This window comes from Zea mays, chromosome 2, assembly GCF_902167145.1.
Source record: "Zea mays cultivar B73 chromosome 2, Zm-B73-REFERENCE-NAM-5.0, whole genome shotgun sequence".
Taxonomy (NCBI): domain Eukaryota; kingdom Viridiplantae; phylum Streptophyta; class Magnoliopsida; order Poales; family Poaceae; genus Zea; species Zea mays.
In genome coordinates, this window is record NC_050097.1 from 107,216,626 (window position 1) to 107,288,714 (window position 72,089).

The window sequence follows — 72,089 nt, forward strand, 5'->3', positions numbered from 1 at the left end:
CTCTCAGATTTCGGTATCTCCCGCGCAGATGCTTCGCGGCGGCGACGAATCGGATCCGGCCGCTCGCCAGGGCCTTCTGCGGCGCGCCGGCCTCGCGAGCGGATGCGGGGGCCAACGGGACGCCCAGCCCGCAGGTACTTCCTTCCCTCCCCCTCCCTGCTCGGTCCGTATGGTGGCTTGACGGCGAATCGGATCTTCCTCAGCCTCCTCTCCCTGCGCCCCTCTGGTCGCCATGGAGCTCGCCGCCCAGACCTCCAGCCACCGCGCCTCCCGTCGCCTACCGTCAAGCGCCGCGTTGGGCGCTACTCCCAAACCCTGTCGTCCGCGGATCTCCCTAGGGGCATGAAGACCATGATCACGGGCCTATTCCTCAGCACGCTCTCGCTCGGCTTCTTCTTCAGCACCGACATCGTCAGCGCCGTGCACGCTGTCACCACCTCGGGTGGCCGGACGCCCGGGCTCACCGACGACCTCGACCAGGGCAGCCTCCACAAGTTCTACTGGTTGTTGGCTGCCATCAGCGCTGTCGACCTGCTGGCCTTCGTGGCAGTCGCCAGAGGATACGTCTACAAGGAGAAGCGCCTGGCTCACCGACGACCTCGACCGCGGGATCCATGGCGCCGCCCTCGCCCAACCCCCCCTGCCGTCATACTTAATATCAGCTGTATTTCAACTTTCAACGGTATTTGGATTTAAGTTTGAGCTTGTATGTTCAGGTGTCATATTGTCTTCAAGGGTATGTTGTTTACACATATATTTACACATTTTGTTTGATCAACTATACCAAATCATAGTTTACTTTAGCTTTTGCTTAAGTCAAATGTTACTAACTGTGAACATGTGATCTCACTGACATGGGCTATGAAGAGACATCTCAGCTTTGAACATCTCCTTTTTCCCTTTATTTAAAAATATGTGAATGTGATCTTTTATACATACATATTCAGTGTTGACTAGCAGAATTTTATACATACATGTTCTGCTGCTAGCTGGTGCTACCCATCTTCAACGACGCGGCCTACATCTACGAGGCGCATGTCCGGCGCTACTTCAAGATCAGCAGCTACGTGAGCCCCAGCTACAGCGAGCACCACTGTCGGGTGCTGCAGATGACGAGCCTCGACGCGTGCAAATCCGTCGAGCGCTTCATCAACACGCACGGGCCCGACGCGCTCGACAGGATCATCCGAGCTGTGAGTTCTTTCTTCTTCGTCGTCCTAGCTATGCGCCTTGTTTTTTTGGTTTCCCTGACGGAGAAGCATCTAAAACTGGTGTAGGCTGAGCAGGAAGCCAAGAGGACCTAGCAGCTTAGCGTGCGCTGTAACTTAAGGGATTCAGTCCATAGGGCTTCAGAATTCAGATGGGGGTGAAGGCGAAGCAATGTGAATTGTTTGGGGCAAAAACCGAAGCAGCCCGATGCTCTCCTACCCCTCAGTTCTGTTGAGAAGGATAAGACAAGTTAACTTTAGTTGTCTAACTGCTTAAATACTTAAATTTTATCCTCGGTTATATGACCTTTATTCTGGTAGTGCATTGAAGTTCTTTTATGTTAGGATGCTTGAGGTCTGACATGCTACCGGTAGTGTATTGAAAATATTTTATGTAACATTGGGCAGCATTGACATGGGGTTCAGCATATTAGTTCTTGCGTTTCTCTTCTTTTGGGCATGATTGTCTCTTTTAGCTTCAATGCTTTTGGGAGTACTACCTGTTTAAGAAGGCTTTGCTTACATTTAACTAACTTGATGTTATTGCAACAAAGCCAACGCTAGGCTTCAGATATGAAAGCAGTTTTAGCGACTCGGTCTAGGTTGTTCTTCTCAATAAAAATGATAGAAAAAAATTCTGCTTTTCATATCATGCATAAATTGATTTGGGAATCCTTTTGTTATCCGAAGCATAGAGTTTCTTTTGGATCTTGTCAAACCTAGACTTAGCACTAGAAACATTATGAGAGGAAGGCATATGAATTGGAATCCTATGACTGTTTTGTGCCAGCAATTAGTAGAAGAAATTTTGGACCATATGTTCTTCCAGTGCCCCTTTGTTTTCCAGCAAAGAAGACTCCCATTTCCTACTGGTTATTCATGCTTCACTTCTTGAGCTTGGTATATTGCTTCCAGATGCTACGATCTCCTGTGCTTGGTATGTCTTCTTTGCTTCATGATGCTACGATCTCTTGTGCTTGGTATATTGCTCTCCTCATTTGGGATCGCGCTTGCCATGGCCTTCCATGGAGAGGAGATAATATGAATGCTTGTGTTTAGGGTGTAATTATACAAATTATTTTACTACTTCAGTTGAAAACCATTTAACATGACACCTATCCGGAAGTGGTGGATCTCACAGTGGAGCCAGAGCTTGAAAATATCGATGTCGTGGGGAGGATGTTTGGAGACTGGAGCATCCATGCACTGGGGTCATCAAAGTCGCTGGACAATACGTCTAAGGAGGTTACTATTTTAAACTCATTCTCACGAAGTTTACTGAACAATGTATACATGACCATTTGTTTTTTATTGAATGGTAAAACATGGGTATTGCGGTTGGTGTTTTTGGAACTTCAATTCCTTGAAATACAGAACCTGTTGAAAATGGCTAATTGTGAGCTTTTCAAATAGAACATGAGTAGAAATTTTCTCTAAGCCTAAATTTTCTGTAAGCACACTAATGCAAAAATGAACCATTGCTTTGGTACGTTTCATTAGTAGTTTAGTACATGCTCCCTCTGTTTCTAAGTATATGACATTTATTGCGGATTAATCATCACTGTCAATTGGCATCATGTTAGTTTAAATTTAACTCATAAGTATTAGGTAATGCATAGTTGAAGAAAAAATCTTCCCTTATAGGAACAGGCATGGACTATAATGACTTCCTCTTGATTAACCCTTTGTTCCTTTCAGTGCCCAGTGCTGTCTTCCCATTAATCTTGCAGCACATGTATGCAAGCAGTCCTACAATCATTTAGAATTAGGAGCAGCGATATCATGGGACGATGCTCTGCGATCGGGCATGAGACGCTTCCAGCACAAGTACTACAACCTGTTCACCTGCAACTGCCACTCGTTTGTGGCGAGCTGCCTGAACCAGATTGCCTATAATGGCTCCCTGGAGTGGAATGTCTTGAACGTGGCTGCCCTTGTCTGGTTTCATGGCCGATGGGTGGACAGAATGAGTACTATTCTAGCAACCGCTTAGATCATCAGAAATCCAGAATTATCAATAATTATCTAATGTCTGCATCCCAAACTAGAATCACCACACCGGTCTGTCATGACCATGAGAACCTACAACAAAGCAGTGCTCCTCGTCATTGCCATGGTGATGGCGGTGCTGTCGACAGGTAACTACCATAAGCAGGACTGCTGGTGACCTGACCACAGCAATACCATATAGTGATCTGATCTCTGTTTCTCCCTGCAGGGGTCTGCACAGCGTAGAGACAAGGTAGTTGAAGAAAATTGTATGGACAATTCAAGCCAACCAAGAACTCTTCTCCGGACTGAGCAGACAGTTGAATAAAAGCATATCGAGAATTTAGATCAAACAAAAATGCCTGAAAATCTGCATAAGCTGATGATGTTCGTTTTTTGGAACACATATGAGGCCCTTTGTTTAAGTTGTTTCCAGTAAATATATTATGAAATTGAAGGCTGCTCATGCTTTCAGGGAGGGTAACCAGAAAGAAGTTGATTATCTTATACATGAAGTAAGTGTCAGATTGGGGGGGAGATAATGGCAGCACATTACATGTTGAAGATTTTGTTGTCCAACTTTAATACAGAGCTACATGATTCTAATAAAAAGTGAAGCATTAAAACTGTAGACATCAAGCTTATGCTTAAGGTTACTAAAACTGTAGACTTGTGAAGCATTAAAACTGTAGACATCAAGCTTATGCTTAAGGTTACTAAAACTGTAGACATTAAAATTGTAGACTTGTGGTCATAATTATTAAACATTTCATGGGAATGTTTTGTCTACTTGTTTTATTAGGCTGGCTACATAGTTATAAGAATTCAAGAAAACAGATTACTAAATGAAATATTCTCTAGACATCAAGGACAAGCGCCATTACGAGATGGCTCGACTCGCTGAGGCTGTTTTAATTTTTTGTTGAATCATGTTTTGTTCCTCACTATTCTTAAATATGGATGTTGGTCCTTTGTTCCTCACTGTTCTTAATTATGGTTGCTGCTCCTTTGAAGTTCATGCGTGAGACTTGATGCTCTGAAGGCCCTTACCTCCTTGTGCACACAAGGTCTAAGATGATGGAAAAGTGAAATAAAATTGTGTTTGAGATCTTAGAAAAGGTTAGTTGGTAGATATTTTGCAAATATTTAGGAGAAAGAGTGTCGTCATATTTGTTTCTCCTTTTCCGATCTTTAAAAATAATTTGTGTGATATTGATAATGTTTACCATACGGATTTTGTATATCATAGTTATGTTTATCGTTCCGTTTCTACGGTTCATACAAATTTTTTTACTCCCGTCGCAACGCACGGGCACTCACCTAGTAGAATGTCATATGGGCCACATGCAAGTCAGCCATGTCTAATTCAGAGGTTGCACACGTGTACGTATATATACATGGGATACGGATATTATCTTAACATGATATGTGTAGGTCTTTCCCTAATAACTGCTTCATAATGTACAATGTACGTTTTACATACATTAGTTCCGATACTTAAATTTTACTAGTGTAAATTTAGAGTTACCAACAGGTCAAAGATAATAAGAGTTCATGCATGCATGTACGTCTAATATGATCGACGGACGCATCAACTACTCCATATGCAATTTCGTCATCGTCCAGACAAGTACTATTTATTATATGCATCCTAGTAGATCAAAGATGTGCTACGAAAGTCTCGCTAGCTGCCTAGCTGTGCATGGCCGCCGCCCGTGGCACACAGTATGTCTTGTGCATGCTTCACTTTTTGTTTGTTTCTGCCGTCACGTTTATTCCATTTGACTGCTTGGGATTTGATCGCGTACGTGCATGACAGCTTCGGTGTTTGAATCATATATAGTACTATATATTATTAGGTGCTGCACCAGATCGAAACTACCTTGTCAGCATTATTTATTCTGCATTTTTTTTAGAAGCAAGAGAGAGAGGATATTTCGCTTGGTTTGTATCCATACATGACTATATATTATATTATTACTAGTTTGTTTCGATACCACAGAAGTTTGTGGGAGGATTGTTTTTGTTCTTCCGAAATTCACACCACACCCGCACCCACCCAGAATATCAGGCTTGCGTGTTTATATGTCGATGCATGCAGCGAATTAACCTCAATTTCATTTCCACTGCAACAACAGGTAAAACGTCTCGCGCGCGTCTCGACAACCATCATTCCGTGTCTGCGTTCTTTGGACCCTTGTTGTCGCACGCTGGCCTCCAACCATCATTCCGATCGCTTGTTTCTGTTCTCCGATACCGCTGGCGCCGATCTGGACAATAAACAATAGAACGAACCACTTGACAGTGCTCTCTGCAAAGTCACTGATGGTTTGCGGCACATGCACTACCAGAATCGAGCGTTTTGCTGAGTGTTTGCCTGAAAAACACTCGGCAAAGTCTTTGCCGAGTGTGGCACTCGGCGGAGAGAGCTCGGCGAACAGTACATCGGCAACGGCTTCTTTGTCGAGTATTTTTTATCGAGCACTCGACAAACACTTTTCCGAGTGCCAGTCGGTACTCGATAAAGAAAAGTGGCCGTCACGGTGCTGGGTAACGGAGAAGGCGTCTTTGCCGAGTGTCACCTAAACACTCGACAAAGAAGTTACCACTTTGTCGAGTGTCTACCAGCCTGCACTCGGCAAAGGTTCCACCAGCGGGGCCCTTTGTCAGGTTCTTTGTCGAGTGTCAGGGCCAGAGCACTCGGCAAAGAAGCTTTACCGGTGCCTAGGTGTTGCTTCTCTGCCGAGTGCTCTAGCCCTGACACTCGGCAAAGAGATCCTTTGCCGAGTGTAGCACTCGACAAAGTGACCACTATACACCTTTTTTATTTGTTTTTTCTATTATTCCATCCAAACAAACAAAAGATATCACATATACATCACAGATATCACATAATCATCACAGATATCACATATACATCACATATCTCACAAAGACCATAAATCAACCATAAGTATCCAACAATCAAGAACATAAGTCTCATAAGTCTCAAGTTCTCACATAAGTATCCAACACAACATTACCAACAAGTTCCGAAGTCTCAAGTATCTCATAAGTCTCAACACTAAGAACATAAGTCTCATCGAGGTGGGCGGCTGGACTGGTGCGGCGATGGGCTGGGCGATCCATGATGGTTGTTGGATGCCGCCCCAGATTGTCCCTGCACAGAGAAGAGATTACATGTGTTATACCAGATGCATTACCAACATCTAACTACAACTTTGATACTCATAGGAGTATGGAACAGAGCAGGGTCAACTGTAGGGAACAATGGAGGTGGTGGAGCGAAACCCTATGCGGCGCCAAGACTCTGCATGTACTGGAACATCTCCACCATCCTCTGCTGATCTGCCAGGTGGGTCTCCCGCTCCGCCATCATCCTCGCCTCCATCTCTTGATGTTCCCTCCTCTCTTCTTCTAGTTGGGTCTGTAATATTCCAAGCCAATGTTATAGTAACTCAAAGAGATGGTATATAACTCAAGGAATGACGAGTTACAGAAACACTTTCCTCGAGTTGTTGTATGCGATGCTGTGAGCTGGTTTGCCGAGGTCGTATGGCTGGACTCGAGCCCGTGCTCCTTGCTCGCACCTGAGACAGAGTGGGAGTGGACGATGACTCGATTGCCCTGTCGGCAATCCAGTACCGCCCATGTCTCTTGCCTCCTCCGACCCTCATGAGGACATCGGGGTCGATCTGCTCGGTCCTCGGATCGTATTCTAGACCATGGACCTCCTGTGCCATGGCGGTGTAGTCATGAAGGCAGCTGTAGACGGCGGGGTTGCTGTACGCCTCGGGCCCGTCATCTGGGTTGTAGGTGACATGGGACATCGCCTTGCCCTTGTGGGCCATATCATAGGCCAAGAAGATGGAGCAAGGCTGGCCACCATGTAACGTCGACTGCAAGAAAACCAACGAGATAATTAGAAATAATATCTAATCCACTGTTATATACCTAAATAAAAAAGAGGGTGTACCCATGCTTCTGCATATTGGACTAGGCTGCGGCTTCCTTGGTGGTGGGAAGGACCTTGCATCATCAGACGTTGTTCCCGGCTAGCGTTGTGCACCTCGTCCACTCAGGCGAGCACCACCTATCCATGATCTGCTCCCAGCACAGAGGATGTGCGACGCACCAATATGGAATCATCTACAAAGTAAACACGTACACTGCATATCAGAAGATAAAATTAAATTCATGCATGGAGTACTGGTAGCAAACATGCATGACTTTACCTACAGGTACTGGTCCCTGGTCAACGATATGGTTCGGGCTTGCTGCTTGGTCACCTTCTCCCTAAGGACGGAGCTGTGGTAGCTGACGATGGCCTGGATTCATGCCTCATAGTGCATGTCCACGACGAGCTTCTTACAGCTCATGGTGGCTACCACATCCGCCCTAGTCTCGTATCCAGCCTCGCATCTGAAGAAATCCTGCATATAAAAACGATGTATCCATATATTATTTCAAGAATGTGCAACGAATGCGACATATTTTACATTATAGTAAAACTTACCCACAACTTTTGCTTCACTCGCTCCGCCTTGTTATTGAATTCCAGGTCGTCCCGGTCTACTGTATCGGGGGCGATGGCGTAGTGGTCAAGGTGTAGGTTGGACCCGTCACTCCGGCGTACTCAACCAGTCCAAGGAAGTGTTCCCTGCACAACAGGCCGAGGATGCCATTGGGGTTGCAACGATGACCCCCAGCATTCTCCACAACCATCCAAGACCTGTCCAAGTGAAAGGGAAATAGGGTTAACCATTTTCTATAATTAATTTTGGTGGTTGATGATCAACACAAACACATGGACTAACTAGTTTGTCTAAAATTAATGTATTACAGGTGCATAAGGTTCAACATAAACCAAGAAAAAAATCAAGTTAGGGATACAATTTAATTGGAGCAAAAGAACTTGAGTGTGCTAAAAAAATAGAGCACTAGACTGTCCGGTGTGCCACCGGACAGTGTCCGTTGCACCAGACCATACAACTCCAAATCAGCCACTCTCGGGAATTCTAGGGCGCGCTCCACTATAATTCACCGGACTGTCCGGTGTGCCACCGGACTGTTCGGTGTGCCACCGGACTGTCCGGTAAGCCAGCGGAGCAACGGCTCCCTGCGCGCCAACGGTCGTCTCGTCAGAAGGAACAATGATGAACAGTGTCGCGCAGAAGTCAGAGGGCACCGGACTGTCCGGGTGTGGCACCGGACTGTCTGGTGCAGCAAGACGATAAAGGCTCCAACGGTCGACCAGCTCCAAACCCTAACGGTTGCGCTGACGTGGCGCGCACCGGACAGTGCACAGTGACTGTCCGGTGGCGCACCGGACTTCCGGTGCGCCCATCGCCAGCACCTTCACCAACGGCTATGGAAGTGGTTGGGGGCTATAAATACCCCCCAACCACCTCATTCACTCCCATCCAAGCATTTCTAAGTTCTCATTCATTGCAAGAGCAAAAGCCCAACACTCCAAGACACAATCAAAGAAATCAATCCACTCAAAGCCCCAAAATCAACTCTAGTGCATTAGGGCTTGTGAGAGGATCACTTGTGTTCTTTGTTAGTCTTGTCACTTGGTTTGGCCTTTTTCTTTTCCCTTCTATTTCTCAAGTGACTTGTAATCGAAGCAAGAGACACCTAAGTATGTGGTGGTCCTTGCGGGGTCTAAGTGACCCGAGAGATTAAGGAAAAGGCTCACTCGGTCTTGGTGACCGTTTGAGAAAGGGAAAGGGTTGAAATAGACCCGGTCTTTGTGACCTCCTCAACGAGGACTAGATTCTTTGGAACCGAACCTTGGTAAAACAAATCATCGTGTTCACTCGCCTTGATTCTTGTTTGATTTGTTTTCCCCTCACTAACGTTTCCTTGCTAGTGTGAATTTGAGTTGGCTCCCATACGTCATCCGCAATCCTTGAGCAACTCTTAGCAAGAGATATATTATTTTTGACTTGAAATTAATTCTAACGCTAACCCCAACCTTAGTGTGTGTTTAAGTTTATAACTTTCAGGTTTCGCCTATTCACCCCCTCTAGGCGACTTTCAATTGGTATCAAAGCCAGTGCTTCATTAAGAGTCTAACCAACTTGAAGTGATGTATGGAGATCACGCCAAGAGGGAGATCATGACCTGCGAAAAGGCTGCAAGCTCGGGGAGGACTCTCTCAAGGGAGCCCGACAACAAACACAAGGAGGAATCTTCTTCCTCCATCAAGTCGCATCGGAGAGGTGACAAAAAGAAGAAGGTGAAGAAGGTGGTCTACTACGAGACCGACTCTTCGTCACCCTCCACATCAAGCTCCGAGTCGTCCACTACTTCTAAGCGCCATGAGCGAAAGAAGTATAGTATGATGCCCCTACATGATCCATGTATTTCAAAGCGCGCTCCATTACTTTCCGTTCCCTTAGGAAAGCCACCATATTTTGATGGTGAGGATTATTGTATGTGGAGTGATAAAATGAGGCACCATCTAACCTCACTCCACGAAAGCATTTGGGATATTGTTGAGTTTGGAGCGCAGGCACCAAAGGTGGGGGACAAGGACTACGACTCGGACGAGGCCGCCCAAATTAGGCACTTTAACTCCCAAGTCATGTCTATACTCCTCGCTTCCTTGTGTCGAGAGGAGTATAACAAGGTGCAAGGGTTAAAGAGCACCAAAGAAATTTGGGACGTCCTCAAAACCGCGCACGAAAGGGACGAGGTGACCAAGATCACCAAGCGAGAAACGATCGAGGGAGAACCCGATCGATTCATCCACAACAAAGGGGAAGAGCCGCAAGCCATATACAACCGGCTCAAGACAATGGTGAACCAAGTGCGCAACCTCGGGAGCACCAAATGGGATGACCATGAAATGGTCAAGGTTATTCTAAGATCTCTCGTATTTCGTAATCCTACTCAAGTTCAATTAATACGTGGAGATCCTAGATACAAACAGATGTCCCCTGAGGAAGTGTTGGGGGCCTTCGGCTTCCGAAGGTCCTCAAAAACATGATTTGACAATGTTTTCCAAGTGAAATATGTGAACATGTATCTTCGGAATCGGGTTATGAGTATACAAGAGTATGGTCAGGACGAAGCCTGAGCGAGACGAAGGGCGATTATGACGAAGGATAAGACGATGACGAAGCTATGCGCAGAAAAGCTTCGGCATGATAACAGTGAAGGGGAACCGACTTAAAGATGAAAAGGCAAATTAGACCTCGAAGAATTACTATAGAGTTGTTGATAAATGTAAAGGGCATTAATGTAATTCACACGGGCTGCGTCCCTTGCCTATAAATAGATGAACAGTACTCCCGTACTGTTCACGCTGACTTGACATTCGCTTTTTGCATCACGCCTTGTACCTTTATTTTCCGTCAAGCCGAAGGTACATTTATAATTTGTTATTCTGGATATGATAATGCAAATAAAAATAAATTGAGAATGGTATTTATATTGTTCTTCATATTTAATATATAAACCCTTCCTTATCACCTATCGTGCTTACGAAGGTTCTTTCCTTCATAACCTTCGTCCGAAATTCATTATATCCGAAGGGGTATAATGTCTTGAAGGACGAAGGACTTTAATATTTAACACATTTTATGTTGCCTTGTTCTTAATTCTTAGCATTTGAGAACAAGTCCCCAACATTGGCGCCCACCTCCGGTGAACTCACGTCCATTTTTTGAGTTTTGAACATCTTCGGCAAGCATCACCTTCGTCATGCCGCCGAAGAAAGCTTCAGCCACAGGGGCTGCCACTCTGCAGTCGCTGGATCCCAATCAGGATGTCCTTTCTCTTAGGGAGGCCCGAAGCCAGAAGAGGAAGGCCACTAGTCCAACGCCTCCGGAGGACGACTTGGATCAAGAAATCCAAAACTTGGAGATGCTCCATCAACAGGTTCAACGGAAGAAGGAAAAGATGGCTCGTCTAGCTGACCTACAAAGGCAGATAGACGAAGCCTCTGAAGAAGTTCGTCATCTTGCTCAAGATGACCAGAACCGAAGGCCTCCGCGCAGAGAGCTTCATCAGGAGGGCTTCTACAACGAGGACGACTGGTATGAAGATTTCCATCATGGAAATTTTGCTTTTGATGATACTTCTCCTCTGTCAACAAAACTGCAGGCTACACCTTGGCCCCAGTCTTACAAGCCACCCAACTCCCCATGTACGACGGTCATTCAGACCCAAAGCAATTCTTGATGAGCTATGAAGCAACCATATCTTCGTATGGTGGTAATACTGCAGTCATGGCAAAATCTTTCGTCATGGCTGTCAAGAGTGTTGCGCAAACCTGGTACTCCTCTCTTCGGCCAGGAACAATCACCTCATGGCAAAAGCTGAAGGACATGTTGATAACCAGCTTCCAAGGGTTTCAAACGAAGCCGGTCACTGCTCAAGCTTTATTCCAGTGCACCCAGGACCACGAAGAATACCTTCAGGCGTATGTCCGAAGGTTCCTGCATCTGAGGGCACAGGCACCAACAGTTTCCAAAAGAAATTGTCATTGAGGCCATGATTAAGGGGCTTCGGCCGAGACCTTCAACTCAGTACTTTGCCAGGAAGCCTCCTCAAACTTTGGAGAAGCTGCTCTAGAAGATGGACGAGTATATTCGAGCTGACAATGACTTCCACCAAAGAAGGGAGGAAGCATACAGGTTCTCTGAAATTACCAGGGGCTTCGGAGGAAGATTCCATCCGAGGCATGTCAGGTCAATTCACAACTCTGCTTAGAGTGACGATAGAGGGAGTCAACAGCAAAGGCCACAGTACTCCTCGCAAGCTTCGGGGCAGCAGCAAAGCTCTTTCTGCCCGCCAACTCCAAGGGGCAGAGGCGCCAGGGGCTTCGGAGGAAGATTTGGGGATCAGCCAAGGAAAATTTATTGTTTATTCTGTGGTGAGGACAAGGGCCATACCACCAGGATATGCCATGTTACCATCCAGAAGCAAAAGGAGATAGCAGAAGCTGCAGCGCAGCAGAGTCAGCCGAAGCAAGTCATGCATACTGCTTCGTACCATTCACCTTATATTCCAGAATATGTAGGCAACCACCCTGCAGCTTCTGTTGCTTCGGCAAGCCAACCCCAAGCATCTTGGCAACAGCCTCCACCTCCACCACCAATGCAACGAGGCCAGCAGCCAGAAGGGAGTCAGCACACTCACTTTCAACGGGACTTCAGAGAAGAGTCCGAAGCTCGCACAGTCAATAGCACTGTGCCATAGTCGAAGCACATTTACTGACAAATATCCTACCCCGACATCAGTATTTCGTATTCAGTATTATTTTCTTTTTAATAAGGAACAATATGGGAGCCTTAAGTGTTTTTGTCGTTTTTAATCTCTTGTAATAGTTTCGCTTTTTACCATAATGAAAATATATCTTCTCCATAAGCTTAAGTTGCTGAAGCATAAGAATTTATGGTGGCAAGGAGGATCTTCGAAGTATCAAAAATTTTGTTCTAAGGAACGCAGCGTAATTTTTCCGAAGCAGCAAAAGTCGTTCCTAAGGGAGCACAGTGTAAGTTTTTTGCTCAAAAGTCGTTCCGAAGGGAATGGAGAGCTTACAGCGAAAAATAAACGTTGATTCCGCTGAAAGTAAAAGGCGAAGAAGCTCCTAAGGGAGGCTTACAGCGAAAAATAAACGCTGATTCCGCTGAAAGTAAAAGGCGAAGAAGCTCCTAAGGGAGGCTTACAGCGAAAAATAAACGCTGATTCCGCTGAAGTAAAAGGCGAAGAAGCTCCTAAGGGAGGCTTACAGTGAAAGAATGTCAACCTTCGGCAAAATATCATTTTGCATAACATCACATCATTACATCATTTGCATAACATAACATCATACATCATATTGCATCAACAACGCAAGAAGGGGGTCTCGGCATTGATATTCGAAGATTGTTTTGAAGATATAGTGACAAGGCACAAAAAATAGCTGTTGAAGAGTTTTACCTTCGTCAAACTCTGAAATGGAAAGATTTATTGATTATTGATTTTACGAAGATTGGTTACTGATTTTATGAGAACACAGATATTATTTACGAAGCATGAAAAGAAGGGAAGGTGTTTTTTCGCCGAAGGCTCAAAAACGGTATGTATATGAAGTTTCATGCATCGTAAAGAATAGAACTACAAACAGATAATATATTACATTCAAAGTTACATAATATTACACACAACAAATGTCATATTCTAAATGTTTTTTACAATAATAGCTAATCTTCCCTTAGAACTATATCTGCAGCTTCGTTTAGTAGTCGATCAACAACTTTATCCATGATGGCTTCGGCCATTTTCCTAATTTTGTCGTCCCCCTTCGCGTGGGGGTCCGCAGATGGAGAAGATATGAGGGAGGAGAAGATATGACTATATTACTATTACAAGACGTGTATATTACAAACCGTGAACAAGTTCGAAATCAAAAAATGACAACAAAGAATCAAAAACCACTAGTCAATACCTATTTGCCCTTCGGGCTCTGCACTTTTTTCAGCGGCCTCGGCTACTTTTCTAGCATCTTGAATGCCTTTTTTGCTTTTTCGAATAATTTCTTGGGCCATTTCCCAGCCACCATTGTCCTAGATGTCGGTGAAAAATTTTCCACCGACCAGGCTTGCTTCGGCCGAGGGGTCCTTTATATCTTCGAAGGATAAGGCGGCTTCGGATTGTGCCAAAAATTTCACATGCTCACAGCCTTTCCTCTCCAAAGTGGTAGCAATCCCTCTAGCACCCGAAAAGGCACATATGTCTCCGCGGCTATTCAAAATTTCTTCAAAGGCCTCAGCTTCGTGGCTGATCCATTCGATTGGGCCTTCGGGGTCACCCCTTATGAATTTCTCTTCACTTGAAAAAGCGCCAACGCTGGCGAAGCTGGTTTTTACTGTTTTAACACATTCCATAGATTTTTCATAGCATCTTTTCTTAGATGCACGAAGCTCTTCAACATTTTTTTCCAAATGATTTGCCCATTGTTCACTGATCTCTCGTTTTGCTTCTTCAAGTGTGCGCTCCTCTTTAGCTCTGGCTAGTTGTTTTCGAAGATCTTCAATTTCTCGCTTCTGAGCCTCAGCTTGAGCATTAAAAGTAGCTTCGTCTTCTTTTATTCTATTTATCAATGAATATAATATTTTATCTTTTTCAAGACCTTTGTTCCTTAATTCAATAACTTCGGAACGAAGGTTGCTCAGGGCCATAACGCACCCTTCGTCTTCAGCATCTTTCTGAGCTCTGAGAGCATTGCTAAGTATAAGACCTTGCAAAAAGTTTGGTTTCAATAAGTTAAATAAATGAAAAATTTCGATTTCAAGAAATAATACAAAGATTTCATTTTCACACCTTTAAGCTATTGTACGCCAAGTTATCGGCTAGCTCGTCTTTTGATAATACCGAGAGCCCGTTTTCTAGTGTTGGGAATCTGAAGCTCTTGCTCATCTCCCGACAGACAGAAATCTCCTTGCTGTCAGGGAGACAGTACAGGAAGTCTTCTTCTCCGCTGCCGTTGAATATCAACGCCCCCTTTGGATATTTCAATTTTTGGGCGTAAAACTGGGCCTCTTGCTTTTCTTTTTCAGACAATTTTTTGCCCGAAGCATGACGTAGAATATAATCCAAGGCTTCGGAAGAAGCTTCGGGGGCGGCAGTACCAGTTTCTTCAGCCGAAACTTGTTATGTTGTTTCTGTTTCTTCGGCTTCCAAGGATTTCACCTTGGTGGGTTCTGAAGGCCCAGCTTTAGTCTCAGATTGATGTTGCCTTGAAGCTTCAGCAACAAAGGCTTCAGTGTGCACTTCGGAAGATTCAACAATTTTCTTCGGAGTTGTGCTTGAAGACTTTATTTTCTCCAAAACATCCAACACATTTACCATCCTTTTTCTTTTGGGGGTCACTGCTGGACCCTTTTGGCTTGTTGCTGCACCAATTTTTGCTGAAGGACTTAGAACTTCCGATGTTTTTGGATCTTCAGCCCTCGGTTCTTCTATTTTCTCTGTCGCCGGCACTTCAGTCGGCCCTTCAATAGTCGGCAGGGGAGTTGGTTCTTTAGCTTCGGTGGCCGAAGAGGTCTCGCCGACAAAATCAGGCACTGTGGCCGGTTCAATATAACGTGGCCGGTGTGTGAGAACCTTTACCCTTTTCCTCTTCGGCGCCGGCTCGCTAGGAACGGCTGAAGCAGCTTCCTTCGCAGAAGATGTATTCTTTCTTTTTTGACCCCGTGTTGGATAACGATAGTCGGGGTAGACGAACCCAATTGCATCAAATAATCGGTTGAGTCTCTTCTTCTTTCGGCCTCCGAAGGCCGCTGATAATGCAGTGTCTTCGGCCTTCGAGTATAATCCAACCAATTCATCACTTATGGCCTCAATACTTTTTAGCCAGTCATCATCTGGCTCGACGAATTTATCTCCATATTGGAATGTGTATTTCAGCCTAACTAATCCACCTTCGTCAGTTTCTCTAACGGTCTCCTTCGGCATCTCCCACCTCTCTACAAGTGGCCATATTCTGAAGGCAATGTGTTCTTGAACCAAATCCCTTGTCCGAACAAAAGAGCAAACCACGCCGAAGGCTCTCTGGCATTCTTCGGCTGCTTCATTCATTTCCACCTTCGGCCTCCGAAGGCCGAAGCGTTGCCAGATAGGACGCATAATGATATCCTTAATATCTTCCCGTATTTTCAAGTCATTCTTCACATAAAACCATTCCGTCATCCAGTCGCCGGGCCACCTCTTTCAAAAGGTTGGCACGGGACAGCTCGACCCAGACCGAGCGCCGAAGCTGTAGCAGCCAAAGTTGTTGTGATACTGCTCTTTACCCCAGGGTTTTCTCTCATACAATAGCTCATGTATGTTGCAGAAACTTTTTGCATTTGGTTCTAAACCTTGGCTCCTCACAGCCCAAACAAAGATACCCATTCTTATGATTGCTTCGGGAGTAAGTTGGTGAAGGTAGATTTCAAATATCTTCAGTACTTCCACGACAAAACTGCTCAAGGGAAACCGCAATCTAGCCTTTAAGAAGCTTCGGAAGATTACGACTTCATTCTCTTCGGGAGTAGGCACGGTCCTCTCACCGTCATCAGCCCGTACAATTGTCACACCCAGGTTTTAGGGGCACCAAGACACGGGCGCGAACATAATCACCAGGCGTGCTGGGACCAAGTCTCACACATATGATGAATCATGGCACAAGATCGAATGTCACATCTTTACTACATAACAAGAGTTCTGTACAAAAATAAATAATTACATTATATGGAGACAACGGTCCAGCAACCCAAAGTTGACTGGGAGACGACGACCTAGACCTCTCACGAACACATCGCAGCAACCTCCATGCGCCTCATCTTGCGATACCTGTTCTTGACCTGTGGGGGGTGTGAGACAGCAAGAGTGAGCTCACATACGTTCATCGCTCAACAAGTTGTGGGAAATAATGTGCATGAACTCGCCAAAGGTGGGAGCTCACATGAAGTGTAAGGCTTACCAAAGTGGATGGTTAGAGCTGAGCATTGCTTTTAAAGTTGGTCAAAATTTTATTAGCAGTTACTAAGTATAAGTAAATACCAACCCAATTAAGTAATAGAACAAAAGTAACAACCTCACCTGCGATGCAATGCATATGACAAATTGAGTTTAAGTTCCATAATTTAATCATGTGAGTGTTCGAGCTGCTCATGACCGTGAGCACGGCTAGTATACCAGTTTTACACTCTGCAGAGGTTGCACATCTTTACCCACAAGTCATGTTACCCATCTGCCAAGAGACGGCCAATCCCATACACCTCTACTAAGGAGGCGAGGCAGGGTAACACTACGAGGCCTTTACAAAGTTCCACTAGCTTCAGAAAACCCGCTACAGTTTATAGGAAGCTCCAATGCAGGAATCCCTCGCATGACCGCCATCGCAGCAAAATCATCCCAAGGGTCTCCCTACACTGACCACTCCCCTACTGCCCTTGCCCCTTTCGGGTAAGGTAATCATCCACTAGCTTTCCTAGTTAATCAGCCAAGGGCGTCCATAAACCCTTGTGGTAGCACTGTTTTCCTGGGTGGTTCTCCATGTTCCAATTAACATAATGATCTTATCATGAACAGTAAATAACAACTGATAACAAAAGTGTAATCATGAATAATGTATCTCCATACCCAAAACCACATATAGCACTAGCAAGTACTACCCAGAAAGTTCAGTGGTAAACAAGGTATAAAGATAGAGAAACTAGGGTATCCTATTGGGTCCCATCAAAATTAACCTATGCAGATCATTATGATTAATTAGAACATGACTGGGTAAAAAGAAGTGATCAAGGGCACAACTTGCCTGGCACTTGAGATTCCAGGTACCAACTTGCTTTTCAGATGACACGTGTCCTCGCGCTAGTCGTAGCAATACAAACAAACATGGTATAGATAAAATTAACATCACACCAAACATAAGAATATACTACATAATAATGATCTACGCGCTTGTACGAGACTAACGCAACTTGAACGGATCAAATCGGAGTTAAAACGAAGAAGTTATGAATTTATAAAAGTTATATGTGTTTGTATAAGATTAAATAGGATATAAATTTTAATGCGACCTTCATGTCACAACAGAGTTACTACGTGATAAACAATAATATTATATAATTATAGAAATTCGAATGAACTTATTTGGACTGAATATGAATTTTATATGAATTAAACAAGTCTTGGTATTTATTTTTACACTAAAAGTATTTTCCTAATGAATATATATAATTTTCTAATTATCTGGACCGAGCGCACCATTACCAGAGAGTCCAGGGGCCTTGGTGCAATAAATCCCTAGACCCAGTAAACACCCCGTGGGGACGGCGGGTTGTTTTCCAAATTTCCCGAGGGCTTATGTGTCAAATGGGTGATCAAAGGGGTATCAGAGAGATCTAACCATCCGATCGCCACTGATCGGCCCAGATTAGACCTCAGGTGAAGTGAACCGGTACGCGATCCCGACCACCCGATCCGAGATGGACGTACCAGATTTCATCTTACCCCATAACCGAGTTCGGCCACCGGATCGCGGATCTGCGGCCTCGATTCAATATCGCGAAAAGTTATCCTCCATCTAATCTCAGCCACACGCTATCAATCGGACGGCCCCGATGCTCTCCCCCCACCTCTGGACACAGGACCCCCGCAGCGCCACGACCCCCCACGGCGGCGCTCCGCCGGAGTCAGCCAACCGGTGAACCAGTGCCCCAACTCGCAAGTTGAAACGCGCTACACGGTAGTGAGATCAAGGCGAAATGGTCTAGGGTTTCCTTACCTGGAATCGAAGTGCAGAGAGCCCCACCCACGGTAAGCGGCAGATGCCGAGCTCCGGCGAGCAATTGGACGGTCCCTGCGCGATACCCAGGCCTCGGAGCCACACCGACAGAATTCCCAAGGCTCGGCGAGCACCCGCGAAAACCTATTGATCTCGGATCGATGGTGCAGAAGGATTATGGCTGTGCGATACTCTCTCACGGATCTTCCTCACGGTGGCGGGGGAGAAAACTTACCGCAGGAGCACTCGGTCACGGCTATGGCTTATGCGCATTCTTATAGGTCCAAGATCAAGGAAGTCGGCTAGCGCACAACTCGGCCCGAACGGTTGCAACGACATTGACGAATTGCTCGGGGAAATCCCAAGAATCGCGGGTGAGTCGCGCGGCGGTCTTCGCGTGGGGTTCTGTTGGGGAGGATAGAGCTGACCGCCTAGCCCCACAAGGCAACGATGGTGTAGCCGCTGCGCGCACTAGAGAGGCTGATGAGGCGGTCCCGCCTGTCGGCGCCGATGGCTACTGGGCTGCGCGAGGTAAGGAACAGGAAGTGGGCCAGAAAGGTGTTATCCAGCCCATGAAGGTTTCATTCTCTCTTTTTTTTATCTTTTCTTTCTTATTTTCTTCATTTCTAAGTATAGTTTGAATTCGAATTCTAAATTCAAATTTGTTCCAAATTTATTCTCCATCATATTGTGAAATTAAGAATACCAACTTTGGAAATATAACTATAGTATTTATATCATTCCTCCTCTTCTCATTTTCAAAAACCCTAATTTTAATTTAGGGTTTGATTTAACTTCTAGTATTTATTATCTTATTATCCTTATTATTATTATTATTATTATTATTATTATTATTATTATTATTATTATTATTATTATTATTATTATTTTATTTTATTTAATGCACAAACATAAAAACTCCACATGATGCATTTTCTTTTATTTTGGTATCATTGGTTTTAATTAATCACTCTCAATTATATGTGTGCTCTTTTTATGATGCAAATATGACACATAAAATGAGGAAATCCTCTATATATTCCTTTTATGAAATTTTGAGTATTACAACAATAGACATGTCTCGAAAATATCTTCCCCTCATATTATCAAGATGACTCTGTTTAATAGTTGATTTTCCAAAAACTGAATGGCTTGGTCGCCAGGGTCGATCTTCGGAGTCTTCTCCCCCACTTTCTACATCATAGCTGTCACTGTCACCAGTGTCTTCAGACAAACCCTCCAAAATCTCCCTAGTGATCTTCTCCGTATTGGTCTTTGATATTGACTGAAGAAACCCGAGATGCATCTCCTCAGAAAGGCTCAGCTTCGATTCAGCAACAACTTTTTTATCCTCAGACATCTTCACAAACGCTGAGAAAGTGCTCTCAAATCTGAAGCTTAAGAATTTAAAAAGCCAAGCAAGTGTTGTTGCGCACAGGCTAAAAGTCGAGTGAGCAAGAGCAGATGGCAAGAAAGCGTACCAAATAAACTCGTGGTGAGCCCTTATTTATACACCTAGTGCGTTGAAAACTGGAGGGTCCCGCTTGTCAATGACTGTTGCTATTCTAGCAAAGGGAAGGTGTTTTTTCGGACCTTCGGCTTAAAGCCTTCGTCCATGTCGCAATATGAATTTATTATTCCAGCAAATTAATATTGCGAGGGGCTACTGTTGGGGGCCTTCGGCTTCCGAAGGTCCTCAAAAACATGATTTGACAATGTTTTCCAAGTGAAATATGTGAACAGGTATCTTCGGAATCGGGTTATGAGTATACAAGAGTATGGTCAGGACGAAGCCTGAGCGAGACGAAGGGCGATTATTATGAAGGATAAGACGATGACGAAGCTATGCGCAGAAAAGCTTCGGCATGATAACAGTGAAGGGGAACCGACTTAAAGATGAAAAGGTAAATTAGACCTCGAAGAATTACTATAGAGTTGTTGATAAATGTAAAGGGCATTAATGTAATTCCACACGGGCTGCGTCCCTTGCCTATAAATAGATGAACAGTACTCCCATACTGTTCACGCTGACTTGGCATTCGCTTTTTGCATCACGCCTTGTACCTTTATTTTCCGTCAAGCCGAAGGTACATTTATAATTTGTTATTCTGGATATGATAATGCAAATAAAAATAAATTGAGAATGGTATTTATATTGTTCTTCATATTTAATATATAAACCCTTCCTTATCACCTATCGTGCTTACGAAGGTTCTTTCCTTCATAACCTTCGTCCGAAATTCATTATATCCGAAGGAGTATAATGTCTTGAAGGACGAAGGACTTTAATATTTAACACATTTTATGTTGCCTTGTTCTTAATTCTTAGCATTTGAGAACAAGTCCCCAACAGGAAGTGATTGGCAAGTTTGTGAGCTTTGAACTAATGATCAAAGACTCCAAACACATTGTCAACTTGGAGCAACGCGCCACCTCTACACTCGAGGTGCAACTCGTCGCATTCAAAGCGATAGAAGAAAAGAAGGAAGAGTCTACACCAAGTAGGCTTCCAATCGACGCCTCCAAGCTCGACAAGAGGAGATGGCGCTCATCATCAAGAGCTTCCGCCAAATCCTCAAACAAAGGAGGGGGAAAGACTACAAGTCCCACTCCAAGAGGGTGTGTTACCATTGTGGTAAGTCCGGTTATTTCATAGCTAAATGTCCAATTTCTAGTGAAAGTGACAGGCACGAATACAAGAAGGGGAAGAAGAAGGAGAAGGAGAGATACTACAAGAAAAAAGGCGGCGATGCGCACATATGCCGGGAATGGGACTCCGACAAGAGCTCCACCGACTCCTCCTCCGACGAGGACGCTGCCAACATCGCCGTCAACAAGGGACTCCTCTTCCCCAACGTCGGACATAAGTGTCTTGTGGCTAAGGATGGCAAGAAGAAGGTACACTCTAGAGCCACCCCCAAATATACAACATCTAGTGATGAGGGTAGCTCTAGTGATAATGAAGATGATTTACTTGCTCTTTTTGCCAACCTTAACATGGACAAAAGAAAAAAATTAAATGAACTAATTGAGACCATTAATGAGAAGGATGATCTCTTGGAAAACCAAGAGGACTTGATCGTTAAAGAGAACAAAAAAATTGTTAAATTGAAAAATGCTTACGCTCTAGAAGTAGAGAAAAATGAAAACATGTCTAAGGAGCTTAGCACATGCCACGATTCAATTTCTTGTCTTAGAATTGAGAATGATAAATTAGTTTCTAAGATTGAAAAATTAAATGCTTGCAATGATTCTATTATATGTCTTAGAGATGAGAATGCTAGATTAAATTCTAAGATAGAAGAATTAAATATTTGCTAGCCATCTACATCTACTGTTGAGCATGTTTCCATTTGCACTAGATGTAGAGATGTTAATGTTGAAGCTATTGATGATCAACTTGCCATAATTAAACAACAAAATGATCACATAGCTAAATTAACTGCTAAAATTGCCGAACATGAACTAGAAAATGAAAATTTTAAATTTGCTCGTAGTATGCTTTATAATGGGAGACGCCTAGGCATCAAGGATGACATTGGATTCCAACAAGGGAACCAATCCAATGTCAAGCTCAATGCCCATAAAAGATTATCTAATTTTGTTAAGGGTAAGGCTCCCATGGTTCAGGATAGTGAGGGTTACATTTTATATCCTGCAAACTACCTCGAACACAAAATTAGGAAGATTCATGCTAGGAAACCTCGTTCCGTTTCTCATCATGCATTTATGTATAAAAATGAGGCTTCTAGCTCTAGGCATACCACTCATATTAAAATGCCTAAAAAGAAAATTCCTAATGCATCAAATGAGCATAATGTTTCATTTAAGACTTTTGATGCTTCTTATGTGCTAACAAACAAATCATGCAAAATAGTTGCCAAATATGTTGGGGGCAAACACAAGAGCCCAAAGACTTGTGTTTGGGTACCCAATGTGCTTGTTTCTAATGTGAAAGGACACAATATCGTTTGGGTACCTAAGAACAAGACATAAATTTGTTTTGTAGGTTTATGCATCCGGTGGTTCAAGTTGGATAATCGATAGCGGGTGCACAAACCACATGACATGGGAGAAAAGGATGTTCTCCTCCTATTAGAAAAATGATGACCCCCAAAGAGCTATCACATTCGGGGATGGTAATCAAGGTTTGGTCGAAGGTTTGGGTAAAATAACTATATCTCCTGACCACTCCATTTCCAATGTTTTCTTGTAGATTATTTAGACTACAACTTGCTTTTTGTTTCTCAATTATGCAAAATGGGCTACAATTGTCTATTTACAGACGTAGGTGTTACTGTTTTTAGAAGAAGTGATGATTCAATAACATTTAAGGGAGTGCTAGATGGTCAACTATACTTAGTTGATTTTAATGATAACCAAGCTGAACTAGACACTTGCTTAATTGCTAAGACTAACATGGGTTGGTTTTGGCATCACCGACTTGCCCATGTTGGAATGAAGAATCTTCACAAACTTCTAAAGGGAGAGCACATTTTAGGTCTAACCAATGTTCATTTTGAGAAAGACAAGATTTGTAGCGCATGCCAAGCAGGGAAGCAAGTTGGAGTCCATCATCCACACAAAAACATTATGACAACAGACAGGCCGCTCGAACTACTCCAGATGGACCTATTCGGCCTGATTGCTTACATAAGCATCGCTGGGAGTAAGTACTGTCTAGTTATTGTGGATGATTATTCTCGCTTCACTTGGGGATTCTTTTTGCAGGAAAAATCTCAAACCCAAGATACTTTAAAGAGATTCTTAAGACGGGCCCAAAATGAGTTCGGATTAAGAATCAAAAAGATAAGAAGCGATAATGGGACGGAGTTCAAGGATTCTCAAATTGAAGGATTTCTTGAGGAGGAGGATATCAAGCTTGAGTTCTCTTCTCCCTACAAACCTCAACAAAATGGTGTAGTGGAAAGGAAAAATAGAACTCTACTGGACATGGCAAGAACCATGCTTGATGAGTACAAGACACCGGACCGGTTTTGGGCCGAGGCGATTAACACCGCCTGCTACTCCATCAACCGGTTATATCTTCACTGAATCCTCAAGAAGACATCATATGAACTCCTCACTGGTAAAAAGCCCAATGTTTCATATTTTAGAGTCTTTGGGAGCAAATGATTTATTCTTATTAAGAGAGGTAGAAGTTCTAAATTTGCTCCTAAAGTAGTAGAAGGCTTTTTACTAGGTTATGACTCAAACACAAGGGCATATAGAGTCTTCAACAAATCCACTGGACTAGTTGAAGTTTCTTGTGACATTGTGTTTGATGAGACTAATGGCTCCCAAGTGGAGCAAGTTGATCTTGATGAACTAGATGATGAAGAGGCTTCGTGCGTTGCGCTAAGGAACATGTCCATCGGGGATGCGTGTCCTAAGGAATCCGAAGAGCCTCCACAAGCACAAGATCAACCATAATCTTCCATGCAAGCATCTCTACCAACTCAAGATGAGGATCAAGCTAAAGAAGATGAAGATGAAGATCAAGACGATGAGCCACCTCAAGAGGAGGACATTGATCAAGGGGGAGATGAAGACAATAATGACAAGGAAGATGATCAAGAAATAACGGATCAAAGACTGCCACACCCAAGAGTCCACCAAGCAATTCAAAGAGATCACGCCGTCAATTCTATCCTTGGTGACATACATAAGGGGGTAACCACTAGATCTCGAGTTGCACATTTCTGTGAGCAATACTCTTTTGTGTCCTCTATTGAGCCATACAGGGTGGAGGATGCACTAAGAGATCTGGATTGGGTGGTGGCTATGCAAGAGGAGCTCAACAACTTCACGAGGAATGAGGTATGACATTTAGTTCCACGTCCTAACCAAAATGTTGTAGGTACCAAATGGGTATTCCACAACAAGCAAGATGAGCATGGTGTGGTGACAAGAAACAAAGCCAGGCTTATGGCAAAGGGATATTCATAAGTCAAAGGTTTGGATTTCGATGAAACCTATGCACCCATAGCTAGGCTTGAGTCAATTCGTATATTACTTGCCTATGCTACTTACCATGGCTTTAAGATGTATCAAATGGATGTGAAAAGTGCCTTGCTCAATGGCCCTATCAAGGAAGAGGTCTATGTTGAGCAACCTCCCGGCTTTGAAGATAGTGAGTATCCTAACCATGTGTATAAACTCTCAAAGGCGCTTTATGGGCTCAAGCAAGCTCCAAGAGCATGGTATGAATGCCTGCGAGATTTTCTTATCACTAATGGCTTCAAAGTTGGTAAAGCCGATCCTATCTCTTCACTAAAACTATTGCAAAAGACTTGTTTAATGCCAAATCTATGTTGATGATATTATATTTGGGTCTACTAACAAGTCATCTTGTGGAGTGTTTAGTAGGATCATGATACAAAAATTCGAGATGTCAATGATGGGGGAGTTGAAGTATTTCCTAGGATTTCAAATCAAGCAACTCCAAGATGGCACCTTCATCAGCCAAACTAAGTACATTTAAGACATACTTAAGAAGTTTGGGATGAAGAATGGCAAACCCATCAAGACACCCATGGAACCAATGGGCATCTCGACCTCGACACGGGAGGTAAATCCGTAGATCAAAAGGTATAGCGGTCGATGATAGATTCTTTACTCTACTTATGTGCATCTCGACTGGACATTATGCTTTCTGTATGCATGTGTGCAAGGTTCCAGGCAAATCCTAAGGAAGTTCACCTTAGGGTCGTGAAACGAATAATGAGATATTTAGTTTACACTCCTGTTGGGGACTTGTTCTCAAATGCTAAGAGTTAAGAACAAGGCAACACAGAAAACGTTAAACGTTAAAGTCCTTCGTCCTTCGAAGCATTATTTCCCTTGAGATATAATGGTCTTCGGACGAAGGTTATGAAGGACATACCTTCATAAACATTACATATTATAATGAAAAGGGAATTGCATGGAGTATAAAAAATAACATGAATAGTTATGTATTATTATTGACTCATTTTTATTTTATTGCTATAGAAGAATAGGAATAATGTTGGGTTACAAATATATCTTTGACTTGAAAGAAGGCAAAAGTACAAGCGTGATGCAAAAGCAAATGCCAAGTCAGCGTGAATAGTACGGGAGTACTGTTCACCTATTTATAGGCACGAGTCGCAGCCCATGTAAAATTACATCCAGACCCTTTGGTTTTGATAATAACTCTATAGTAATCTATCGGGGTCTAAATAGTCTTTTCCTCTTTAAGTCGGTTTCCTCTTTCCTACCATCATGCCGAAGCTTCCTTGCGCACAACTTCGGCTCTGTTCCATCCTTCGTTCTCTTTGTGTTTCCTCATACAACAATTTTGACTTGTTCGAAGGGTTCGTGTCCGAAGGTACCTGCTCCTGTATTACTCCAGAAACATTGTCAAATCACGTTTTTGAGGACCTTCGGAAGCCGAAGGCCCCCAACAGTAGCCCCTCGCAATATTAATTTGTTAGGATAATAAATTCAGATTGCGATATGGACGAAGGCCCTAAGCCGAATGTCTGAAAAAACACCTTCCTCTTGCTAGAATAGCAACAGTCGATGTCAAGCGGGGCCCTCCTGTTCTCAATGCGCTAGATGTATAAATAAGAGCACACCGCAATGTCATTTGGTACGCTTCCTTTGCCAACTGCTCTTGCTTACTCAGTTTTTAGCTCCTGCGCAACAAGACTTGCTTAATTTGTAAGTTTTTTAAGCTTCGGCTTTAAAAGCGGTTTTTAGCGTTTCCAAAGATGTTTGAAGATAAGAAAGTTGTTGCTGAAACAAAGCTGAGCCTTCTTGAGGAGAAGAATCTTGGCTTTCTTGAATCATTATCAAAGACAAATACGGAAACGATTACAAGGGAAATTTTGGAAGGTTTATCTGAAGATACTGGTGATAGTGACAGTTATGATGCCGAAAGTGGGGGGAAGACTCGGAAGATCGACCCTGGCGGCCAAGCCATGCAGTTTTTGGAAAATCAACCATTAAACAAAGCCATCTTGCCAATATGAGAGGTAGATATTTTCAGGATTTGTCTATTGTGAGGGCTGATGAAGGAGAAAAAACTTGTCCTACTCCCGAGGAAAATGAAGTCGTGATCTTCCAAAGCTTCTTCAAGGCTGGGCTTCAGTTTCCTCTAAGCAGTTTCGTGGTTGAAGTTTTGAAGATATTTGAAATATGCCTTCATCAAATTACTCCCGAAGCAATCATAAGGATGGGAATCTTTGTATGGGCCGTGAAGAGCCAAGGTTTGGAGCCAAATGCAAAAAGTTTCTGCAATATGCATGAGCTATTTTATGAGACAAAACCCTGGGGTAAAGAACAATATCATAACAATTTTGGCTGCTATAGCTTTGGTGCTCGATCTGGGTCAAGCTGTCCCGTGCCAACCTTTCGAAAGAGATGGCCCGGAGACTGGATGAAGGAATGGTTCTATGTGAAAAATGATTTGAAGGCACGAGAAGATATTAAAGATATCATCATGCACCCTATCTGGCAACGTTTCGGCCTCCGAAAACCGAAGGTGGAAATGGATGAAGCAGCCGAAGAGTGCCAGAGGGCCTTCGACATAGTCTGCTCTTTCATCGGGACTAGGGACTTAGTTCAAGAGCACGTGGCATACAGGATATGGCCATTGGTAGCTAACTGGGAAATGCCGAAGGAAACCATCAACAACCCACATGAAGGTGGCCTGGTTCGACTAAAATATACCTTCAGGTTCGTAGACCAATTTATCGAGCCAGACGACGATTGGTTGAAATGCGTTGAAGCTACGAGCGATGAACTGTTTGGGCCATACTCGAAGGCAGAAGATACTGCACTATCTGCTGCCTTCGGAGGCCGGAAGAAGAAAAGACTCAACCGAGTTTTTGATGCTATTGGGTTCGTCTATCCTGACTACCGTTACCCAATACAGGGTCAAAAAATAAAAGGTACGACTTCTGTGAAGGAAGTTGCTTCGACCGCTCTTAGTGAGCCAGCGCCGAAGAGAAAAAAGATGAAAGCTCTTACACACTGGCCACGCTATATTGAGCCGGCCACAGTGCCCGAGTTTGTCGGTGAAACCTCTTCGGCCACTGAATGCAAAGAGCCTACTCATCTGCAGAATATTGAAGAGCTGGCTGCAATGCCGGAGACGGAAAAAATGGAAGAACCGAGGGCTGAAGAGACAAAGACATCGGAAGTTTTAAGTCCTTCAGCAAGAGTTGAGGTGCCAATGCCGACGCCGAAGGCACAAAAGGACCTTACAACAACTCCCAAGAGAAAGAGAATGGTTAACGTGCTAGATGTAATAGAAACAATAAAATCTTCAAGCTCTACTTCGAAGATAGCTATCGAAGCTCCAAAAACAGAAATTGAGGCCGAAGCTGCCAAAAGCCAAGTGGAAACTGAAACTGGGCTTTCAGAGCCTGCCAAGAAGGAATTCTTGGAAATTGGAAAAGAAACAGAAAAAGAATCTGTAGAAGAAATTTTTTCTGAGAAAACTGCCATCCCTATTCCCGAAACATCTTTCGAAGCTCCCAACTATGTCTTACGCCATGCTTCGGGTAAAAATCTGACTGAAAAAGAAAAGCGAGAAGCTCAGTTCTATGCGCAAAAATTGAAATATCCAAAAGGGGCGTTGATATTCAATGGCAGCGGAGAAGAAGACTTCTTGTACTGCCTCCCAGACAACAAGGAGATATCTGTCTGCCGGGAATTGGTAAGAAACTTCGGATTCCCAACTCTAGAAGATGGGCTTTCAGTTTTATCAAAAGATGAATTGGCCGACAGCTTAGCATATAACAGCTTAAAGGTGAGAAAATACACTTTTTGTGTGGCTAAAAATTTGTGTGTTTATTTCTTAATATTACATTCCTTTTGCAGGGCCTTATTCTCAGCAATGCCCTCAGAGCGCAGAAAAGTGCCGAAGATGAAGGGTGCGCCATGGCTTTAAACAACCTTCGTTCTGAAGTAATTGAGCTAAGGAACGAAGGTCTTGAGAAAGATAAAATATTACATTCATTGGTGAATAAAATAAAAGAAGACGAAGCTACTTCCAAAGCTCAAGTTGAGGCCCAGAAGCGCGAAATTGAGGATTTTCGGAAACAGCTAGCCGAAGCTAAAGAAAAATGCGCAATTGCAGAAACTAAACGAGAAATCAGTGAACAATGGGCAAATCATTTAGAGAAAAACATTGAAGAGCTTCGTGCATCCAAGGAAAGGTGTTATGAAAAGTCTATAGAGTGTGTTAAGAAAATAAAGACTAGCTTCGCCAACGTTGGCGCGTATTCAAGCGAGGAAAATTTTGTAAAGGGCGACCCCGAGGGCCCAATTGAATGGACCAGCTACGAAGCCGAAGCTTTTGAGGAAGTTTTGAATGGCCGCGGAGAATATGTGCCTTTTCGGGTGCTAGGGGGATTGCCACTATTTTGGAGAGCAGAGGCTGCGATCATGTGAAATCCTTGGCACAAACCGAGGCCGTTTTATCTTCTGAAGATATAAAAGACCCCTCGGCCGAAGCAAGCTTGGTTGGTGGTAAATTCTTCACCGACATTTGGGAAAATGGTGGCCGGGAGATGGCTCAAGAAATTATAAGAAAAGGTGAAAAAGGTATTCACGACGCTAGAAATGTAGCAGAGGCCGCTGAGAAAAGTGCGGATCTCGAGAGGCGAATAGGTATTGACTACTAAGTATTGACTTTATGTTGTAATTATATGATTTTGGACTTATTTACACTTTGTAATACAGCCTCACTATCTTCTCCCCCAGAACCCGCCGAGCCATTGGCGGACCCCAACGCAAAGGGGGATGACGAAATTAGAAAAATGGCCGAAGCTATTATGGATAAGGTTGTTGATCAACTACTAAACGAAGCTGCGGAAGTAGTCTTAAGAGAAGATTAGCTGCTATTGTAAAGACATTGAGAATGTAATATTTGCTGGACAAAGTGTGTAATATTTTTATAACCTTGAATGTAATATATAAGCTGCTTGTAACTCAATCCTTTACGATGCATGAAACTTTACGTACATACCGTTTTTGAGCCTTCGGCGAAAAAACACCTTCCCTTCTTTTCATGCTTCGTGAAGAATATCCATATTTCATTAAAACATCCAACCCTCGTAAAAAATATTGTGCCTTGTAAGCAATAGGTCTTTTCATTTTAGAGTTTGACGAAGGTATGCTTCTTCAATAATTATTTTGTGCCTTGGCACTGCTTCTTCGAAACAATCTCCGAAGATCAACATTGAACCCCCTTCTTGCGTCATTGATGCAATATGATGTATGATGTTATGCTATGCAAATGATGTGATGTTATGCAAAATGATATTTGTGCTGAAGATCAGTGCTGACCTTTTGCTGCAAGCCTCCCTTAGGAGCTTCTCCGCCTTCTATTTCGGCGGAATCAGCGTTTATTTTTCGCTGTAAGCGTCCCTTAGGAGCTTCTTCGCCTTCTATTTCGGCGGAATCAGCGTTTATTTTTCGCTGTAAGCCTCCCTTAGGAGCTTCTTCGCCTTCTATTTCGGCGGAATCAGCGTTTATTTTTCGCTGTAAGCTCTGCATTCCCTTTGGAACGACTTTTGAGCAGAAAACTTACACTGCGCTCCCTTAGGAACGACTTTTGTAAATTTTTTGGCAACTTACGCTGCGTTTCGTAGAACGACTTTTTCTGTAATCACGAGCTCTTAAGACCGAGCTTTGGTGCTTCGGCAATTTTTCTGACGCCGTAAATCTATGGAGAAGATATATTTTTACTATGGTAAAAAACGAAGCTGTTACAAGAAATTGAAAATGAGAAGAAAAGCTTAAGCTTTAATGATTGTTCCTTATTTAAACAAAAAATGAAAACGAATGCAAGAACTGTTGCCGAAGTAGGATATCTTCTAGTAGATGTGCTTCGACTCTGGCACAGTACTGTTGAGTGTGCGAGCTTCGGACTCCTCTCTGAAGTCTCGTTGCTGATGAGTGTGCTGGCTCCCTTCTGGCTGCTGGACTCATTGCATTGGTGGTGGAGGTGGAGGCTGTTGCTAGGACGCCTGAGGTCGGCTTGCCGAAGCAACAGAAGCTGCAGGATGGTTACCCACATACTCTGGAATGTACGGTGAGTGATATGAAACAGTATGCATAACTTGCTTCGGCTGGCTCTGTTGGGCTGCAACTTCTGCTATCTCTTTCTGTTTCTAGATGGTGACATGGCACATCCTGGTAGTATGGCCCTTGTCCTCACCACAGAATAATCAATAAATTTTCCTGGGCTGGTCCCCATATCTTCCTCCGAAGCCCCTGGTGCCTCTACCCCTTAGAGCTGGCGGCCGAAGATAGCTCTGTTGTTGCCCCGAAGCCTGAGAGGAGTATTGTGGCCGCTGTTGCTGACTTCCTCTGTCATCATTTTGAGTGGAATGGATTGATCTTACATGTCTTGGGTGGATTCTCCCTCCGAAGCCCCTAGTCATTTCGAAGAACCTGTAAGCTTCCTCTCTTCTTTGACGAAAATCATTATCAGCGCGGATGTATTCATCCATCTTTTGGAGCAGCTTTTCTAGGGTCTGAGGGGGTTTCCTGGCGAAGTATTGGGCCGTAGGTCCTGGTCGAAGCCCCTTGATCATGGCTTCAATGACAATTTCATTGGGCACCGTTGGTGTCTGTGCCCTCAGACGCAAGAACCTTCGGACATATGCCTGAAGGTATTCTTCGTGATCCTGGGTGCACTGGAATAAAGCTTGAGCGGTGACCGGCTTCGTTTGAAACCCTTGGAAACTGGTAATCATCATGTCCTTCAGCTTCTGCCATGACGTGATTGTTCCTGGCCGAAGAGAGGAGTACCAGGTTTGTGCAACATTCTTGACAGCCATGACGAAAGACTTCGCCATGACTGCAGTATTGCCACCATACGAAGATATGGTTGCTTCGTAGCTCATCAAAAACTGCTTCAGGTCTGAGTGTCCGTCGTACATGGGAAGTTGGGGTGGCTTGTAAGACGGGGGCCAAGGTGTAGCCTGCAGTTCTGCTGACAGAGGAGAAGCATCATCAAAAGCAAAATTTCCATGATGGAAATCCTCATACCAGTCATCCTCGTTGAAGAAGCCCTCTTGATGAAGCTCTCTGTGCTGAGGCCTTCGGTTCTGCTCATCTTGAGCTAGATGACGAACTTCTTCAGAAGCTTCATCTATCTGCCTTTGCATATCAGCTAGCTGAGCCATCTTTTCCTTCTTCCTTTGTACTTGCTGATGGAGCATCTCCATATTCCTGATCTCTTGGTCCAAGTCGTCCTCCTGGGGCGTTGGACTGGTGGCCTTCCTCTTCTGGCTTCGGGCCTCTCGAAGAGAAAGGGTCTCCTGGTTCGGGTCCAGTGGTTGCAGAGCTGCAGCCCCTGTCGCTAAAGCTTTCTTTGGCGGCATGACAGAGGTCGATGCTTGCCGAAGGTGTTCGAAACTCAAAAAGTGGAAGTGAGTTCACCGGAGGTGGGCGCCAATGTTGGGGACTTGTTCTCAAATGCTAAGAGTTAAGAACAAGGCAACACAGAAAACGTTAAACGTTAAAGTCCTTCGTCCTTCGAAGCATTATTTCCCTTGAGATATAATGGTCTTCGGACGAAGGTTATGAAGGACATACCTTCATAAACATTACATATCATAATGAAAAGGGAATTGCATGGAGTATAAAAAATAACATGAATAGTTATGTATTATTATCGACTCATTTTTATTTTATTGCTATAGAAGAATAGGAATAATGTTGGGTTACAAATATACCTTTGACTTGAAAGAAGGCAAAAGTACAAGCGTGGTGCAAAAGCAAATGCCAAGTCAGCGTGAACAGTACGGGAGTACTGTTCACCTATTTATAGGCACGAGTCGCAGCCCATGTAAAATTACATCCAGACCCTTTGGTTTTGATAATAACTCTATAGTAATCTATCAGGGTCTAAATAGTCTTTTCCTCTTTAAGTCGGTTTCCTCTTTTCTACCATCATGCCGAAGCTTCCTTGCGCACAGCTTCGGCTCTGTTCCATCCTTAGTTCTCTTTGTGTTTCCTCATACAACAATTTTGACTTGTCCGAAGGGTTCGTGTCCGAAGGTACCTGCTCCTGTATTACTCTAGAAACATTGTCAAATCACGTTTTTGAGGACCTTCGGAAGCCGAAGGCCCCCAACAATTCCTAAGTTTGGGCTTTGGTACCCCAAGGGATCTAAATTTGACTTAATTGGATATTCTGATGCTGAATATGCAGGGTGTAAAATTGATAGAAAGAGCACATCAGGGACTTGTCAGTTTCTGGGGAGATCCCTGGTGTCATGGGCTTCAAAGAAACAAAATTCAGTAGCTCTCTCCACCGCCAAAGCTGAGTACATTGCCGCAGGCCATTGTTGTGCGCAATTACTTTGGATGAGCCAAAACCTTATGGACTATGGCTACAAATTGAGCAAACTCCCTCTCCTATGTGATAATGAGAGTGCAATCCACATGGCGGATAATCTCATTGAACACAGCTGCACTAAGCACATAGACATCCGGTATCACTTTCTAAGAGATCACCAACAAAAGGGGGATATCAAAATTGCTTCTGTTAACACTCACAACCAATTAGCAGATATCTTTACCAAGCCACTAGATGAGAAAACCTTTAGCAAACTTAGAAATGAACTAAATATACTTGATTCTCGGAACTTTGATTGAAACATTGCACACATAGCTCAAGTATATACCTTTGATCATATCTCTTTCATTTTGGTGCAAATGCATAGTTCTTATTCTTCTTGTGCCAAGGCTACGACTAATGTGCTTTCGAGTATATTTCCATACTTAGTCGTAGATTGAAAGGGAACTGGAGTCTTCGGCAAAGACAAGGCTCCACTCCACTCCACGACTCTGATGGTATAATTTACCCTTTGTTGTTGTCTCTCCACACTCTCAATTGGTATAATCCTTCACTCTTATTTACTTGTACCAATGGGGAGAAAGTATTAAGCTCCAAAGGGGGAGAAAAATGTTTAAGGGCTCTCAAGTTCTCCGTTTTTGGTGCTTAATGCCAAAGGGGGAGAAAATATTAAGCCCAAAGCAAAAGAACCGCACCACCACCACCATTCAAAATTTCAAAAATAAGTATTTCAATTGGTATTTGATCAAAATGGGTTTTCATTTGGTATGTGAAGAAAATTTCTCAATTGGTATCTTCAAAACTTCACATTAAGTATGAAAGAATTTCAATTAGTATATTTTCAATAAGTATCTAACTTTCAACTCATATGTGAGAGAAAATATTAATTGGTATCTACTTCAAAACCCTCTTGAAAGCTAAGGGGAAAATTTCATTCAGGGGAGCTTTTAAATAGTCAAAGAAAAAACATTTGAAACAGGGGGAGAAATTTCAAATCCGAAAAATGCTTCTTGCAATCATATTCCTATACCTTTGACTATTTGCAAAAGTTTTTGAATAGATTTCCTAAAGATTTGCAAAAACAAAACTAGTGGTGCAAATGTGGTCCAAAATATTAAATAAAAGAAAGCCAAACCATTCACTCTTATTCATATGTTTAAAATCATTTATTGGTTTAATTCCAAGTAACTTATGCACATTCATCTCAATTGCAAACTAGTTATATTTCTACATTTATTTTTTGATTTGGTTTGTGTTGGCATCAATCACCAAAAGGGGGAGATTGAAAGGGAAATAGGGTTAACCATTTGCTATAATTAATTTTGGTGGTTGATGATAAACACAAACACATCGACTAACTTGTTTGTCTAGAATTCATGTATTACAGGTGCATAAGGTTCAACATAAACTAAGAAAGAAATCAAGTTAGGGACACAATTTAATTTGAGCAAAAGAACTTGAGTGTGCTGAAAAATGGAGCACCGGACAGTGTCCGGTGCACGAGGCCATACAACTCTAAACCAGCCACTCTCGGGAATTCCAGGGCGCGCTCCACTATAATTCACCGGACTGTCCGGTGTGCCACCGGACTGTCCGATGAGCCAGCGAAGCAACGGCTCCTTGCGCGCCAACGGTCGTCTCGTCAGAAGGAACAGTGATGAACAATGCCGCACAGAAGTCAGAGGGCACCGGACTATCTGGTGCAGCAAATCGACAAAGGCTCCAACGGTCGACCAACTTCAAACCCTAATGGTTGCGCTGACGTGGCGCGCATCGGACAGTGCACAGTGACTGTCCGGTGGCGCACCGGACTGTCCGGTGCGCCCATCGCCAGCAGCCTTCACCAATGGCTATGGAAGTGGTTGGTGGCTATAAATACCCCCAACCACCTCATTTACTCCCATCCAAGCATTTCTAAGTTCTCATTCATTTCAAGAGGAAAAGCCCAACACTCCAACACACAATCAAAGCAATCAATCCACTCAAAGCCCCAAAATCAACTCTAGTGCATTAGTAGCTTGTGAGAGGATCACTTGTGTTCTTTGTTGCTCTTATCGCTTGGTTTGGCCTTTTTCTTTTCTGTTCTATTTCTCAAGTGACTTGTAATCGAAGCAAGAGACACCTAAGTGTGTGGTGGTCCTTGAGGGGTCTAAGTGACCTGAGAGATTAAGGAAAAGGCTCACTCGGTGTTGGTGACCGTTTGAGAGAGGGAAAGGGTTGAAATAGACCCGGTCTTTATGACCTCCTCAATGGGGACTAGGTTTTTTGAACCAAACCTCAGTAAAACAAATCATCGTGTTCACTCGCCTTGATTCTTGTTTGATTTGTTTTCCTCTCTCTAACGCTTCCTTGCTAGTGTGAATTTGAGTTGGCTCCCATACGTCATCCGCAATCCTTGAGCAACTTTTAGCAAGAGAGATATTCTTTTGGACTTGAAATTAATTCTAACGCTAACCCTCGACCTTAGTGTATGTTTAAGTTTATAAATTTCAGGTTTCACCTATTCACCCCCCTCTAGGCGACCTTCACCAAGTGAAAAATAAAAAGTATTAGTTTATATTATGATTTTGAACACATAATATGAACAAGAATGAAGAACATAAAGTTACATGCCTCTTCCAATTTGGCTGAATCAGCGGCCGCCTGTCCCGAAGTATGGGACGTTGAGGAAGACTCGCGGGGCCTTGCAGGTAGGTGCTCCTCGAACCTGAGGCGCCAGAACCTGAGGCGTCCTGCTGAGCGTCGTTGTCATCCTGCTGCTGGTCATCGTCGTCCTGCTGCGCCGCCTGCTGCTGGATGTCGTCGTCCTGCTGTGCCTCGTCTGTCGTCCTGCTCCTCCTCTCCCTCCTCCTCAGCCAACCGCCCACCATCTTTGTCCAACAACCTGCAATTAAGAGTAAACAAATAAACACATATAAAAAGATGTAAACTACCCCCGCGTCAAACATGTCGTAGAACGCCTTTGCAGTCGGTTCTGGCTCATCATCCGTACATCCTCCGGCGTATTGTGCCTCGTGATAGTTGTTCAACATATCCGCTACCCCCGCATCAGCATCATAATGCTCGACACGTTGTCTCAGCACCCCCTCTCTCGTACGATGCGCTTCACCATGAAAGATCCACCGAGTATAGCCCGACGTAAATCCATTCTTCCAAATATGTTCTACCATGGACTTCTTTGATTTCCTTTTCCGGTTGGCACATTTGCTGCACGGGCATGGGACTAGACTCGCTTCTTTAGCAGCTTCGCCATATGCCCGTTCCACGAAATCATCACGGTCCTCATCACGGTCTCAGCACCTCTTTCTAATCTATTCAGGGGTGACATCATTCCTTCCTATACAGCCCGTGTACATCCACTCACGGTCCTCCATCCTCTAACATATATAAAGAAGCCTGTCAACAAAAAAAAATTGGCAGCACCTCCCCTGCATGAGGAGGTTTTCAAAGCCTGCAAATATAAGTAACAACAAGATGGCTGACACATGCAGATATACATCAACGACACGATGGCCGCCAATCACGAATATATATTCAATCCATGAGAGATAGCACAACAAGACTACATAACTACATGCAAACTACATTTTTATTATATATACTACATGGAAACTATAAAATCATTTATAGTATATATACTACATTTGTATAACTACATGTGCACCAACTACATACCTAAATATTTTGATAGCATATACACTACATGGATATTAAATTTTCAATAGCATGTAATTTCGTATAAATCAACCATATGCATATACTAAAAATGTATACCTTAGCGGAGATAGCCGGGGCGATAAGTTTGGCGGTCGGGCGGAGATTGGGACGACCCGACAGAGGTTGCCAAGGCGACGTGGTTGGCGGGCCGGTGGCGAGGGAGATGGTCGGGGAGGCGGGCGCGGGGAGGCGGCGGCGGGCCAGGGAGGCGGGCGCGATGGTGGGGGAGATGGCCGGGGAGGCAGGCGCTGCGGTGGCGGGCGAGCCGCGGGGGAGATGGCGTGGGGAGGCGGCGGCGTTGGCGGGTGAGCGACGGGAGTGAGAGAGAGTGAAATTAAGGAGAAGGAGAGGTCGCGGTCTGTTAAGTTTCACTTCTTTGCCGAGTGCCCGCGATCTAGCACTCAGCAAAGATTTTTTTAATTTAAAAATATACTTTCTCGAGTGCCAACTGACAAGCACTCGACAAAGTCTGTTTTAGGGTTTTTGAAATTTTTTTGCCGAATGCCCCCAGTCTGACACTCGGTAAAGATTACTTTGCCGAGTGTCATCCTCTGGGCACTCGGCAAAGTATATTTTTATTTTTTTATTTTGCCAACCAAACTTTTTGTGGTATGTTCCTAAACTATGTAGACCTACATGTACAATTTTGGGACAATTATAAGAGTGTTTTCTATAACTATTAGATTTAGTTCATTTATTTCAATTTCTTCGAAAAATTCACATTTGAACTGCAAGTCACTCGAAACTTGAAAAACCGTGCATGCAAAAATGATATGCATGGTATTTTGCACAAGTTACGACCAGTTTTAGGAGCGGACCGGAAACTTCAAGCACCATGCTAACTAAACATTGAAGTGAACTTGTCATCCAGCTGTTTAAAAATTGTATAAAACACAACAAAGTCAGAAAATCATGAAACTTATCCACATGTCATGATATCATATATATATAGGCTGTGATAAAAATTTGAGAATGTTTCGAGAAAGTTGTGAGGCAGTATATGTAGAAACCTAAGGGAACTACATCGAAACTCTATGATTTCATGTGTAAATCGCTTAGGTTTCTACACATAGTGCCTCACAACTTTCTCAAAATATTCTCAAGTTTTTATCACAGCCTCTATATATGATATCATGGCATGTGGACAAGTTTCATGATTTTCTGACTTTGTTTGTGTTTTATACAATTTTTAAACAGCTGGATGGCAAGTTCACGGCCATGTTTAGTGAGCATGGTGCTCGATGTTTCCGGTCCGCTCCTGAAATCAGTCGTAACTTGTGCTAAATAGCATGGATAGCATTTTTGCATGCACGATTTTTCAAGTTTCGAGTGAATTGCAGTTCAAATGTGAATTTTTCAAAGAAATTCAAATAAATGAACTAAATCTAATAGTTATAGAAAACACGTTTATAATTGTCCCAAAATGGTACATATAGGTCTACATAGTATAGGAACATAGCACAACAAGTTTGGTTGGCAAAATAAAAAAAATAAAAATATACTTTGCCGAGTGTCCAAGGCGAGCACTCGACGAAGCTTGCTCTGCCGAGCGTCAAACGGGGGCACTCGGCAAACAAGATTCTTTGTCGAGTGCCAGAACTTGGCTCTCGGAAAAGATAACGGCTGTCAGCTTTACACGGCGGCTGACGACCATTTGTCTAGCGCCACCCTTCGCCGAGTGTTTGGCACTCGGCAAAGAAATCTTTGCCGAGTGTATTCCTGTGGTGAGAGTCCTGCTCTCGGCAAACGCCGTCGTTACCGAGAGCAGGACTTTGCCGAGTGCGGCTCTTGGTAAAGACTTTTTTGCCGAGTGCCCGACAAAAAACACTCGGCAAAGCGCCGAGCACTCGGCAAAGACCCGGATTCCGGTAGTGATGGCTGGACGGTCCACGACTTGGGCGCAGGAGCATCTCCTTCTATGTGTACGTTCAGACAGTTCATGCCTAAAGTTCGGACAGGTCCGCTATGGCGCAGAGGGTTGTCTTCTACGAAGCAGACCTAGATCTCGCCTCCCATGAGGGACCCCATCGGGGAGGAGAGATCTTAGGGTGTGTCTTGGCATCTACAGGCCATCCAAGATGACTCTAGTCGACGTAGAGCCAAAGAGAGGTGAAAGTTTGAGGTAGAGGGAGGCTAGGGCTAAACTAGAGCTACTTCTAACGCAGAAGAAAAAAACGATAAGTAGAGTTGATTGGATCGATTATGGGGGTTCAATCGGTCGTATCCCTTCATCTATATAAAGGGTGGAGGTCTAAACCCGTTACAAGTCGGTTCTCGAGTTAATCCCGTGGGTTTAGCTAATAAAATCTCACAAGAAATCTAGAACCCTAATTGATTCTGCACACGCGCGGACAGTCTGCGCCACGACGAACAGTCCGAACCGCGGACGTCTGGCCTCAGGGTCAGACATTCCGCTAGGACAGTTTTAGTACTCAACACATGCCCCTGTCTTTTGGTGGAGGTTGACGAACCAAAAGCATATGCACTGCCAGCACCCTTTGGGAAACAATAGATCTCACATGTCATTTTATTCCCGAAGTAAGAACTAAGTCTGATACAAGTCACCGGCTATTCAATCCAATAGGGTGGTCGTTCAATAGAGCTTTAATGCATACATGCCATTTTAGAATGCATCTTTCTCGGCCATGACCATCTGATCAAATGATCAAAAGGTATATGTCGGCGTTTCGACCCCGGGGGGGGGGGGGGGTCCCTGGACCAACGAGTAAAATTGTCGCTACGTGCCCCAGCCCAGATGGGTTGGCGTGAGATGGAACACAAAGGGGGGAAAACTGTGGCTCGTGTTATCCTGCGCCAGAGTGGGTGCGCTTGCAGTAGGGGTTACAAGCGTTCGCGAGGGAGAGAGGGAGTCCCGCGCGACCACCCTCCTGTATGAGGGCCCTGACCCTTCCATTTATAGATGCAAGGAGAGGGTCCAGGTGTACAATTGGGGTGTAGCAATATGCTAACGTGTCCGGCAGAGAGGAGCCAGAGCACTATGTACATGCCAACGTGGCTGTCGGAGAGGTGCTAGAGCCCTATGTACGCGGTGTCGTGGCCGTCGGAGGAGCGTTTGAGCCCTGTAGAAGCACAGCTGTCGGGGCTGTCAGGACCTTGCTTACGTCTCCCTGCTTCCGTAAGGGGCTGAGAGCCACCGTCGTCATGGACGCACGCGGGGAGCCATCATTACTTTTTACTGGGGCGAGCCTGGATGGGACGCCGGTCTTGTTCCCCCGTAGCCTGAGCTAGCTAGGGGTAGGGTAATGATGTACCCCCTGCGGCGTGGTCGGTCCGAGCCCAAGGTCGAGCGAGGCGGAGACTCCTCCTGAGGCCGAGGCCGGGGTCGGGCGAGGAAGCGATTCCTCCCGAGGTCGAGGTTGAGGCCGGGCCCTGGGGTCAGGCGAGGCGGAGACTTCTCCTTCCGAGGCCGAGGCGAGGGTCGAGCCCTGGGGTCGGGCGAGGCGGAGATTTCTCCTGAGGCCGAGGCCCAAGGTCGGGCGAGGCGGAGCTTCCTATGGCGCCTGAGGCTGGACTCAGCTACTGTCAGCCTCACCCTGGCGGGTGGCGCAGCAGTCGGAGAGGGGCGAGTGGCGCTGTTTTCCTGTTAGGTCAGTCAGTGGCAGGGCGAAGTGACTGCGGCCACTTCGACCTTACCGACTGAGGCACGCGTGTGAGGATAAGGCGCCAGGCGATCCTTGCATTGAATGCGCCTACGATTCGGTCGGTTGGTGAGGTGATTTGGCCAAGGTTGCTTCGCAACGAAGCTTGACCGAGCTGGGCTTCGGGCGAGTCGAGGGTGCGCCCATTGCTGAGGAGGCCCTCAGGCGAGGCGTGAATTCGCCTGGGACTACTGTTCTCGCTCGAGGCTGGGCTCGGGCGAGGCGAGATTGCGTCCCTTGATTAGACGAAGCCTTGATCTGAATTGCGCCCATCAGTCTCTGCAGTTTGCGCTGATGATGATTACCAGCCGAGTTTAGGAGTGTTGGGGGTACCCCCTAATTATGGTACCCGACAGTAGCCCCCGATCCTCAAAGGGAGTGTTGGTACTCGCTTGGAGGCTTTGTCGCACTTTTTTGCAAGGGGACCAACCTTTCACGGTAATATTTTGTTCCGGTGGGTGCGCGCGAGCGCACCCATCGGTTGTAGCCCTCGAGGCCTCGGAGGAGTGGTTTGACTCCTCTGAGGTCTTAATGCCTTTCGTGATGCTTTGGCCAGTCTGGTTGTTCCCTCATGCGATCTGATCGTAGCCCGGGTGCATGGTCAGGTTCCGAGTTCTCAGGCTGGTTTGTTGACGCTGTCAACGGTTTGGCCGTAGCCGAGTTTGCGAGAGCAGCACCCAAGCCTCTGCACGGAGCGGGAGGACGATCAAGGACTGACTCGACTTTTATCATACGCCCCTTCGTCACCTTTCCGCAAGGAGGAAGGGGGAAAGCGCCATGTTGCCCTCGGAGGGCGCCGAACATGGTGTCTCCAGTGAGTTGCTAACGGGTGATCCGAGTGGACGCCCGTGCCCAATTCGATAAGGGTCGGCTAGTGGCCCAGAGGCGCGCTCCAAAAGTACCTACAGATGATTTGCCGGACCCAGTCCCGTTCGATAGGGTCCGAGGGCTCGATGCCTCCTCTGATGGGATTCCGTTACAAAATCGCTCCTTCTGGTCTCGGAAATGTCCTAGGGTACCTCGGGAGCGTAGCCTGAGCCTCGGCCATGTATCGGACGTACCCAGAGTCATCCCTCGCTCTGCGTGCTCTGGGGCGACTGTCGAACCCTTCCGAGGGGCCAGCCTTCGAACCCCTGATCAGTAATGGGCGCGGAGCCCGAGTGCTCTGAGGCAGCTGTCGAACCCTTCCGAGGGGCTAGCCTTCGAACCCCTGATCAGTAATGAGCCTGAAGCCCGAGTGCTCTGGGCGGCTGTCGAACCCTTCCGGGGGGGCCAGCCTTCGAACCCCTGATCAGTAGGAGGGCTCGGGGCCCGCTTCCTTCACGGAGAAGGATCCCTTTCGAAATATCCCCTTTCCTGGTCCCTGTGGCAAGAGAGAGAAAGGGGAAGAGGAAAAGGATACGAATTTAAACGGTGTGGTGCACCTTTTTTGACGCGGTCATCATGGCGGAGGTGAAACAACGCCTGCTTTGCCTGCCAAGGGCGTCGCTTGCCCTGTCACGAAGTTAATGCGACAGGACGGGAGGTTCGTAGGGCGGCCGTTGCGCGTGCGCGAGTCGTTCGAGGAACGGGCGTTTCGCCTTTGAGTTTGAATTTCGCGGCGGGTTTGGGCGAAGTGTTGAACGGGTCTTGCCCGGGCCTTTATATACCCAGAAGAGGGGCCGACGGTGATTCTTTACTCTGCTGCTCGCTTTCTGCTTTGGTTTCCGCAACCTGAGAGAATAGCCAGAGAAAAGGGAACTGCACACCTTTTTTTGCTCCGCCTCCACCTCCTTCGTTCGGTGATGGCTAACAAGGCGACCGTCGTTCCGCCGCGCGATCCGTGGCCTTTCTCCACCGTCACGGTGGGCGATCTAGAGGCCTTCGTCGCTGATGGTTTGCTCTGTCCCCTCTCCGGTGACCCGCAGCCAGAGTGGATGGCCCCCGCGAGCGAGGCCGACCCGGCTCCGCCGCCGGGGTATGTGGTCAGTTTCGTCTCCTTCCACGAGCGGGAGTTTGGAGTGCCAGCGAGCCCCTTCATGCGGGTGCTCCTGCACTACTACGGGGTGGAGCTGCACAACCTCAACCCCAACTCCATTGCGCAAGCGGCCATCTTCGCGGTGGTTTGCGAGGGTTTTTTGGGGATTGACCCCCACTGGGATCTATGGATCCATCTCTTCTCCGCGGAGCTTTTTGCCTTGACGACAGGGGAAAGGAGGGTTCTCATGGCGGTGCGGGCCGGTGGCTGCACCCTCCAGTTGAGGCAGGGGCGCGCGCAGTAGTACATCCCCGCCATCCTTGTGTCTTCGAACAAGGGGTGGCAGCGCCGGTGGTTTTACCTTCGGAACGATGACGGAAGGCTCCCGTCGTTTTCTCAACGAGTGGTGACCGCCACCGGCAGTAACTGGCGTTGGGGGGCCACGCGCGAGAAGCAAGAAAATCTCTAGCCTCTCCTGGAGGCCTTGGAGAGGTTACGAGATGGGGGGCTCACCGCTGCGGGGGTGGTCGCCGCCATCCATCGCCGGAGGGTGCTCCCTTTGGCAGAGCGGTGGTTGCCGCTCTTGGAGATGAAGCCGGGGGTTGATTTGGAGGGCTCGCAGATGTCCTCAGCTCCCCTCTCCACCGACAACCTCCGCAGGCGGATAGCGGGCATGGTAGGGAGGCTGGACGCTGGCGCCCTTACCCAGCCCGTGATGTGTCCCGAGTGTGGGTACGTGTCCCTGGTGAGTGTCCGCTCCTTCTCTTATTTTGCGCTGAGTTGCCTTTGATTCTCACTGTCGGGATTTCCGTTCGTCTCCAGGGGTTGGGGTTTCACAAGCCCTCCCTGCCACGGGTCCCGGAGGACGCGGTGGACCGAGCCACGCGGAGGGTCGCCGCGAAGAAGAAAAAGGAGAAGAAGGACGCGGAAAAGGCCTGGGCCCGCGAGCGGATGCGGGCTCGGGACGCCTTGGAGAAGCGCCGTCGAAGGCAGGAGAGTGATGGGCTCCCAACGGAGCTGTCACCAGAGACGCCTGACGATGATGACGATGACGATGACGATGATGACGAGGACGACGACATGGCGGCCCGCCTTGGCCTTAGCCCAGATCTAAGGCTGGGCCAGGGGTCGTCGAGCCAGCCTCCAAGTGGGTTGGCGTCGTCGGCATCTGGGGCCGGGACATCAAGGTCCCGGTCTGAAGAGCGGGGGCAGGCCGAGGGGGTACTTGACCCCTTGGCCGAGGTAGTTGAGGTGACTCCGGGGAGTCAGGCCGACCCGCCTGTCCCCCAAGAGCAGTCGCCCGTGCCGGCTGTACAGGAGGTTGATCCTCGGGTCATCGTGACTGCGCCTGGGCGGGCCGTCCCTTCGGTGCCCCGGGCGCCCGAGGCAGGAACGGCGCCAAAGTCGGCAGCGGGGCAAACCTCGGCAGTGCTTGTGGGGTCCGAGGCCCGAGGGGCCTCCCCGCAGGCACGATTGGCCTTGGTCCGGAGTGGGTAAGCGTCTGAGGATACCTCTGTTTTGGCTCCTTCTTCGTGTGTCCTGATCCTGCTTTATCTTTTCCTCCCAGCAAACGGAGGCATGGTTCGGCCGGTCTGGCTCCCCAGAAGGCCCTTAAGACGGCGCCGGCTTCTGCAGCCAGTGCCGCACCGTGCCACCCCGATTGGCTGGCCTCCGCACAAGACGCCCTCAAGCGGGGGGCCCAGGCGGCACGAGTTGCCATGGGGCAAGACCCCAGGCCGACCCCTCCATCGGGGCGACCGTCGTGCCGGGGGAGGCTGCTGGCGTGGCCGCGGCCCTGAGTGTCACACCCGGATTTTGGGGCACCAAGACCCAGACGCGAACATAATCACCAGGTGTGCAGAGACCAAGTCTCACACATATGATGAATCATGGCACAAGATCTAATGTCACATATTTACTAAATAATAGGAGTTCTTTACAAAATAAATAATTACATTATAAGGAGACAACGGTCCAGCAACCCAAAGTTGACTGGGAGACGACGACCTAGATCTCTCACGAACACATCACAGCATCCTCCAAGCGCCTCATCCTGCGGTACCTGTTCTTAACCTGTGGGGGGGTGTGAGACAGCAAGAGTGAGCTCACATACGTTCATCGCTCAACAAGTTGTGGGGAATAATGTGCATGAACTCGCCAAAGGTGAGAGCTCACATGAAGTGTAAGGCTTACCAAAGAGGATGGTTAGAGCTGAGCATTGCTTTTAAAGTTGGTCAAAATTTTATTAGCAATTACTAAGTATAAGTAAATACCAACCCAATTAAGTAGTAGATCAAAAGTAACAACATCACCTGCGATGCAATGCATATGACAAATTGAATTTAAGTTCCATAAATTAATCATCAGAGAGTCCTGAGCTGCTCATGACCGTGAGCTCGGCTAGTATACCAGTTTTACACTCTGCAGAGGTGGTACCCTTTACCCACAAGTCATGTTACCCATCTGCCAAGGGATCGTGACTTCCCATACACCTCTACCGAGGAGGCGAGGCATGGTAACACTACGAGGCCTTTACAAAGTTCCACTAGCTTCAGAAAACCCGCTACAGTTTATAGGAAGCTCCAATGCAGGGTTCTTGCCTGACCGCCATCGCAGCAAAATCAACCAAGGACCTCCCTACACTGACCACTCCCCTACTGCCCTTGCCCCTTTCGGGTAAGGTAGTCCTCCACTAGCTTTCCTAATTAATCAGCCAAGGGCGTCCATAAACCCTTGTGGTGGCACGTGTTTCTCAAGTTAAGCTCTATGTTCCAATTAACATTAATGATCTTGACATGAACATAAATAGAATAACAAAATAATTGGAACATAGATATAATAAATGATTATCCCAAAACCATGTAAAGCAATAGCAAACTACCCAAGTGATTCAGGGGTAAACAAGGTAATGAGATAAACAATCTAGGGTGACCTATCGGGTCCCATCAAAATTAACCTATGCATGAATAAGTGATATTAAAGAACATTATTGGGTAAAAAGTGGTCAAGGGCACAACTTGCCTAGGACTTGAGATTCCTGGAACCAACTTGCTTTTCAGATGACTCGTGACCTCACGCTAGTCGTAGCAATACAAACAAACATGGTATAGGGAAGATTAACATCACACCAATAATAAGAATAAATTGCGTAATAATAAACTACACGTCGCTACGAGATCGTGGGATCGAGAACTGCTAAATTCGGGTCTACGGTTACCGAGTTATGATTTTCCGAAGATCCACGTGGTTAAATATAGAATAGACTAAGCACAACATTTTAACCTATATTTCATGACAAAACAAACTTACCAGATGATAATAAATATTATTTTGAGACTTAATGCAACTATAATGGATTAAAACAGAGTTACGATCATTGAGTTATGTATTTCTGAAGTTATTGAGCACCTAGAATAGATTAATTCAAATTAACAATTTTAATTCAAGTTTCATGGCTAAACAAAGGTACTAGGTGATAAACAATATTAATACAACATTATTGCAACTGGAATGACTCAATTTGGAGTTAAAATGAATTAACTATGAATTATACAAGTTTATGGAATTATTTTCATACTAAAAACCTATTTCTTTATTAATTTCTGAATATCCTAAGTGTTCTGGACCAAGGACACTAATATCAGAGAGCCTAGGGTTAAATTTATAAAACTCTACCAGACTCAGACTACTCCCGTGAGGACGGCGGGTTTATTTTATAAAAGCAGAGGGTTTCTTTTACAAATGTAAACGGTGAAGGGGTATCGCGTCACGTCAGCCACCCGATCAAAATCTGGTGGCCCAGATTACATTGCCCATTAAGTGAACCGGTACGCGCTGCTGGCCTTTGGGTCCTGAATCAACGGCCGATCGACCCCACGCCATACTTCATCGCCGATTCGTTCGATCGGAATCCAACTGTCCGGATAAAAACCTACAACGGATATGTTGTGCTCTAATCTGAGTCGTTCAACCCGATCCAACGGCCAGCGGCCCTTCTTCATCAACCCGATCCCAGGAATGACAGCGCCGTCTTCTCCACGGTGGAGACCTCACCGGCGACACCCGATTCCATACACCTGTGCCAGAAACCCGAAATAATATAGCTACAACTGTTACGGGGGTTATGGCGAAGCTGGACGAAGGTTCTTACCGGTTGTCGCGGCATGGAGAGCACCTGGCCATGAACAGCGCGACCCGCGGCGGAGGATAGAACTCCGACAAGCAATTCCCCATTCCCTGGACTCCACCCATACACGACAAGGACCTGGACGCCTTCGGTAAGCACCAGCGAACGCCCCAGATCACGCACAGGGACCTGAAGAGCATTATCTGAGGATTTCCTAGCGTGGCGGCTGAGGAGGGAGCTCGCCATGAACCACGGCATCCGGCAGGCGCTATTTATGGGCGCGGAGAGGAACGGGTCATGCGTAGGACGGAGAGAAATCCCAGGCGGTAGCGAACGGATTCCGCGGATCCCGTTGGTCGCCAGCGATCCACACGCGGATTCCCCGGCAGCGGCGGCAGCGTCTTTGGAAGAGCGGAGAAGATGAGTCCGAGCAACTAGGGTCACTATACAGTCATCAGAGTCGAGCGCATGTTTTGTGAGTCCAACCAGTGGACCCCACCGGGCAGTGCCCACGAGACAATGGCAGATGGGCCCCAATCGTCAGCGAGCAGGTAGGCGTGCGCACGGAAGGGATTTAGTGGAGATGGGCCAAGTGAGGGGAATCTGGCCCAATAGGGGGTTTTCTGTTTTCTTTTTTTTTCTTTTTTCTTTTCTATTATTTTTTTTCTTTATTCCAAATTCAAATTTCCAGTTCAGTTTAACTTTCATTCAAAAATTCAAATTATTTTAACTGCATGATCTACAATTATTTTTATATTTATTTATTTGCTATTTTATTTCCCTTAATTGAGTATGCACAAAGAAGGGAAAATCAAATAATTCCCAACACATTTTTATATGAATACCTTTATTTTTTTATTTTTTTATTTTTTTTCCTTACACAATTTTTTTTGGGGCTTTACAAATCCTACCCACTTAACAGAAATCTCGCCCTCGAGATTCGTAAGAAAAAGGATTATACCAAGATTGGTTTGTAATTGAGATTGTAGTTTCTAATTGATTCAAAAATCAAGAGTCTCTTTTTTTAAAATACTATTAAGCAAGTACTTAGAAATGCATGGGTATCTTCTAGTTTAGACACACAGTTAGGTGAGAAGAGAGATGGTCAGAGTGAGGTTAGCTGATGGTAAGAAGAACTTGGTAAGGGAAGACTCCATCCAAGGTGGTAAATCTTGAATCATCTCGAGATCTTATTTGACTCCTATTCTTCCATGTCGAGGTTGATCTCCTCCCTCTTGCTCTTTGGTGTCTCCATCCGGGTTTGGGACAAGAGGCTAAGATAGATCCGTTATGTAGGTCAATTTGTTGGGTATGGCCGAGTTGATCTAGGTCACCAATTTAGGCTTAAGTGAATTTTAGAGTATGGCCTTATCCTTTGTACTAGCATTAAGTAACTCACACTAGATTAGATCATATTAGATTAGATAGGATCTAGATTAGATTGAATATGACTAGATAGTCTTGATAAGATTTCATTAAATAGATCATGGTTGTTACTTCAGGATGGGATAAGCAAAAGTGGTTATGACAAGATAAGATAAGATGAATCTATTGAGATAAGAGAGAATTCTTTAAGATAAGATGGATCTATAAATACACTTTATTGGAGGATAATCTAGTTTATCTTATAAATATATCTAGTTTAGTAGATCTATTTTTTAATAGGGATATTCGGTGTTGTATATTTTCTAAATATTTTCCCTTATGTCTAGGTGTATATGTAGATGCAATTGTGGACATTACTCCGCAACTCATCACACTCAATCAAGAATCCAAATCAGACATGTATCACAAGAACAAACATTCAAGCATACAAATATTGACAAAAATAGTTTTGATTTTGTCCCTAAGTGTAGGTCTCCTATTTCTAAAGGTCACTTTAGGCACAGGATTTCAAAGTGTGAAATCCAAGTTTGTATTTAGAAGGAAAAGGTAAGAATAATCAGAGTAAGCAGAAATAGATGAGAAAGATTAAGAAAAGTTTAGAAAAGAATCAGAGTAGCAAAGGTAAGTAGTAATGGTTGTCCAGTTCTATCTAGGTTTCGTCCTACAATCAACATTCCTCTGATACCACTTCTGTCACACCCGGATTTTGGGGCACCAAGACCCAGACGCGAACATAATCACCAGGTGTGCTGGGACCAAGTCTCACACATATGATGAATCATGGCACATGATCGAATGTCACATATTTACTAAATAATAGGAGTTCTTTACAAAATAAATAATTACATTATAAGGAGACAACGGTCCAGCAACCCAAAGTTGACTGGGAGATGACGGCCTAGATCTCTCACGAACACATCACAGCATCCTCCAAGCGCCTCATCATGCGGTACCTGTTCTTAACCTGTGGGGGGGTGTGAGACAGCAAGAGTGAGCTCACATACGTTCATCGCTCAACAAGTTGTGGGGAATAATGTGCATGAACTCGCCAAAGGTGGGAGCTCACGTGAAGTGTAAGGCTTACCAAAGAGGATGGTTAGAGCTGAGCATTGCTTTTAAAGTTGGTCAAAATTTTATTAGCAATTACTAAGTATAAGTAAATACCAACCCAATTAAGTAGTAGATCAAAAGTAACAACATCACCTGCGATGCAATGCATATGACAAATTGAATTTAAGTTCCATAAATTAATCATCAGAGAGTCCTGAGCTGCTCATGACCGTGAGCTTGGCTAGTATACCAGTTTTACACTCTGTAGAGGTGGTACCCTTTACCCACAAGTCATGTTACTCATCTGCCAAGGGATCGCGACTTCCCATACACCTCTACCGAGGAGGCGAGGCACGGTAACACTACGAGGCCTTTACAAAGTTCCACTAGCTTCAGAAAACCCACTACAGTTTATAGGAAGCTCCAATGCAGGGTTCTTGCCTGACCGCCATCGCAGCAAAATCAACCAAGGACCTCCCTACACTGACCACTCCCCTACTGCCCTTGCCCCTTTCGGGTAAGGTAGTCCTCCACTATCTTTCCTAATTAATCAGCCAAGGGCGTCCATAAACCCTTGTGGTGGCACGTGTTTCTCAAGTTAAGCTCTATGTTCCAATTAACATTAATGATCTTGACATGAACATAAATAGAATAACAAAATAATTGGAACATAGATATAATAAATGATTATCCCAAAACCATGTAAAGCAATAGCAAACTACCCAAGTGATTCAGGGGTAAACAAGGTAATGAGATAAACAATCTAGGGTGACCTATCGGGTCCCATCAAAATTAACCTATGCATGAATAAGTGATATTAAAGAACATTATTGGGTAAAAAGTGGTCAAGGGCACAACTTGCCTGGGACTTGAGATTCCTGGTACCAACTTGCTTTTCAGATGACTCGTGACCTCACGCTAGTCGTAGAAATACAAACAAACATCGTATAGGGAAGATTAACATCACACCAATAATAAGAATAAATTGCGTAATAATAAACTACACGTCGCTACGAGATCATGGGATCGAGAACTGCTAAATTCGGGTCTACGGTTACCGAGTTATGATTTTCCGAAGATCCACGTGGTTAAATATAGAATAGACTAAGCACAACATTTTAACCTATATTTCATGACAAAACAAAGTTACCAGATGATAATAAATATTATTTTGAGACTTAATGCAACTATAATGGATTAAAACAGAGTTACGATCATTGAGTTATGTATTTCTGAAGTTATTGAGCACCTAGAATAGATTAATTCAAATTAACAATTTTAATTCAAGTTTCATGGCTAAACAAAGGTACTAGGTGATAAACAATATTAATACAACATTATTGCAACTGGAATGACTCAATTTGGAGTTAAAATGAATTAACTATGAATTATACAAGTTTATGGAATTATTTTCATACTAAAAACCTAGTTCTTTATTAATTTCTGAATATCCTAAGTGTTTTAGACCAAGGACACTAATATCAGAGAGCCTAGGGTTAAATTTATAAAACTCTACCAGACTCAGACTACTCCCGTGAGGACGGCGGGTTTATTTTATAAAAGTAGAGGGTTTCTTTTATAAAATGTAAACGGTGAAGGGGTATCGCGTCACGTCAGCCACCCGATCAAAATCTGGTGGCCCAGATTACATTGCCCATTAAGTGAACCGGTACGCGCTGCTGGCCTTAAGATCCTGAATCAACGGCCGATCGACCCCACGCCATACTTCATCGCCGAGTCGTTCGATCGGAATCCAACTGTCCGGATAAAAACCTACAACGGATATGCTGTGCTCTAATCTGAGTCGTTCAACCCGATCCAACGGCCAGCGGCCCTTCTTCATCAACCCGATCCCAGGAACGACAGCGCCGTCTTCTCCACGGTGGAGACCTCACCGGCGACACCCGATTCCATACACCGGTGCCAGAAACCCGAAATAATATAGCTACAACTGTTGCGGGGGTTATGGCGAAGCTGGGCGAAGGTTCTTACCGGTTGTCGCGGCATGGAGAGCACCTGGCCATGAGCAGCGCGGCCCGCGGCGGAGGATAGAACTCCGACAAGCAATTCCCCATTCCCTGGACTGTACCCATACACGACAAGGACCTCGACGCCTTCAGTAAGCACCAGCGAACGCCCCAAATCAATCACAGGGACCCGAAGAGCATTATCTGAGGATTTCCTAGCGTGGCGGCTGAGGAGGGAGCTCGCCATGAACCACGGCATCCGGCAGGCGCTATTTATGGGCGCGGAGAGGAACGGGTCACGCGTAGGACGGAGAGAAATCCCAGGCGGTAGCGAACGGATTCCGCGGATCCCGTTGGTCGCCAGCGATCCACACGCGGATTCCCCGGCAGCGGCGGCGGCGTCTTCGGAAGAGCGGAGAAGATGAGTCCGAGCAACTAGGGCCACTATACAGTCATCAGAATCGAGCGCACATTTTGTGAGTCCGACCAGTGGACCCCACCGGGCAGTGCCCACGAGACAATGGCAGATGGGCCCCAATCGTCAGCGAGCAGGTAGGCGTGCGCGCGGAAGGGATTTAGTGGAGATGGGCCAAGTGAGGGGAATCTGGCCCAATAGGGGGTTTTCTGTTTTCTTTTTTTTTATTTTTTATTTTCTATTATTTTTTTCTTTATTCCAAATTCAAATAACCAGTTCAGTTTAACTTTCATTCAAAAATTCAAATTCTTTTAACTGCATGATCTACAATTATTTTTATATTTATTTATTTGCTATTTTATTTCTCTTAATTGAGTATGCACAAAGAAGGGAAAATCAAATAATTCCCAACACATTTTTATATGAATACCTGTATTTTTTTTATTTTTTTTCTTACACAATTTTTTTGGGGCTTTACACTGAGCCCACCAGACGCGTTGCCGGCGCCGGCACCAGCTCCTGCCGAGGCCGTTGCTGTTTTGACCGTGGAGCCACCCGTCACCGCTGATGCTGGGATGGCTGAGGTGCCGCCGCTCGAGGTCGTCTCCGACCTTCCCAGTCTCGGTCATAAGGAGGGGGCGGCCGCTGTTGCCGAGGTCGGTGATCGGGAGCCCGCCTCCTTAGCCGAGGTGGTACTCGATGCGTCGACTGTAGGGGGTTCCGACGCCCTGGAGGAGGGGTGCGCAGAACCGCGACCTGTCTTGGGGAGCGGCGACCTCATCCCCCCGCGGCGCGATCCCAATGAGTGGCGTGGGCAGGCGCTTTGATTTTGGACCCGCGGCGCCTCGAAACCCCTCTTCGTCCTTGACGATGAGCGGGAGGAGCAGTCTCGGGATGAGCTCCGTGAGTATGTCGAGGCAGCGATGGGGTCGCTTCGGTCGACCATGGAGATCCTTTCCAGGGATGTTCCCAGGGTCCTCCAGGTAAGGATTTCAGGCATACCTTTCGCGTGACCAGGGCATTCTTTGTGACACCCTGCTTCCCTTCCTCAGGATCTGACGGATCTGAGCACCACCAAGTCGTTGTTCATCCGCCCCGAGACCGGCGTCTGGGGTTCGCTGCGGTTCCTAAGGGTCGCGCTTACTGAGGCTACTGAATGCCTTGCCCAACGGAGCACTGAGGCGGCGGACCTTCGGTTGCTCTGTGATGAGCTGGAGGCGGAGGCAGCGGCGGCGCGGGCAGAGGCGGCGTCAGCACGGACTGAGGCGTAGCAGCGGCAGTGCAGCTTGGCCAGGTCATTGGCGAGCGGGATCAATCTCGGAACCAGGCTGCCGAGGCTGTAGGCCGGTCTGAGGCCCTTAGGGGCCAGCTAGTCGAGGTGTCTGCTCAGGCCGGAGCCCTTGCGGAGGACATGGCCGTGGCCGTCGGGTCTGCCCAGTCCGCCCAAGCCGCAGCCTCGGAGCAGCGTGCCCGGGCTGAAGGTATGTTTCGGCCGCTTTGTGACTTTGATTCGGCTTCATTTTTCAACTCGTGTCTGAAGAATTCTGTTTGGCTGTTCGCAGAGTTCGAGACAGCTCTCAACGAGTCCGTCAAAGCACTTGCCCAGGCGGCTGAGCAGAAGGAGGCCGACCGCGTGGCCATGTCCGAAGCTATCTCGGCCTTCTGCCAGGTCTTTTGCCTCGATGACGTCCCCTCGGGTAGCTCCCCCCAGAGTCGCCTCCAGGCCTTGGGCGGCCATGTGCGCAGCAGACTCCGCGAGGCGCTGCATCATGGCGTTAGGCGGGCCTTCGCCGTGCTCGCTTCCCACTACGACGTGGATCTGGAGCGAGTCAGTGAGGGGTACTGTCTACCCGACGAAGACGAGGCTGCCTTAGCCGAGGTTCAGAGGCTTGATGCGGCCGTCGCGGGCCCAAGCGTGGTGCTGGCGTCCTCCTTCGAGGTGGAGATCCTTTCGCTCGTGGCACCGCCCGGGGCCGAGCCAGATCTCGCCGAGGGTGGAGACGGCGCCGAGGGTGGAGATGAAGCCGAGGGTGCTGCTCCTCCCCCGGGCGATGCCTGATTCTGCCGGAGCAGTCTGTTTGGAGCATGCATGTGTCTTTCGCGGCCGCCGAGGCCTAAACACTTTGTTGTCGTGTTATAAAGCTGCGTTTCTTTTCCTCTTGTTTCGAGTATCCGGACTTGTTTGTTAGTAGCAAAATCGCTTACCCGAGTAAGAGTTACTTTTTGCGGAAGGTGTAGAGTGAGGTATCCGTATCCCGGAGGCGTAGGAATCCCTTGGCTCGGTCAGCCTTGCCGCTTACGTGCACTTCTTATTCGTTTTGCGGGATTCTGTTATCGATATAGTCGAAAAGCACGAAAACTTTTCCGAGGAAAATTTTGACGCGGAGGGGGTTCCCCCCTTCTAGCCCCCGAGGGAGGGTCGGGCTTTGCCGAGGCAAGGCTGACCCTTCCTTGACGGTTAGACTTTATTTGTGTAACACCCAAATTGTAAGGAAGAATAAAAGGAGCAATTGTCTCCTTTGAATATATGTGCATCTCCATTTATCATCACATGTGACTGGTCATGTTTAAAAATGAGTAAAACTTCTCTACGACACAAATAAACCATTGCATCATTTTGGGATTTTTGTTTGTACATTAAAGGCAATAATAATATGAATAAAATGTAATGATAATGGGATGAGGATTTAAAGTAAACCCTAAATCGAAAAAAATTGATTTGAAAATAGAAAAAAGGGGGAAGATAGAGATATTATGAAATGTAAAACAAAGTTTATGAAAATATAAACCCAACCATTCAAGTATGATTAAAGTTTACCTTTAATTTGGGTACTGTTTCACACTCATATTTTGAAGTTCAAATTGGGAATTGGAAAAAAATAAAAAGAAAAGAAAACAGAAAACAGAAAAGATAAAAAGAAAAGAATAAAAAGGCTTCATGGGCCAATTCTACCCTATTCGGCCCACTCAAGAAACCACCCTACGCGCGCGCCAGCCCGGGTTTTTACACCGTGACCGCGTCCGCGTATTCCAGTCACTGACCGGGTGGGCCCGCTTCGTCTGGCGCCCTCGCGCACGGCCGCGCACTCGGCCATTTTCTCGCTCACGCTCCGTTTCACTGCTGTGTGGGTCCCGCCTGTCGGCGTTCTCCTCTCAACCGAAACCACGCGCGAAATCCTCGCCGTGGCGTGAATTCCGGCCGGATTCCGTTCCGTCGCGACCGGCGCCTCTGGGATAAATACTCAGGCGCCTGTGGCTCTTTTCCCTCCCCACATTGCGCATCCACTGGACCACGAGGTCTACACCGCGGTAGAGCTAGTCGTTGCCGAGAGCGCGGAGGAGAGAGAGTGTGAGTGCACCGCCGATCAAAGACACCCGCTCGCCTTCAGTTCGGGAGGCCTCGAATAGTCCGCGCGCGGCGCGGCGTCTGGAGCCTGGTGCTTCCCTCGCGAGCGGGCTCGGGAATCTGCGCGTCGACCTCGCCTTCGTCTGGTTGGTGGTAAGTGCAGAGTCTTCCTCTTTAGCGACTTGTGGCGTGAAAGGTTTTGGCTAGGCGTGAGCTGGGTGCTGCTTGGGTCGTTTTCCGTCACGGCGGCGAGCTCGCCGTTGGCTGGCAGGGCCGGCCACCTGCGCGTTGCGGTGGCGCCACTGTAAAAGTGTAGCGCGCCGTGGACTGAGCCCTGTGCTCGACGACAGTAGAAATTGGTAGGGAGGGTGAGTTCGTAACATCGTTGATTGGGCGAGGAACGAAGGAATTTGGAGATAGAGGTCAGGTTAGCCGGAATCGCCGCGCGCTGGTGGAGAGCCCCCGCGGGCCTCTGCTCCACCTCCCCTGGTCGTCGGAGGTGGAAGAGTGTACGCGCGCCGTCGGATTGCCAGCGAGCGGTGGAGATTAGAACCACCCATACCCTTTCGTTCTAGTGAATTGTAGCCGCAGATCTCGAAACCGAGGGTTGGGTGTTGTGGGGTGTGCTGGCCGTTGATCTAAGATCCGAGGATCACGGTTACAAACCCCTTTCATTTAAAACGCGATCTAATCTCGGCCTTCAGATTTGAATCCAACGGCCCGTAGTGCAGCGTACCCCTTCGTGGTAGCATTTTTACTAAAGAGCCCCTCTAAGATCCTTAAAACAACTCGCCGTCCCGGGGCACTGTTCTCTGTGCCTCGGGGTTTTTACATTGGCGCCCCTGTGTTTTATAGAAAATGGCGCCCAATCCAGAGAGAGCTGAAAATAGGAAATTAATATTAGAAATCGATTTTTAATACAAAAATAAATCTAGAAACTTGTTTAATTCATAGAAAATGCATATGAACTCCAAATTGACCCATTGCAGTTCCTAAATTCTTATAATATTATTGTCTAACCATTAGTGCCTCTGTTTTGGCATAAAAGTCAATTTAAAATTTATCTATCACATAATCTTATATTAAGCACATAAAACATTAGAAAATTCATAACTTAAAATCTATAACTCCAAAATTAATAATTCCTGTTCCTGTGATCTTATTTTAATATGTATATTATTAATATGTATGTTGCATATATGTTTGGTGTAATGTTAATTTTGCCTATATACTGTTTGTATGTATTGCTACGTTTAGCAATGAGGACACGTGTCACCTGAAGAGCAAGTTGGTACCTGGAATATCAAGTCCCAGGCAAGTTGTGCCCTTGATCACTTCTTTTACCCAGTCATGTTCTGATTAATCATAATGATCTGCATAGGTTAATTTTGATGGGACCCAATAGGATACCCTAGATTTTGACTATCTTTATACCTTGTTTCACCACTGGTTTAACTACTAAATTTTTGGGTAGTACATGCTATTGCTTTATGTGGCTTTGGGTATAAAGATATTCATCACTCATTGCTATACTTATTATTATCTGTTTATTATTATTATTATTCATGATAAGATCATTATGTTAATGGGAACATGGAGAACCACCCGGGAAAACAGTGCTACCACAAGGGTTTATGGATGCCCTTGGCTGATTAATTAGGAAAGCTAGTGGAGGACTACCTTACCCGAAAGGGGCAAGGGCAGTAGGGGAGTGGTCAGTGTAGGGAGGTCCTTGTTTGATTTTGCTGCGATGGCGGTCAGACAAGAACCCTGCACTGGAGCTTCCTATAAACTGTAGCGGGTTTTCTGAAGCTAGTGGAACTTTGTAAAGGCCTCGTAGTGGTACCCTGCCTCGCTTCCTTGGTAGAGGTGTATGGAGTCTGATCAACTCTGTGGCAAATGGGTAACACGACTTGTGGGTAAAGATGCGCAACCTCTGCAGAGTGTAAAACTAGTATACTAGCCGTGCTCACGGTCATGAGCGGCTCGGACACTCACATGATTAAATTATGGAACTTAAACTCAATTTGTCATATGCATTGCATCGCAGGTGAGTTTGTTACTTTTGTTCTACTACTTAATTGGGTTGGTATTTACTTATACTTAGTAATTGCTAATAAAATTTTGACCAACTTTAAAAGCAATGCTCAGCTCTAACCATCCTCTTTGGTAAGCCTTACACTTCACGTGAGCTCCCACCTTTGGCGAGTTCATGCACATTATTCCCCACAACTTGTTGAGCGATGAACGTATGTGAGCTCACTCTTGCTGTCTCACACCCCCCCACAGGTCAAGAACAGGTACCGCAGGATGAGGCGCTTGGAGGATGCTGTGGCGTGTTTGTGAGAAATCTAGGCCGTCGTCTCCCAGTCAACTTTGGGTTGCTGGATCGTTTCCTCATATGATGTAATTATTTAATTATTTTTGTACAGAACTCCTGTTATATATAGTAAAGATGTGACATTCGATCCTGTGCCACTATGCATCATATGTGTGAGACTTGGTCCCAGCACACCTGGTGTTTATGTTCGTGCCCGGGTCTTGGTGCTCCGAAACCCGGGTGTGACAATTTGTGTATGTAAAGAAGAACGAGGCATATGAACGACTTGAAAACATCTTAAGGGTAAAAGCGACGTAGCTGTCGGATGTTCCAAGCGTTGCTGTAGACCTCGCCTTGATTGTTGGCCAGCTTGTATGTTCCGGGCTTCAAAATCTTGGCGATGATGAATGGCCCCTCCCAGGGAGGAGTAAGCTTGTGGCGCCCTCGGGCGTCTTGCCGCAGCCGAAGCACCAAGTCTCCTACTTGGAGGTCTCGGGGCCGAACCCCTCGGGCGTGGTAGCGTCGCAGAGACTGCTGATATCGCGCCGAGTGTAGCAAGGCCATGTCCCGAGCTTCTTCCAGCTGGTCCAGCGAGTCTTCTCGGCTGGTCTGGTTTCTTTGGTCGTCGTACGCCTTTGTCCTCGGGGAACCATATTCTAAGTCTGTGGGCAAGATAGCCTCGGCCCCATAGACTAGAAAAAACGGTGAGAAACCCGTGGCTCGGCTTGGCGTCGTCCTCAGACTCCAGACCACCGAGGGTAGTTCCTTCATCCACCGCCTGCCGAACTTGTTGAGGTCGTTGTAGATCCTTGGTTTAAGTCCCTGCAGAATCATGTCGTTGGCACGCTCCACTTGCCCATTTGTCATGGGGTGAGCCACGGCGGCCCAGTCCACCCGGATGTGGTGGTCCTCGCAGAAGTCCAGGAACTTCTTGCCAGTGAACTGGGTGCCATTGTCGGTGATGATGGAGTTCGGGACCCCGAAGCGATAGATGATGTTGGTCAAGAAAGCCACTGCCTGCTCGGACCTGATGCTCGTTAGGGGTCGGACCTCGATCCACTTGGAGAATTTGTCGATGGCGACCAGCAGGTGCGAGAAGCCATCGGTTGCCTTCTGCAAGGGACCGACGAGGTCCAGACCCCATACAGCAAACGGCCAGGTGATGGGTATTGTCTGCAGGGCCTGAGCGGGCAGGTGCGTCTGTCTTGCGTAGAATTGACACCCCTGGCAGGAGCGTACAATCCTAGTGGCGTAGGCCACCGTGGTTGGCCAGTAGAAGCCTTGTCGGAAGGCGTTCCCGACGAGGGCTCGAGGTGCTGCGTGGTGACCGCAAGCCCCCGAGTGTATCTCTTGCAATAGCTCCTGTCCTTCAGCGATGGATATGCATCGTTGGAGAATGCCTGAGGGGTTGCGGTGGTAGAGCTCCTTTTCATCACCCAGTAAGATGAACGACATGGCGCGCCGCGCCAGTCGCCGAGCTTCGGCTTTGTCGAGGGGTAGCTCTCCTCAGTGGAGATATTGCAGGTACGGGGTCTGCTAGTTTCGATTATGCGTGACCCCATTCCGCTCTCCCTCGACACGCAGTGCCTCACCCTTGGCGGCCGAGGGTGCCTCGGGCTGGGCCGAGGCCTCCCCGGGCTCGGGCGTGTCGTCGGTCTTGATGGAGGGTTGATGTATGTCTCTGGAGAAGACATCCGGGGGAACCGTTGTCCGCCTTGAGGCTATCTTAGCCAGCTCATCCGCAGTCTCCTTGTACCGTCGGGCGTCGTGGTTGAGCTCGAGTCCGTAGAACTTGTCTTCTAGGCACTGAACCTCATCATAGCAGGCCTCCATCTTTCGGTCGCGGCAGTGGGAGTTCTTCATGACTTGGTCGATGACAAGCTGTGAGTCACCACGAGCGTCGAGGCGCCGAACTCCTAGCTCGATGGCGATGCACAACCCATCAACCAGAGCCTCGTACTCGGCCACGTTGTTTGACGCCGGGAAATGGAGGCGCAACATGTAGCGGAGGTGCTTCCCAAGGGGTGAGATGAAGAGCACGCCCGCGCCTGCTCCTGTTTTCATCAGGGACCCATCGAAGTACATGGTCCAGAGTTCCGGTTGGATCGGAGTTGTTGGTAGCTGGGTGTCGACCCATTCAACCACGAAGTCTGCCAAGACTTGGGACTTGATGGCCTTCCGAGGAGCGAACGAGATTGTCTCGCCCATGATCTCCACCGCCCACTTTGCTATCCTACCTGAGGCCTCTCCGCACTGGATGATCTCCCCCAGGGGGAAGGATGACACCACAGTCACTGGATGAGACTCGAAGTAGTGTCACAACTTTCGTCGCGTCAGAATTACTGCGTACAGTTGCTTCTGAATTTGTGGGTAGCGGATCTTGGTCTCAGATAGCACTTCGCTGATGAAGTAGACCGGCCTCTGGACGAGCAGTGCATGCCCTTCTTCTCGTCTCTCGACTACGATCGCGGCGCTGACCACCTGAGTGGTTGCGACCACGTAGATCAAGAGGGCTTCTCCTGCAGCGGGGGGCACCAAGATGGGCGCATTTGAAAGGAGCGCCTTTAAGTTTCCGAGGGCTTCCTCGGCCTCGGGGGTCCAAGTGAAGCGCTTGGTCTTCCTTAAGAGGCGGTACAAGGGTAGGCCTTTTTCGCCGAGGCGCGAGATGAAGCAGCTCAGAGCCGTAAGGCATCCCATGACCCTTTGTACTCCTTTCAAGTCTTTGATAAGCCCCATGTTGGTGATGGCCGTGATTTTCTCCGGGTTGGCCTCGATGCCCCGCTCGGAGACGATGAACCCCAGGAGCATGCCTCGGGGGACTCCGAAGACACACTTCTCGGGATTGAGTTTCACGCCCTTCGCTCTCAGACACTTGAATGTCGTTTCAAGGTCAGAGAGGAGGTCGGAGGCTTTCCTCGTCTTGACTACGATGTCATCGATGTAAGCCTCGACCGTTCGGCTGATGTGCTCTCCGAACACGTGGTTCATGCACCTTTGGTATGTCGCACCTGCATTCCTCAAACCAAATGGCATAGTAGTATAGCAGTACATGCCAAAAGGTGTGATGAAAGAAGTCGTGAGCTGGTCGGACTCTTTCATCTTGATTTGGTGATACCCTGAGTAGGCGTCAAGGAATGACAAGGTTCGCACCCAGCAGTGGAATCCACAATTTGATCGATGCGAGGCAGAGGGTAGGGAACCTTCGGACATGCTTTGTTTAGACTAGTGTAGTCTACACACATCCTCCACTTCCCACCTTTCTTTTTCACAAGCACAGGGTTGGCTAACCATTCAGGATGGAATACCTCTTTGATGAACCCCGCAGCCATCAGCTTGTGGATCTCCTCGCCTATGGCTCTGCGCTTTTCTTCGTCGAAACGGCGCAGATGCTGCTTCATGGGTCGGGCTCCAGCTCAGATATCCAGCGAGTGCTCGGCGACATTCCTCGGTATGCCAGGCATGTCCGAGGGACTCCACGCAAAAACCTCGGCGTTCGCGTGGAGAAAGTCGACGAGCACTGCTTCCTATTTGGGGTCGAGCTCGGAGCCGATCCGGACTTGCTTGGAGGTGTCGTTGCTGGGGTCGAGAGGGACGGACTTAACCGCCTCTGCTGGCTCGAAGTTGCCGGCGTGGCGCTTCGCATCTGGCACCTCCTTGGAGAGGCATTCCAGGTCGGCGATGAGGGCCTCAAACTCGGCGAGGGCCTCAGCGTACTCCACACACTCCACGTCGCATTCGTACGCGTGTCAGTATGTGGATCCGACGGTGATGACTCCGTTGGGGCCCGACATCTTGAGCTTGAGGTAGGTGTAGTTGGGGACGGCCATGAACTTGGCGTAGCACGGTCTCCCCAGCACCGCGTGGTAGGTTCCTCGGAACCCAACCACCTCGAACGTGAGGGTTTCCTTTAGGAAGTTAGAGGGAGTCCCGAAGTAGACGGGCAGATCGAGTTGTCCAAGGGGCTGGACGCGCTTCCCGGGGATGATCCCGTGAAAGGGCGCCGCACCAACCCGGATCGTGGACAGATCGATCTGCAAGAGCCCGAGGGTCTCGGCGTAGATGATGTTGAGGCTGCTGCCTCCATCCATGAGAACCTTGGTGAGCCTGACGTTGCCGATGACGGGGTCGACAATGAGCGGGTACTTTCCTGGGCTCGGCACGCGGTCGGGGTGGTCGCCTTGGTCGAAGGTGATGGGCTTGTCGGACCAGTCTAGGTAGTCTGGCGCCGCCACCTTCACCGAGCAGACCTCCCGGCGCTGCTGCTTGCGGTGCCGAGCCGAGGCTTTCGCCACTCGCCCACCGTAGATCATGAAGCAGTCGTGGACCTCGGGGAACTCCTCTGCCTTGTTGCCCTCCTTCTTGTCGTTGTCATGGCCTTTTCCACCTTCCGCCGAGGGCCCGGCCTTATGGAAGTAGCGCTGAAGCATGACGCATTCCTCAAGGGTGTGCTTGGCGGGACCCTTATGATAGGGGCACGACTCCTTGAGCATCTTGTCGAACAGGTTGGCCCCTCCGGGAGGCTTCCGAAGGTTCTTGTGCTCGGCGGCAGCGACAAGATCTACGTCGGCAGCGTCGCGTTTCGCTTGCGACTTCTTCTTGCCTTTCTTCTTCGTGTCGCGCTGGGCGGACGCCTCGGGGACGTCTTCCTTCTGGCATCCCTGAGGCTGCTTGTCCTTCCGGAAGATGGCCTCGACCGCCTCCTGACCAGAGGCGAACTTGGTGGCGATGTCCATCAACTCGATCGCCCTGGTGGGAGTCTTGCGACCCAGTTTGCTCACCAGGTCGCGGCAAGTGGTGCCGGCGAGGAACGCGCCGATGACATCCGAGTCGGTAATGTTGGGAAGCTCGGTGCGCTGCTTCAAAAATCGCCGGATATACTCCCGCAGGGATTCCCCTGGCTGCTGGCGGCAGCTTCGGAGATCCCAGGAGTTCCCAGGGTGTACGTATGTGCCCTGGAAGTTTCCAGCGAAGGCTTTGACTAGATCGTCCCAGTTGGAGATCTGCGCAGGGGGCAGATGCTCTAGCCAGGCTCGGGCGGCGTCGGAGAGGAACAGGGGGAGGTTGCGGATGATGAGGTTGTCATCGTCCGTTCCACCTAGATGGCAGGCCAACCGGTAGTCCGCAAGCCACAGTTCCGGCCTTGTTTCCCCCGAGTACTTGGTGATGGTAGTCGGGGCTCGGAACCGGGTTGGGAACGGCGCCCGTCGTATGGCCCGGCTGAAGTCTTGCAGACCAGTGGTTCGGGCGAGGGGCTCCGATCCTCCCCACTGTCATAGCGTCCCCCACGCCTGGGGTGGTAGCCTCAGCGCACCTTTTCGTCGAGGCGGGCTCGACGGTCGTGGCGGCGGTGCTCGTTGCCGAGGCGACCCAGGGCTGCAGGCGTCGTGTCCCGCGTGCGCCCGGTGTGGACCGAGGCTTCCCGCATGAATCGGGAAGTCGCGACGCGATGCTCCGGGGGGTACCCTTGCCTTCGGGAGGTAGAGCTCTCGGCCTATCGGACCGCGGCATCCTCCAGGAGATTCTTGAGTTCTCCCTGGATACGCCGCCCCTCGGTAGTGGATGGCTCCGGCATCGCTCGGAGTAGTATTGCCGCTGCAGCCAGGTTCTGGCCGACTCCACTGGAAGACGAGGGCAGCCTTGCCCTGGCATCGTCGGTGATATGGCGCTGGACGTCCTGGGCCTGATGACGCGCTTCTCCGGCTAGTGCTCGGCCTGCCCAATCCTGCTCGATGTTTTGTCGGAGCTGCACAAGTTGTCCTGCTTCCTCGTCGAGCTTGGCCTACATCTCGCGGATTTGCTCGAGCTATGTGTCCTGACCCCCCGTAGGGACTGGGACCACAGCTAGCTCCCGCAGGATGTCAACACGAGGCGCAGGCCCAGGGGGATCGTCGTCCTTCGGCATACCAAGGTGGTTTCCATCATCGTGACCCCCTAGATCGACATGGAAACATTCGCAACTTGGGCCACAACCCTCGTTGTCAAGGCTATGGCCATCATCGGAGCAATCGGAGAGGCAGTAGTCACATGCGGTCATGAAGTCTCGCATGGCACTAGGATTACCGAACCCGGAGAAATCCCAACCAGAGTCGGGCTCGTCGTCTTCCTCGGAGCCTGGGGCCCGTAGGTCGAGACGGCCGTCAGTCGGTCCCAGGTTGACCACATATGGTACCCCGGAAGGTTAGGATATGCCTTTATGAAAGCGCTCACTGAAGCGGGATCACTTGGTGGATCGAAGTTGAATCTAAAAGGCACAGGGTCGAAAACGGACGGTACCTCTCGATCGATGGACGGTGACGAAGTCGCGTCGGGGATGGACTGCACCGTTATCTCAGGTACGAGGCTAACGCCCAGCAAGCCCTTCGCGAGCATGCTGGCGTCATCTGTCCGCTTGGGGTTGGTGTGTTGCGGGGAAACGACACTCGTCGTTGTCTCAGGCGCGAGGTCAACGCCCGACATGTCCCCCGCTGGGGTGCCGGCGTCGTCGCCTCGCTCGACAGCCGACGAGGTGCCGCCTCCTGCTTGGCCATGGTTGCACCGCCTCCTTCTCCTGCGGCGAGGAAGGCGACGGGACAAACCCGGATGCTGCTCTTCCCCCATGGGGGGAAGACGTCGCCGAGTCCGCCACCGCCGGGCGGGCTGACGACCATCGTTGTCGCTGCCGCGCTGCGGAGGAAAGAGTACCATGTCGTAGCTGCCGTCGATGGACATGAACTCGAGACTCCCGAAACAGAGCAGCGTCCCGGGCTAAAGAGGTTCCTGGAGACTACCCATCTGGAACTTGGCAGGAAGATGTTCGTCAACACGCAGCAGGCCCCTACCTGGCGCGCCAACTGTCGGCGTTTCGACCCCAGGGGGTCCCTGGACCGACGTGTAAAATTGTCACTGCGTGCCCTAGCCCAGATGGGTTGGCGTGAGATGGAACACAAAGGGGGAAAACCGCGGCTCGTGTTATCCTGCGCTAGAGTGGTTGCGCTTGCAGTAGGGGTTACAAGCGTTCGCGAGGGAGAGAGGGAGTCCCGCGTGACCACCCTTCTGTATGAGGGCCCTGGCCCTTCCTTTTATAGATGCAAGGAGAGGGTCCAAGTGTACAATTGGGGTGTAGCAATATGCTAACGTGTCCGGCAGAGAGGAGCCAGAGCCCTATGTACATGCCAACATGGCTGTCGGAGAGGTGCTAGAGCCCTGTGTACGCGGTGTCGTGGCCGTCGGAGGAGCGTTTGAGCCCTGTAGAAGCATAGCTGTCGGGGCTGCCGGGACCTTGCCGACATCTCCCTACTTCCGTAAGGGGCTGAGAGCCACCGTCGTCATGGACGCACGCGGGGAGCCATCATTACTTGTTACCGGGGCGAGCCTGGATGGGACGTCGGTCTTGTTCCCCCGTAGCCTGAGCTAGCTAGGGGTAGGGTAATGATGTACCCCCTGCGGCGTGGTCGGTCCGAGCCCAAGGTCGGGCGAGGCGGAGACTCCTCCTGAGGCCGAGGCCGGGGTCGGGCGAGGAAGCGATTCCTCCCGAGGTCGAGGTTGAGGCCGGGCTCTGGGGTCAGGCGAGGCGGAGACTTCTCCTTCCGAGGCCGAGGCGGGGGCCGAGCCCTAGGGTCGGGCGAGGCGGAGATTTCTCCTGAGGCCGAGGCCCAAGGTCGGGCGAGGCGGAGCTTCCTGTGGCGCCTAAGGCTGGACTCAGCTGCTGTCAGCCTCACCCTGGCGGGTGGCACATCAGTCGGAGAGGGGCGAGTGGCGCTGTTTTCCTGTCAGGTCAGTCAGTGAGAGGGCGAAGTGACTGTGGTCACTTCGACCTTGCCGACTGAGGCACGCGTGTCAGGATAAGGCGTCAGGCGATCCTTGCATTGAATGCGCCTGCGATACGGTCGGTTGGTGAGGTTATTTGGCCAAGGTTGCTTCGCAACGAAGCCTGCCCGAGGTGGGCTTCGGGCGGGTCGAGGGTGCGCCCATTGCTGAGGAGGCCCTCGGGCGAGGCGTGAATTCGCCTGGGACTACTGTTCTCGCCCGAGGCTGGGCTCGGGCGAGGCGAGATTGCGTCCCTTGAGTAGACGAAGCCTTGACCTGAATTGCGCCCATCAGTCTCTGCAGTTTGCGCTGATGGTGATTCCCAGCCGAGTTTAGGAGTGTTGGGGGTACCCCTAATTATGGTACCCGACAGTATATAATGGAGGTGCCCCCTATCCTGAATGGGCAAAGGGACTATGTACGCACCACGGGTTCATCGTCGTACCATTCCACATTTGAATAGGACAATATATCGACGATGAGTAGGTGGGTGGAAAGTATTATGTTATCACTGGATGAATATGCAATTCATGTTGTGTTGCCTTTCGAACCATTTTATTCAGCCGTTTTGTTTTAGCGGGTGCTCGTGGGTTCTTTGTTGGCCGATCATGTAGAATGGCCTTCTTCCTAACGTATTTGGAGAGCAATTGATCGAAAGTAGGGTCGACTTTGTCCAGCCGACCATGTGCGTCATGTGTGCTTTGCCCATCCATCTCCTTTTTCGTTTTGTGTGGAGGACGACGCCTCTGGCCATGGGCGGACTGTCCGGCTGAGTCAGCCGGACCATCTGTTTGAGCGTCGGACCGTCTGCACGCAGGTGCCAGAACGTCCATGATGCTCGAGTCAGGGAGCTTCGCTTGGTTGTTCGAAGCCTGCCCGCCGACACCTCCGAACTTGTTAGTCTTTCTGTCTGGAGCTTTTCGAGCAATCCCTCCTTGTGATATACTCGATGTGCGAGGATGACCAATGATGATGTTTTTTCTTTTGCCTTTATCGGCCATTTTCGACCGAACCAAGACTTTTTTCTTGCTAGCTCTATTATATTGATAGGAATTGGTTGCGTGTCCACTTGCATCTCTTGAAAAATCAGCCGACCTGCATCTATGGCCGAGTGTATCTGTTGACGAAAAACGTTACAATCATTGGTGGCATAAAAGAACTATGCCACTTGCAGTAAGCATGTCTCTTTAACTCATCTAGAGGAGAAAGAGTATGAGTTACTTTAATGTTGCTATTTTTCAATAGTTCATCAAATATTTTATCACACTTGGCAACATTAAAAGTAAATTTAACTTATTCTTGCCGATTCTTTTGAACTGGTTGTAAAGAAGAACAAGGTGAAGGTTTGGCCTTTGTTGGCCAAACAAGTTCAGACATATATCTGCGGATTCATCATTCAAATTATCACGATACACTAGATGTATAGTACGACCGACCAACTTTGGTGTTTCTCTACATCAACTTTCACATGCCAAAGCCCGCTGACGTAATTGAGCTACTGAAAAGAACCGAGTGCTAGATGTTTGTCTTTTAAGTAGGATAGCAACCCATTAAAAGCCAGTCCTGCTATATGTTTGTCTGCGACATGGATTTGGAAGCATCGATTTCTAATATCTCATAACTCCGTATATCGTCATTAACCGATTCCCCATTCCCTGTCGGACTGAAACTAGATCAGCTAGTTCTAACTCATGCTCTCATGAGAAAAATGTTCATGGAATTTCTGCTCTAATTCTTCCTAGGAGTTGATAGAGTTAAGAGGCAGAGCTATGTACCATACGAATGCGGTACCAGTAAGGGACAATGAGAATAAACGGACACGATAGCCTTCCCTATTAGCCAATTCTCCTAGGTGTGCTAAGAACTGGCTTACGTGCTCGTGTGTGCTTTTCCCGCTTTCACTGGAAAATTTAGTCAAATCCAGTATCCTTGTCCCTTGCGAATATGACATGGTGTCAAATCGGTGATTATTTGGTTTTCGATACGAATGTCCTTTTATGGCTACACTTATGTCAAGCCTTTCTCGGAGTAGTTCGGTCATTTCTTCCCTAATTTTTTCCATAGCGTCTGGTGGCAAGCCACCGGTCCTTGGGTCGGGCATTGTTATGCCGGCCTTCCTGCCTTGGCCGATCGAGAACGACGCTCGGCCTATGATTGCATGGCGCACCATGTATTTGATATGTAGGGTGAGGAACATATTGTTGTTGCAGTGTCTCGGTGTATTTTGCGTCGCAACAGGTTCTGCATACACGTACCAGGATGGCCTGGTCAAGATGACTGGACGGTCTGGTGCACTGACGAATAGTCTGTGGATATATCCAGACTGTCCGGTCGTGTTTGCCACCACCGGGGCCATGTGGCGGCCTTGGCGTGGGTCCAAACTATCCGACAAAGAGAGTCAGACTATGGCGTTAGAGCCAGATGGTCCACGATTAGATGCGGACAGTCCGGTCATATCCAGATTCGCCAATCTGTCAAGCTAGGATGACGACAGTAGAATTTTCCCTTGATATGAGTTTATCGGCATACCATACAATGGATGGAGCTGCGAATCCCCATTTGTTACTGATGTTATAGACACAGAAACCCTATTGCTAGTTTCGTATGACGTAAAACTAGGACCAACAAATTTCTCAAATGTGTGTGTTAATTTTGTATTTGTTTCTTCCAACCCTCCAATCTATTGTTTCATTTAATCTTGCTATTACTTAATAGATTGTATGTCGTCAGATTTACTTACATTTGGATATGAAGTGAAGATAGGAGAGATGCAATCTCGATCTCTACATGCTTGTTAATCTTCTGGTGGCGATCCTGATAGGAACGGGGGTGCCTGATCTTCCGTCAGGTGAAGATAACTATCGATTTGGTGGAGATGTCACACAGACGATCCGGATTCCAATCAACACGACTAGAACCCCGCAATCGCAGCACCACTTCTCTGGTTATCAACTGTGCGCTGCGCGATTGACCTCGCCACGAAGGCTAATCCTTGCCTGTGAATCGAAGACACAAGCAAGAACAAGACAGAACACAATATAGAATATTGCGGATGAATGATTAAGCTCACAAGTTGGGGTCTCACAAACCAATCTACGACGGTTGTTCTCGACAGATCTAAACTTAAGCAAAACCCGAACCCTAATGTGGCGTGCGTGACCCCTGGATGCGCCCCTAATGGGCTCCGACGCGATACACAGCCCAACGGCCCAACAGACGGTGTCGCAGCACCAAAACAGAATCTGAACGCTCACTTGTTTCAACGATTCCCGTTGACTCCGGCCGAATTTTAGGGTGGAACCAGTTGGGTCGGTTAGATAATCTCCTTATCTTTCCAGCCATATCAAGTCCGTTGGAATCGGAGTCCGGATGCATCTTGGGCGTCCATTTTAGTGCAGATTGGTCCTGGAACCCGAGATGGAGTCGCAGCCGAGTCGGACTTGATCTCCTTCCTGTTGTAGGCGCCCTTGCTGCTCCTCCTCAACAACTAGACCTTTCCCAAGTCCTTGCTGGTCCTCTCCAAGGTTCCTAATCATTAAAACATCCATGGCCCCAAGCGTAAGCTCTAAAACACAATTGACTAGGGTAGAACGTACCTGGAGAATTAGCTGTCGTGCACGCGATCGTGTTATCGGTCCATTTATTGTATGTATAGAAGTGATGTCCTCATCATCCTCCCCCTCTTGAATTGGAGTCGTCCTCGACTCAATCTCATCTTCGTCACCCATATATGGTTTCAAATCTGAAATGTAAAAGGTGGAACTAACCCGAAAATCTGGAGGCAACTCAGGTGGTAATCCAGGGGGTATCTCAGAGGGAAACACATCCATGTCCTCATCATCCTCCCCCTTTTGAAGTGGAGTCATCCTCGACTCAAGCTCATCTTCTTTTCCCAAGTATGGCTTTAAATCTGAAATATTAAATGGTCCAGCAGCATGGTTGGGCAAGCTCGCTCTAGGAATCAAATTAATCTGGTGCTCAATCCCACGAATGGGAGGAAGTCCTGGAGGTAACTCAGAGGGAAAAACATCTCGGAACTGCTGCAAAAGGTTAGTCACAGATGCAGGCAAAGTGCTAGCAATATCATCAATAGAAAAGAAAGCATCTTCGCAAACCAAGGCATAGCAACAAGCATCAGTAGCATGAGTTTCAAGAAGATCAGTTTTAGTAGCAAGCATGACAGGAGCTTTCAATTTAATTTGTTGCTGAATTTCTGTCTCAGTAGTTGGTTCTTTATGGGTACTTGCAGCTCTATCTTTATCAGCTTGTACAATTTCAGTAAGAGTCAAAGGTAGCAAAGTAATGTTTTTATCTTTATGCCTAAAAGTGTATGTATTACTCCTACCATGGTGACATGCATCATTATCATATTCCCAAGGTCTACCCAACAAAAGAGAACAAGCTTCCATAGGTACTACATCGCAATCCGCATAATCAGAATACATACCAATGGAGAAATGCAATCGTACCATGTGTGTTACCTTAACCTTGCCTGGATCATTGATCCACTGAATGTGGTATGGATGTGGCCGTGGATGTGTGGTCAAGCCAAGCTTCTTGACCAAATCTGAACTCACCAAATTATTGCAGCTTCCACCATCAATAATAACATGTGCACGCTGATTCTCGATGGAGAAGAAAGTCTGGAACAATTTATGGCATTGCTGCTTCTCTGATGGTTTAGGCTGAGAACTAAGAACACACTGCACCATGATGCTTCGAAGGTTCACCGTAGCATCAGCACCAAGTATGGCATCATCATTAGCAGCAACATCACTGGAGTCATCATCGTCACCCTCACCGTCGGAAGCACTAATGTAGCCATCATCCGTAGCAATGTATGTTCGCTGACTCGGGCAATCCTTCTTCACGTGACCAATTCCATGACAGCGGTGGCAAACAATACCCGAAGAACGACCAATGGAAGGTGCTGCAGGTGCTGGTGAATTCTGTTTCTTGGCGGGTACCTGCAAAGGAAGGTTACCAACATGTGCATCAGGTGTCGAGGGAGTATGACTCGAGGCAGGTGTGTGCGTCCGTGATGCAGAGGAGGCACCAAAAGTAGCCCTAGGTCGATGTTGGCGTCCCTGCAATTCCTTCTCTGCAAGCATAGCAAACTGGAACAACTTGTTGACAATGTTAAATTCTTTGTAATCCACAATGTCCTGAATGTCACGCCGCAAACCTGAATAAAAACGGCAAAGAGCGTCCTCATGTCCCTCTACTATCCCACAACTTTGCAATCCCTTCTGAAGCTCAGCATAATAATCTTGAACCTATTTATCCCCTTGCTCTAAACGCATCAATTTCTTACGCAATTCTTTATGATAAGATGGGGGAACAAATCTATCGCGCATAGCTACCTTAAGATTTTCCCAAGTCGTAGGTGCTCTACCATCCCCAACTAGACCAGTCCACTAGACAATGGCAAAATCTTTAAATTCACTAGTAGCTTGTCTAACTTGATGTCGTTCAGGTACAAGGTGCGTAGCAAATTTTTGTTCTATCGTCATCTCCCAATCAAGATATCCCTCAGCATCATAATGACCCGAAAAAGATGGTATAGAAAATTTAATCTTAGCATAAGGGTCGTCAGGAGCACGATTGTTATTACCTTGCTGGCGGTGTGGCATACCTTCTGTGTTTTGATGAAGACGACGACGTTGGCGCAAATCTCTGGTGGCTGCTTCACCATAATTACCTTCTTCATCAATCACCGCATCATCGGGAAGACGTGGACGAGGAGGTGGTGGTGCTTGTTGTTGCGTCTCCAACACAGCAAGTCTGTCGACGATCTGGGACAATCGTCGATCCAGCCTCTCGTAAGTCCTGCCAAGGTCCATGTTAATGAAGGCATCATGCACTGACTTGTGGACTGTCTCCTCCATTTGCTCCTTCAGGAGCTTGTTGTTTGCCTCAAGATCTTGGCGGCTAACACATTCATCGAAGTCTGTAGGGATCCTTGCTTCTTCGTCGTCGCCTGCCATCGAAACACAAAAACAGGAAACAAACGGTGAAGGTTATCCCTAATAATCTCACTACATGCTCCTCTCGGGTGGAACACAGAAACACACTCTAATGTATCTTACCAAGCTCTTACAAGTATCTGACGAAATACAAGCAAAGAATGGTACAATCGGAGGTTGGTTCGTGATACTTACCAAGAGGTAGTGAAACCGCGATTGCAAGGTCAAATCTGTATTGATCAGAAGATATAGTATGTGGAATTGTAGGACAGGCACAATATGTATGTGAATGTGGAACAAAATCGAGTGCAGATTAGCGAAGTTCAATAAGTGTCCAAAGCACAAGTCACAATTGCTGGCTAAGAGGTGTCCTATCGAAGCACAACAAGATAAAAGTAACAAACTAGCAGAATGGCAGTTCTGTAAATAGCGCAGATTTTTCAGCACTAGTAGAAATCAAAGGCGCGTTTCCAAAGGAGTACCAGCAAACGAGCTCGAAATATTCTGAATTTTTTATCACTGATCCAAAATCACAATTGATGGAAGCAAACAAAATTTCACTTGAAACAGAGTTGTATTGTGGCCTAGAGAAAATCACAAAGGATCTCTAAAATTCTTGAAAACACTTAAACATTTTTTTAATTATCTTCCCGATTTTTTTTTGAATTTTTTGACCGAACCAAACAGGCCGTAGAATGGAGTCAGGAATCTGCTGTAAAAATTTGAGCGAAAAGTTATGCCCGTTTTATGGAAGGTACCTCAAGTTATGGTTTTCCAGGGCACAAATTGGTAGGAACCGTTGCGGCGGCTAGCGGCGGCTATAGAACACAGGGGCACAAACCTCCATGGTATAAGAAATAGGAAAGCGCCAGATGATGAAACAAGGAGGGCTGCAATGCAATGCGGTTTGCAACCTAATCTAGGGGTAGCGTGGCGAGAATTCACACAAGGCGGCTAGCGAGGGAAAATCGAGTAATGTGGTGTCTCAACTTGTAATCTGGGAAAGGTGGATGGGATAGCGGCAAAACTAAATAACGGCAACGGAGCGGTTGAACTACGATTACGACACGACCTAAACAAGCAACAAGACTCGAACACGAACACGAATTCAACAAAGCAATCTGAAACGAAATTGCAAGGCTAAACAGGGTTATAGGACAACGGATTTTTTTGTATGGCAATTATCTGGATTTATAGGATGAAAAAACCTAAACTAAAATAGGGTAAGCCTGACGGTAATACCTGAGTCTTTGAATACCACTTGATAGGAACGGGGGTGCCCGATCTTCCCTCAGGTGAAGATAACTATCGATTTGGTGGAGATGTCACACAGACAATCCTGCTTCCAATCAACACGACTGGAACCCCGCAACCGCAGCACCACTTCTCCTCTGGTTATCAACCGTGCGCTACGCGATTGACCTCGCCACGAAGGCTAATCCTTGCCTACGAATCGAAGACACAAGCAAGAACAAGACATAACACAATCTAGAATATTGTGGATGAATGATTAAGCTCACAAGTTGGGGTCTCACAAACCGATCTACGGCGGCTGTTCTCGACAGATCTAAACTTAAGCA